General features: G+C 39.4%; 1 protein-coding gene across 5 annotated transcripts; it reads right to left on the bottom strand.

The window, feature by feature from the left end:
* Positions 1 to 22,464: 22,464 nt before the first annotated feature.
* LOC132636059 (uncharacterized) lies at positions 22,465 to 55,289 on the bottom strand. Of its 5 annotated transcripts, XR_009580973.1 has the most exons (4): positions 44,358 to 49,989; positions 39,351 to 43,883; positions 38,130 to 39,260; positions 37,546 to 38,050 (listed from the first exon to the last, which is right to left on the bottom strand). XR_009580973.1 is itself a non-coding variant. In XM_060352736.1 (2 exons), the coding sequence occupies exon 1, from the start codon at positions 54,991 to 54,993 to the stop codon at positions 54,121 to 54,123; it is 873 nt and encodes a 290-aa protein (XP_060208719.1). In that variant the 5' UTR covers positions 54,994 to 55,289; the 3' UTR covers positions 22,465 to 22,814; positions 54,100 to 54,120. The 5 variants fall into 5 exon arrangements, 3 of the variants coding, with proteins under 3 accessions (XP_060208719.1, XP_060208725.1, XP_060208707.1); XR_009580963.1 differs by lacking the exons at positions 37,546 to 38,050; positions 38,130 to 39,260; positions 44,358 to 49,989 and adding exons at positions 49,996 to 50,142; positions 54,100 to 55,289 and having other exon boundaries at positions 43,636 to 43,883; XM_060352736.1 differs by lacking the exons at positions 37,546 to 38,050; positions 38,130 to 39,260; positions 39,351 to 43,883; positions 44,358 to 49,989 and adding exons at positions 22,465 to 22,814; positions 54,100 to 55,289.
* Between the last annotated feature and the right edge of the window lie 16,800 nt (positions 55,290 to 72,089).

Genomic DNA, 72,089 nt, shown 5'->3' on the forward strand with positions numbered 1-72,089 from the left:
GATGCCCTCTATTTATGATTTTGCCTTATGGGCCTTGCATACAACATAAATCCTTTTTAGAATAAAGAAACCCTAAAAGGATAAGGTTGGATCGTACGGTCTGACACCCGTACGGCCGTCAGTACAACGTGACAGAACGGTCTTGATGCGTGGCAACTCTGCAACTGGTTAACCGGACCAACGGCCACGACCAATTTGGACATGAAGAAACCGGACTAACGGTCACGATCAATTCGGTCATGGAGAAACCAGACTAACATTGATGTAGAGTTTGGTCCGGAAATACCGGACCAAACAGATTTGCTCCACTTTTCTCGGATCAACGGCACCTGGTGCAATCCCACCGATCTGAAGGAAAGACTTCGTACTCATGCTTGTTTCTTCCTATCTCGGGTCCCCGGTCTCACCGGTCTTGCATACACCCGATTTTTACCGTATACATGGATATGGATAGAGCTACTATGCAAAAGTAAGGTAAGCAATAAAATATGATGATTAGATAATAACTAAATGCAAAATGAGAAGAAAAAAACAGGCAATGACGCTATCACACTAACTCAACGGTTACATAAATTGGGACTTTCATGCAATGATAAATTTAATAATACAATATAATAAAATTTAAATAACACTAAAAAAATATAATATTTAAACTAACAATACGAAACAATAAAATACAATAGATACCGAAGCTCCTAATGATAAGTACCTCTGTAACCGACATTTGTTGCTTTGAACGCCCAAAGGCCAAAATTGTTTAATTTGATACACACGCACCCATCTTACGTGTCACAGACGCAGCACAATTAACATTTATCACATGCCTTTATCCATTTATCACGACCAAAAATGTTTGACTCATGTTTTCTTGTCAGGGTCTGTTTGGAAAGCCATCTTGCATCTGAATTTGGTATAATTATTAGGATAGTAATTATACAGCTCAGTAATTACACTAGTATAATCATAATCAAGACAACTTTATTTGTGATGAGGTATTACAAATATAATTTTTGGTTGTACAAGTTGTATACGGTAAAAACCGGATATATGTCAAACCGGTAGGACCAGAGACCGAAGGAAGAGAGGGAAGAACATTATTTGGTCCGATTTTGTTATATCCCGTGTCTTCACACCTTTGGAGAAATTTGGAAATATTCTTGACTTGTAAGAAATAAGATCATAACTAAATTTTATTTGACATAGGAGGTGTGTATGAAAGAATATTAATGAGGAAGTGTTGACTAAGGCTAAGGGCAAATTTGGAATTTTGGAAATTAGTTTCGGGAAATACAAAAGGTGAGCCATACGTCATTGGGCCCAAAATGAATGAAGGAAATTTGGGCCCAACACAAAAGGGGTGGCCGGCCAACATACTTGGCCCAAACCCAAGTCACATGGTAAGCATGTGACAATTTTAATTAAGGGACTATTATATACATTAGAAAGTTCAAGAAAAATTAGAAGAGAAAGAACAAAGCAAAGAGAGAGCAAGAGAAAAGGGGTTTCGGGTTTGGCCCTTGGAAAATCACCATCAAAAATCTCCCTCTAAAAATTAATTTCTTGTTGAATTCCTACTAATTCAAGGTCCCTTTTCAACTTGGTGTAGTTGGTTTGGAAGAAAGAGGCCTTGATTCATCAATTTGATCATTTGTCCAAGTAAAGAAGACTATAGAAAAAGGTAAGGATTTATCCCTTATTATTGTGTTATGGAGTCTTGTTTGTGTTGTAGTATGTAGAAATGTGTTGATTGTATGGAGAAATGGAAGTATGCAAAGTGGGTGTGTGTTATTAGTGTATGGCCGTGTGTATGTATATGTTATATAGCCATGATGTGTTGAATTTGTGTTATATTCTAGTTGTGATTGTGGTGAAATGCATATTAGAAATGAAATTGATAGAAGTGGTTAGTGGGGTGTTTGGCCGTGTGGTTTGGAGTGTGTGGAATGGAAATGGATTAAGTTTGTTTAATGTGTTATTATGATACTTGCAATGTATATGGAGACAAAATGATATAAGTTTGTATCGAAATGGAATATTGAAGCTTATGTCGTTTTAGTACGATTTTACGACATTATGAAAATGAAGTTATTAGGTTGCTAATTATGACAAGTATTGATGAACTTGGAAGAAGGAAACATGTTATGAATACGTATGCCAAAGATTAGGAGTTTTGGATAAATTATGACTTTGGTGGAAAGTTTGTATATTATGTATATCGTGTGTATAATTTGAGGAAGACGATATGAAATGCTTCTAAACTATGTTGTGGTGATCTAGATTGACAATGAATGTGAAATCGTCGAGATTAGTTTGAAAGTTAAGGTTAAAGTAAAGGTTATGGCATTATGTCGGCAAGTAGAACTAGTTGTGCCATATTGTGTTTCTAGTGGTTGTTGTTGATGTTGATGTTGTTGTTCGGGTTGTTGTTGATGATTGTGAGCCGAGTTGAATTCTCGGGGGTGCTATATGTATAGGGGAAGTGCTGCCGAAATTTCGGTACACAAATATGAGTTGAATTGAATTCGTAGCATCTATAGCTTACAATTGGTAAATGTGACCATTTGCAGATTTTCGACGAAACGGAGAGTGAGCTTGGATAGGCTTAAAAAGCTCAAAAGGTATGTAAAGCTACCCCGGTCCTTCTTTTGGCATGTCTAAGTGTTTTAGGATCGGATTCGGGCCTCAAAAGACCTTCTTGGCCATCGGAATCCGCAAGAGAAAATCTCAGTTTTTCCTTCAGTAGAATTGAACCATTTTGATATGCTTTTCCTGAAATTATGCAAACTTTCTCCAAACTCCTTGAAAAGCTATAGAATGTCCGTAGAACCTTTATAGGTGACCCCATAAGCTTAAAGGGCATAATTTTAGCCCACCGCCTTGCTTGTTCCGAGGTGGGCCCGCTATTCCCGGTTTTGCCCCTAATGTACTAAAGTCTCCTTTTCGAACGATTTTTGAAAGAAACGTTTCGACTACCCTTTTAATTACCTAACGAATATGGTTTTAAATATTCTATTAAGTCTGATAAATTATTTTGACACTCGGAACGACTTCAGGAAGGTTATACTTCTGTAATCTATTATGATGTCCGAAATGCTTTTATTGTGATCCCGTCCGACTTCATTGGATTTGTTTGCCCTTGATATGCCTCATTGAGTCCTTGAAAACATTTATGACATTTTAATTGCATTAGTCTCTCACTACTCCATTCGTGGATGCCCCAATGTTCCCACACTGAGCCCGGGCCAGGATATGTTGTCAAGCGCGATCCTTTGCATTGTTCGCCGTGCCTCGATGTGAGGGGCAGGTATACGCGTACATGGGTTTGTGGAGTATGCTGTGCCATGTACGTTTGTTCTGATATGATTTACTATGGCCATCTGATATGACATATTATGTTACGGGGTTATGCCCCTATTCTGATTCTTCTGTGTTGTGGCACCAGCGTCGGGAAGGTGGCCACGTTCTGTCTACCGAGTCCCTTGGCAAGGGCCGGATTTGATATGACATATGTTTATGTACACACTCTGCATGTTTTGAAATTATGTATCTGATACTTTGGATTTTTCTGTTTATTCTGTACGTTCTGTACCAGTTATGATTTTGTTTCTGCAACTCAGGCTTTACATATTCAGTACATATTTCGTACTGACCCCCTTTCCTCGGGGGCTGCGTTTTCATGCCGCGCAGGTACCGACGACAGGTTTGCTGATCCGTCCGCTTAGGATCTCATTCTGCTATTTTTGGAGCGCTCTTTTATTCAGACCCATCTTTTGGTATAGTCTGTCACTTCTATATATGTATATTCTCGTTCATGGGTACGGCGGGGCCCTGTCCCGTCATATGATTCTGTCGGTCTGCTTAGAGGTCTGTGGACATGTTTGTGGGTTGGGATCTTTCTGTACAGCTGTGTGTATATGTTGTGTTTGGGCGATCCCATTCGCCGCGGCGGCCGGTCCGCATATATTTAAATGTTACTCTGTTGGCCCTGTGTGGCCTTTGTTGGTATTTTCTGCGTGCAGGGTATATGGGATAGTCCGTAAAACAAAGGAAACTCTGCCGAATTTTTTTTCTGGAAATTAGCAAAATTTGAAATAAAGCCTCGTCGGCTTCTGCTGTATATTAGAATGGGTTTGAGTGCCCAGATCGGGCTCTAGTCACGGCCTACGGGGTTGGGTCGTGACAGGTTTCTCCATAGCCGAGTTGATCGTGACCGTTAATCCGTTTGATCGTGGCCGTTAGTCTGTTTGATCGTGGCCGTTGGTCCGGGAGGTCCGTTACGAGATTGCCATGCGTCGATAACGTCCTGTCATGTTTAACTGCCAATTGTACGGGTGTCAGACCGTACGACCAACCTAATCCATTTCAGAGGTTTTCTTTATTTTTTAGGGCCTCTTGTTGTATGAAGCCCATGGGGCAATACTATAAATAGGGGTCATTGCCCCACTTTTGAGGGGTTGGCTTCCTCATATCAAGAACATTTTGTACTAGAAAATATATACAAATCTCTCTCTCAATATCGGATTCTGGTCCGGATTCATTGTGTTCATCTCTTAAATTTGTTCAATCAAGTATTACTCATTAATAGACACATAAATCTATAGCGAATCTCTGATTAGTATTACCTTCTTCATATCATATCCATACATATATTTTTCCACCAAAATAGATTGAGGCTTAACCACATATCCTATACCCACTCACAAATTTAATTGATTATCCAAATTTGTGGTAAACAGTTTGGCGCCCACCATGGGGCTAGGATAATAGTGGTCCTTGATCTTGATCTCTATCTTACCCATCAAAATCAAAAACATCTTCTGTTCGTCTCTGAAAAAATGGACCAAATAGCTAACAATGGGCAATCTGGTCACGTCAACAACAACGAGATCATGGCAGAAAATGAAGGCAGCGGGCCATGAGGATTACCAAACCCCGCTGACCCTAACCCCGTTAATTCGAGGGAGGGCCTCAACCGACAAAACACCGTGGACCAGGAGAATGCCGCCCAGCCGGCCACCGACCCTTTAAATACTCACAATTCAATTACTTTGTCTTGGACACAGAGCCGGAAAGAACCGGATACCCTGAATGGTAATATTGAGTTACGTTTAATTTTTGAAATGTTGCAGGAACAGAGAGCGGCAATTTCCGAACAGGGAATCGCAATAGCCCAGTTGCAAAACGGAAGAAATAAAACAACCCCAGAGAAGGCGAAGGGTGTTGCTGAACCCAGAAGAGATGAGGCACAGATGGTTGAAAGCAATGGGTCCGGAGCTGGTTCATCCACCGAGGTTCTGAGAATGCTCGAAACGTTGGCGAAGCGGGTAGACTCGACCGAAAAAAGGGTGGAAACATACAACTCTCGGGTGGATCAAATCCCGGGGGCTCCGCCTATTTTGAAAGGGCCGAAGTCAAAGAGGTACATCCAAAGGCCTTTTCCTCCAAGTGAGACTCCGAAATTGATCCCGAAGAGGTTCAAAAAAGTAGGATATCCAAAAATATGACGGCACAACGGACCCTCACGAACACGTGACCTCATACGTCTGCGCTATAAAAGGCAATGATATGGAAGAAGATGAAATCGAATCCGTGTTGCTGAAAAAGTTCGGGTAAACTCTATCAAAAGGAGCATTGACTTGGTATGACCATCTGCCCGAGCATTCAATCACTTCTTTCGAAACGCTCGCTGATGCATTGGTAAAAGCACACGCCGGAGCCAAAAAGGTGCAGGCTCGGAAGGCGGATATTTTTTGTATAGCCCAAAGAGACGATGAGTTGCTGCGTGAATTTGTCAACCGGTTCCAAAGGGAACGAATGGAGCTCCCCCCGGTTCCGGAGGAATGGGCTGCACAAACTTTCACAAAGGGGCTCAATGTTCGGAGCTCGACGGCTTCGTTCAAATTAAAAGAAATCTTGCTGGAATACGAGGCTGTGACATGGGCAGATGTCCATAACCAATACGAGTCGAAGATTCGGGTGGAGGATGACCAACTCGAGCATCCCCCAGGGCCAGTAAACATGAACAAAAGTTTTGAGAGACCAAGGAAAAATTACGAACCAGAGGCGAGGTCATCGAGGAAAAGGTATCGGCCATATTCTCATTCGGAGAAACCCAGCTTCAGGTCGAAAAAATCCAGGGTTGGCCCGAGCCATTTCTCCAATCGGGGTGATAAACGGGTAGAGCGCCCGTCGAACAGTCGAGGTCTCTCATTCAGGAGTGATGCCGGAAGCTCTGCCGGCAACAAAGATTCGCCGAGGATATCGGAGTACAACTTCAACGTCAACACCTCGGACCTCGTATCGGCCATTGGCAGTATTCCGGATGTAAGATGGCCGAGACCTCTAAGGTCGGATCCGGGCCAACGGGACCCGAATATGATGTGTGAATATCATGGAACCCATAGACACAGAACTGAGGATTATCGCCAGTTAAGAGAGGAGGTAGCCCGGTTACTGAAGAATGGACATCTCCGAGAATTGCTGAGTGAAGGAGCCAAGGGTCACTACAAGGAAAGGGAGACTGTTACACCTCGGAAAAATCCACCATTGTTGTCCAAGTGAATGGACCCGCGAGGAGTACAAGTATCCGATGTTTTCATGAGTAAGAAATAACATTTGACGACCCTAAGTAAGATTCTGAAGGCAATTGTAATAAGACATAGGTTATGCTCCATAATGAATAATTATAGGTTCTAAAAATGTGGAAAGTTGCAGATCTGCATTTTGGCCAGTTGCACGTAAAATGAAATACGGACCATAAAGTGGTATACGGCCCGTAAACTGCCATGTCGTAATTATCTTCCAAAACATCAACTTTCTGCCAAGTGATCAAATGGTTAAATACGACCTAAAATACGGACCGTAAAGTGGTTTACGGCCCATAATCTGTGTCCGTAAATCACCACATCTCAGCCTGAGTTTCTGGTTCTGTTATGATTAAATGCGACCACGAAGGATGGTCCGTAAACTGGAATACGGACCGTAAACCAAGTTTACGACCACTTTACCGTTCACTCCACACCAGATTTTAAGTTATTAAATAAGGGATCCAAGTTTATTATTTCATTTCCACATTTCATCCCTTCTCACTAAAACATCTCTCTACATTTATTCCACAAGATTTCAAGGATTATTAGTCATCAACAACACAAATCAAGTGAATCAAGTGTAAGGAAACCCATTAAGATTATTCAAGTCAAGAAAATCTTATTGAAGGAAAACTAGGGTTTTTGCTCAAGTGGAGTATTATCAACCAAGGCTCGTTCCTACAACATCTAAGGTAAAATTTATGGTATTTATATGTTGTTCAAGGTAGTTGAGAGTTAAAATGCTTGGACATTAGATGAGTATAGAAAAATGGATCATGAATGATGAATAGTGAAATTTTGAGAGATAGTTTGAATTCAACCATGATTCTTGTTGTGTTGTGATATGAATGTGTTATAAATGATGTTAAGATCATGAAAATGGGCATTGTATATGAATGGACGAAGTCGGGTGATATGACCATGAATATGGGTGAATTGGGAGCGAATTGAGAAACCAAGATAATGTGGTTAGCGTAAATGATTAATGGCCATTGTTATGGTATTGTGAATGTATTGTTGACGTTTGGGAGTTGATATACGTTATGGAGGAATGTCGTATAAATAAAGGAGATGCTATCCAATTTTCTCTAGCTTTAGTCATATATGCTAGCTATTGATTCTAATGATAGTATGACTTTAATGAAGGTAGAAACGCTAGCATTGGAGGAGAAAGCGCAAGTGTAAAATAGTTGAACGGAAAGGTATGTAAGGCTAACCCTTCTTTCATAAGGCATGGCTCTTTGGCCAATCATCTAAATCTTCTACGACCTTATGATATTCTCCAAATGCTTCTATCTTCAAAGCTACTAAGCTTATGATTCTCGATATGCTACGATTGTACTAAGTTCCTCGTATGACGAGTAGGCCTATTAAGGTAAATGTGACGGTTGATGATAGTAGTAATAATGATGTTGATGACGATTGTGATAACGATGTAAATTAATAAAGACGCTTATGAGCTATTATGTATATGTGTCTATGTATGACTAATATGGAACCCCGAGCTTACGAGGTCGTGTAAGATATGTAAATAAGTATGTATATGATTACGTAACGCGCGCACACCTCTGCAGATGGTACGAACAACCCTGACGCCTTGGTAGGGCCAGGTAGATGTAACCCTGAAGCCTTGGTAGGGCCAGGTATGAGTAACCTTGAGCCTTGGTTGGCCAAGTATGTATGAAACACCTATCCTACGTGGTCGGGTATGCTATGTAAATGCTATGTATATGATATGATTATGTATATGATATGAATACGAATATGATATGACTATGTATATGAATGTGAATAAGAGGCATGTATACGAATACGAGCACAAATATGGTACGGGTACTATTATGAATACGAATAATGATGTATGTACACAAACACGTATTAGAAATGGAAAGTTCCTACGAAAGGAAAACAAGTGCATATGACGATGATATTGCCATCTCCCATTCGATGTTATTTCTTATGTTGCTATCTATGCTTCTATATTGATATTGATCATGCTTTACATACTCAGTACATTCTTCGTACTGATGTCCTTTTGTTTGTAGACGCTGCGTCATGCCCGCAGGTGCACAGGGAGACAGGCTTGATCCATAGCTGCTTACTCAGAGATTACATAGAAGAGCTCCATTTCATTCGGAGCCATAGCTTTTGGGTACTTATTCTTTTGTGTATATAATTATGGGCATAGCGGGGTCCTGTCCTGCCCATGTGCTATGTTATACTCTTCTTAAAGGCTCGTAGTCACGTGTATATGGTTAGATATGTCTGGCCTTGTCGGCCTATATTTTGTATGTCATTTTGATAGCCTAGTTGGCTCATGTACGTTGACGTGGCATAGGTGCCAATTATGATATAAAGGCATTGTCGTCCAATGGGACTAGCATGATGAATGAGTAGAATTATGTGTTTAATTATGTGGCTCACCTAGATGTAAGCTTAAGTGTAAGTTAAGGGGTGCCCGGGAGGGCTAGCACCGGGCGCTCGTCGCGACCCCCTAGACGGGTCGTGACAGAGACCCATAAAAGGGCCGAGCCAGTAAAACCCCAGCATATAATCAACATGATAATTGGGGGCACCGATACCCCACAAGGGCCGGTGATGAAATGAACCAAGGTCTCTGCTGTGCGTGAAAAGAGCGGTCGGGATTACATACCCGAGGGTTCCATCTCTTTTAACAACGAGGATACAGAAGGCATCATTCAACCGCACAATGATGCATTGGTAATCTCTATCCTTATCTTTAAAACTCAAATTAAACGTATTTTGATTGACCCAGGTAGCTCGGCCAACATCATCCGATGGAGAGGGGTCGAACAGCTAAGGCTACTCGATCAGATTGTACCGGTAGCCCGGGTACTCAGCAGGTTCAACATGGCGAGCGAAACCACAAAGGGGGAGATCTCATTGCCGGTAAACATCGATGGTACTATCCAGCAAACGGTGTTCTATGTGATCGAAGGAGATATGAAGTATACTGCATTACTGGGTAGACCCTGGATACATAGCATGAGGGTCGTGCCGTCGACATTGGATCAGCAGCTAAAATTCCCGACTCCGGAGGGTATAAAAACCATCCGAGGCGAACAACCCGCTGCAAGGGAGATGTTCGCGGTCGAGGAAGCGACACCTCAGCATAAAAGATCGGATCAAAAGGAAGAAGATTCAACCAGGGAAAAGGACACCAAATAGCAATCAAAGCGGTCGGGGTTAGATCCGGGGTATGAAGAGGATGATTTTGGTGTACCCAGATCATTCATCATGCCAGATGACTCGGATGCAACCAAGTCAACGGTAGAGGAGTTGGAGCAGATCATCTTGTTCGAATATTTACCAGACAGAAAGGTATACTTGGGCACGGGGTTAACCTCGGAGCTCAGGAACAAGTTAATTGAATTTCTTCGAGCTAATGCCGATTGCTTTGCATGGTCCCACATAGATATGACAGGTATACCACCGGAAGTAACAACTCACAAACACAATTTGGATGGGAGGTTTCCCCCGGTAAAGCAGAAGAGAAGGCCCATGGCAGAAGCAAAACACGCCTTCGTAAAAGACGAGGTAACAAAGCTTTTGAACATAAGCTCTATCCGGGAGGTAAAGTACCCGGACTGGCTAGCTAATGTGGTAGTGGTTTCGAAGAAAGGTAATAAATTTCGAATGTGTGTTGATTACAAGGATCTAAAAAAAGCATGCTCCAAGGATTCATTTCCGTTTCCTCACATCGATAGAATGATCGATGCGACGGCCGGGCATGAGATGTTAAGTTTTCTCGATGCCTACTCCGGGTATAACCAAATTCGAATGCACCCAGAAGTGTTATATCCCGTGTTTTCGCATAATCGGAAATCGTGAAAATAATTAGGACTTGCATGTTAGAAGGAAATAATTAATTTTAGTTAAAATGTCTATGTTGGTTATGAAAATATTGGTGTGGAAATGTGAAGGAAGTCCAAGGGCAAAAATTGGAATTTCGGAAATTAGTTTCGGGATTTACAAAACGAGATTTTAACGAATTGGGCCAAGAAAAATTTGATGAAAATTGGAGCCCAAGTTCTAGGGGTGGCCGGCCAAAGGCTTGGCCCAAGCCCCATTTTAAGTGGTCATGTGATTATCACATGACCCTTAATCTAGTATATATCCACATCCCCTTTAGAATTTTCAAGAAAAGCCAATCAAAACAAAAAACAAATTGAAGAACACCTCAAGGGAGGCTCTCGGCCGAACCCTCTTCAAGCAAAAAAAAAAATTCCCAAGCCTTTGTTTCTAATCTAAAAATCGTGCCCTTCTTGTAGTTGTAACAAGTACAAGACTCTCTCCGACCTGATACAATTTATTTGGCGAAAGGATCACGTTTGTGACAAGTCAAATTTTCAAGAAAAGGTAAGGATTTTGTCACTTTTTAGCTATGGAACTTGTATGAATGTGATAGTGATTAGAATTGCATGAAGATTATGGGATTTTGGTGTGTATATGCATGGCGTGAGTGTGTGTGGAGTAGTGTTGGCCGTGAGCCATGTTAGTTTGGTAGGGAAAATGAATTGAATTCTATTTAGTTCGTTAGTTGCGTCGTTATGGCATTTATGGCGTAAATGAATGTTTAATGAGTTGAATTCGCATTGAAAATGGTTGCGGGTTCTTATGGTAAAGTATATGATTTTTATATATTCTTGTATAATTATGAAAGTAAGACCAAGTTAGTATGTTCGTCGTAGTTGTTGACGTTTCGGATGAAATATAGAAAGTGACGAATCCCTTGGACTTAAGTATATTGCCCGGAACATTATTGGAATGTGTTTGAATAACTTTGAACGAGTAAATGAGTATGTTAATGTGGATGTTAATTTGATGTTGTGAGGTTTGGATGAAAGTTGTTAATTTGTGTAGAAAGGAAGAATGTTGACATTGGAGTGATTTTGCTATAATTTATGATGTTGTATTATTGTGGGTTGTTGTTGTTGATGTATATTGAGTCGAGCTAAGTCTCGGGGGTGTTATATATATAGGGGAAATGCTGCCGAAATTTCGGTAGACAAAAATGAAGTTAAGTGAATTCTTAAGCCTTGAAATCTCTAATTGGTAACTTTGACCATTAGCAGATTCTGAGCGAAACGGGACTTAAGTTTTGGGCGAGCGTAAGTCGTATATAAGGTATGTAAGGCTACCCACTCCTTCTTTTGGCATGTCTTAGTTATGCTAGGTTGATATCGGAACCCCGGGAGCAATCCTGCTCCTCGAAATCCGAATTATTAAATGTCTACTATTCATTCAATTGATGTCACGACCCAACCCCGTAGGTCATGACTAGTGCCCGATCTGGGCACCCGAACCCATCTATCAAATGCATTCAAGTAAATAGCAGAAGCCGACAAGGCTATATTCCAAATTTAGATAATTTCCAGAAAAATTTCGGCAGAGTTTCCTTTGTTTTACAGACTATCCAAAATAACCCTGTACACAACAAACACCAACAAAGGCCACACAGGGCTAACAAAGCAACGTATAAACATATGCGGACCGGCCGCCTCGGCTTATGCGATCGCCCAAACAACATATACACATATACATACAGAAAGACCCTAACCCACAAACATGTCCACAGACCTCTAAACTGACCGACAGAATCATATGACGGGACAGGGCCCCGCCGTACCCAAATAGTCAGATATACATAAATATATACATAGCAAAAGATATATATACCAAAAGTGGACTCGGAATCAAAGGGAGTACTCCGAAATAGCAGAAGTGGAGCCTACAGTGGTGGGTCACCTGTGTCTGTACCTGCGGGCATGAAACGCAGCCCCCGAGGAAAGGGGGTCAGTACGAAAGATGTACTGAGTATGTAAAGCATAGAGTACAAGAATATGGGCCACAACTGAAAGCAAACAGATACAAAGGGAAGTACTGAATGATATATCAAAATTTGTATCAAAACATATATACATAATGCAAATAAAATCATGCAAAGCTCAGGAATGTGGTCACCACTCCGACGCTGGTGCCACACACAGCATAACACCAGAAGGTTCAAATCTTCGTACATCCCCGAGCACACAAATCAGCATAACATATCACCAGCCATATCACAGCATAACTCCAAACGGAACCCGGCCCTATAGCGAGGTCTCGGGAATCGTAACACAGCATACGGCCGAATTTATCATAGTACGCACGAATCATAACCGGCCCGGGAACCGGGGAACGAAGTCATAATAAGGGCACGAGCGGAGTCATGTGCAAACAATGCAATTTGTATATCAAAATAGTCTTTCGAAACTTGATTACATCATAAGTCATCTCATTAGTCAAAGTAGTCGAATAATTTGTTAGTACGGAAGTTCATTTCACAAAGGTGTTCTCAAAGTGGTACGTATGGCTCAAAATATAGTTTAGTACATTATAGTAATCAAAACATTCTTTCATAGAAGACAATTTCATAACCGAAGATCCCTTATCAAAACTTTTCCAAAAAGAGAGCCTAATAGAACAAATAAGGCATCTCGGGGTTAGCGGGCCCACCTCGGGTCAAGTCGAGGTGGCGGACGAGAATCACGGACATTTGGGGTCTATGGGATCATACATAAAGGTTTCGAAGGGATCCGACGACGTTTGCATAGGTTTCAGACATTTGGTTCCTTTCTAGCCAAAATAAGGTCTTTAAGCTTCAATTCAATTGAATGAATAGTAGACATTTTATAATTCGGATTTCGAGGAGCGGGATTGCTCCCGGGGTTCCGATATCAACCTAGCATACCTAAGACATGCCAAAAGAAGGAGTGGGTAGCCTTACATACCTTATATACGACTTACGCTCGCCCAAAACTTAAGTCCCGTTTCGCTCAGAATCTGCAAATGGTCAAAGTTACCAATTGGAGATTTCAAGGCTTAAGAATTCACTTAACTTCATTTTTGTCTACCGAAATTTCGGCAGCATTTCCCCTATATATATAACACCCCCGAGACTTAGCTCGACTCAATATACATCAACAACAACAACCCACAATATCACAACATCATAAATTATAGCAAAATCACTCCAATGTCAACATTCTTCCTTTCTACACAAATTAACAACTTTCATCCAAACCTCACAACATCAAATTAACATCCACATTAACATACTCATTTACTCGTTCAAAGTTATTCAAACACATTCCAATAATGTTCCGGGCAATATACTTAAGTCCAAGGGATTCGTCACTTTCTATATTTCATCCGAAACGTCAACAACTACGACGAACATACTAACTTGCATTGTTTCATCCCACATTCATTAGCAACAACCATAATTCACATTTAAAGTCTTACTTTCATAATTATACAAGAATATATAAAAATCATATACTTTCCCATAAGAACCCGCAACCATTTTCAATGCGAATTCAACTCATTAAACATTCATTTACGCCATAAATGCCATAACGACGCAACTAACGAACTAAATAGAATTCAATTCATTTTCCCTACCAAACTAACTTGGCTCACGGCCAACACTACTCCACACACACTCACGCCATGCATATACACACCAAAATCCCATAATCTTCATGCAATTCTAATCACTATCACATTCATACAAGTTCCATAGCTAAAAAGTGACAAAATCCTTACCTTTTCTTGAAAATTTGACTTGTCACAAACGTGATCCTTTCGCCAAATAAATTGTATCACGTCGGAGAGAGTCTTGTACTTGTTACAACTACAAGAAGGGCACGATTTTTAGATTAGAAACAAAGGCTTGGGAATTTTTTTTTTTTGCTTGAAGAGGGTTCGGCCGAGAGCCTCCCTTGAGGTGTTCTTCAATTTGTTTTTTGTTTTGATTGGCTTTTCTTGAAAATTCTAAAGGGGATGTGGATATATACTAGATTAAGGGTCATGTGATAATCACATGACCACTTAAAATGGGGCTTGGGCCAAGCCTTTGGCCGGCCACCCCTAGAACTTGGGCTCCAATTTTCATCAAATTTTTCTTGGCCCAATTCGTTAAAATCTCGTTTTGTAAATCCCGAAACTAATTTCCGAAATTCCAATTTTTGCCCTTGGACTTCCTCGAGGTCTTTGCACCAATACTTCCATAAACAACATAAACACATTAACTAAAATCAAATTATTTCCTTGTACATACAAGTCTTAATTGTTTCACGATTTCCAATTATACGAAAACACGGGATATAACATTCTCCCCCCCTTAAGAACATTCGTCCCCGAATGTTAAATTAGTCTTATAACATAACGGGGAAGTCTCTTTTATAATTAGCACACATAATTCATTCGTCAATCAATTCAACAAACGTGAAAGTTTAGATTACCTGTGGGCGTAGGAAACAAGTGGGGATATTTCCTCCTCATCTCCTCCTCTGACTCCCAGGTCATCTCTTCCCGGTTGTTGTTGCGCCATAGGACTTTAACAGAAGGCACTTCCTTAGTGCGCAGTCTCCGTACCTGTCGGTCCAAAATAGTTATAGGCTGCTATCTATAAGACAATTGCTCCGTTACCTGAATATCATCCACTGGGAATATCCTGGAAGGATCACCAATACATTTTCGCAGCATAGACACATGAAATACCGGGTGTACTGCCTCCAAATCGGATGGTAAGTCCAGCTCATAGGCGACCTCGCCTATCTTTCGAATAATTTGATATGGCCCGATATACCGCGGGCTTAACTTACCCTTTTTACCGAATCTCATAACACCCTTCATAGGCGACACTTTCAGGAATACCCAGTCGCCAATCTGGAACTCTAACGGTCGTCGTCGTCTGTCTGCATATGCTTTCTGTCGACTCTGTGCAGCCAATAATCGCTCCCGAATAAGTTTTACTTTATCCACTGCTTCCTGGATCACATCTGGTCCAATTAATTTAGTTTCGCCTACATCGAACCATCCAATAGGAGATCTGCATTTCCTGCCATAAAGGGCTTCGTACGGTGCCATCTGAATGCTGGAGTGATAACTGTTATTATAGGCAAATTCAATAAGCGGTAAATGATCATCCCAGCTGCCTCGGAAATCAATAACGCAGGCCCGCAACATATCTTCCACCGTCTGAATAGTGCGCTCGGCCTGCCCGTCGGACTGAGGGTGAAAAGCTGTACTGAGGCTCACCTGAGTCCCTAATCCCTCCTGAAATGACCTCCAGAAATTTGCCGTAAACTGGGCACCTCGGTCAGTAATAATAGATACAGGGACTCCGTGAAGTCTGACTATCTCTCTGATGTACAATCTAGCGTAGTCCTCAGCCGAATAAGTAGTCCAGACTGGAAGAAAATGGGCTGATTTCGTCAATCTGTCAACAATAACCCAAATAGAATCATACCTGCGTGGAGTGCGCGGTAACCCAACGACGAAATCCATATTAATCATCTCCCATTTCCAGGCTGGAATTTCCATCTCCTGTAATAACCCACCGGGCTTCTAGTGTTCAATTTTAACCTGCTGGCAATTCGGGCACTGACTAACGAACTCTACAATATCTTTCTTCATACCGTCCCACCAATACAAACTTCTGAGATCATGATACATTTTAGTGGAACCAGGATGAACAGAATACCGCGCATTATGCGCCTCGCCCATGATTTGTCGCCGTAAGCCTGCAACATCCGGAACACAGAATCTGTCTTCATATAATAATACCCCTTCAGGTGAAATTTCAAACAGAGTCTTGTCTTTATTAAGGGCCACATCTCTGTGCTGAACCAGGATAGGATCTTCAAACAGACGCTGCTTTACCTCTGCTATAATAGATGATTCAGCAACTGCACGAACAGAAATCCCAGAATCTCCAGAATCTGCCAAACGAACTCCAAGGCTGGCCAACTGATGAATTTCACGAACCAAGTATTTCTTACCAGACGGTACATCAGCTAAACTGCCCATAGACTTGCGGCTAAGTGCATCCGCTACCACATTGGCTTTCCCCGGATGGTACAAAATATCAACGTCATAATCTTTCAATAATTCAAGCCATCTCCTCTGCCGCAAATTCAGTTCTTTCTGCTTAAAAATATACTGGAGACTCTTATGGTCCGTATAAATATCAACGTGGACAAATAATGCCGCCAAATCTTCAAATCATGAATCACCGCGGCTAACTCAAGATCATGAGTGGGATAATTCTTCTCGTGTGGTCTGAGCTGCCGGGAAGCATAGGCTATGACTCGACCGTGCTGCATCAACACGCAACCTATCCCAATACCAGAGGCATCACAGAAGACAACATACCCGTCTGATCCTTCTGGAAGAGCTAACACTAGGGCTGTAATTAATTTTTCTTTCAACAGCTGGAAACTGCGCTCGCAGGCATCTGTCCACTGAAATTTCGCTGCTTTCTGAGTAAGCTTCGTCAGTGGTGCTGCAATAGAAGAAAAAATTTCCACGAACCTGCGATAATATCCGGCTAACCCCAGAAAACTGCGCACCTCTGTCGGTGTAGTAGGCCTGGGCCAATTCTGTACAGCTTCAACTTTCTGCGTATCGACCCGAATACCATCTGCTCCGACAATATGCCCCAAGAAAGCCACAGAAGTTAACCAGAATTCACATTTGGAAAATTTAGCATATAATTTCTGTTGACGGAGAGTGCCAAGTACTGTCCTCAAATGATCCGAATGCTCCTCTGCTGATCGGGAATAAATCAAAATATCATCGATAAACACAATCACGAACATGTCCAGGAAAGGCCGAAATACCCGATTCATCAGGCCCATAAATACTGCTGGAGCATTAGTCAACCCGAAAGACATGACTCTGAATTCATAATGCCCGTACCGAGTCCTGAAAGCTGTCTTTGGGATATCAGATTCTCGCACTCGCACCTGATGATAACCTGAGCGCAGATCCACCTTTGAAAAATATTTAGCACCCTGCAACTGATCAAACAAATCATCAATCCGGGGGAGGGGATATTTATTCTTTATAGTCACCTTATTTAATTACCGGTAATCGATACACATGCGCAGTGACCCGTCTTTCTTTCTTACAAATAATACCGGCGCTCCCCAGGGTGATGTGCTGGGTCTGATAAAACCCTTATCCAAAAAATATTTCAGTTGCTCTTTCAATTCCTTCAATTCAGCCGGTGCCATTCTGTACGGAGGAATAGATATAGGCTGCGTATCCGGCAACAAGTCTATAGTGAAATCTATCTCCCGCTCGGGCGGAAGACCCGGAAGCTCATCAGGAAATACGTCTGGGAATTCATTAACGACCGGAACAGACTGAATGGTAGGTGTCTCAGCTGTAGTGTCGTGCACACGAACCAAGTGATAGATATAGCCTTTCTGAATCATCTTCTTAGCCTTGAGGTACGAAATAAACTTACCCCTCGGCGATGCTGTAGACCCGAACCACTCTATAACTGGTTCTCCTGGAAACTGAAAACGGACTACCTTTTTCTGGCAGTCAACATTAGCATAACAGGAAGCTAACCAGTCCATACCCACAATGACATCGAATTCCAGCATATCTAATTCTATCAAATCAGCTTTAGTGCAGCGATCACATATAGTCACAGAACAATCCCTATATACCTGCCTCGCTATAATACAATCCCCAACCGGTGTAGCGACCTCAAATGGCTCTATAGGCTCAAACACTATCCCAATTTTACTAGCAACGAGTGGGGAAATATATGATAAAGTAGAACCACGATCAATCAGTGCATATACAGATCTGGAGAAAACCAATAATGTACCTGTGATGACATTCGGCGAGGCCTCCTGATCCTGGCGGCTGGCTAATGCGTATATGCGGTTCGAGGGGCCGCTAGAACCTGAAGCACTGCCACGGCCTCGACCGCGTCCCGCCGGTGCCGGCATACCTCGCCCCGCAGGGCGTGCAACTGATGGAGCAGATGATCAACCAGCGGCTGACCCCGTCGGCTGAGCCACACTACCAGAACCGCTCGCCAACGGACAATCTCGCATAAGATGGCCCTGACCACCGCATGAAAAACAGGCTCCAGTAAGTCGATAACACTCTCCCGGGTGCGATTTCCCGCAATGGGAACAACGGGGCCTGGGTGGTCTGGACTGGCTGGGACCTCTAGCTATCTGTGACCCTGATGCTCTGGAGCTCTGACCGGCCCCAGACTGTCCTGCACTGTCAAATCTCCTACCGGCTGGCTGTGTACCCCGGCCGGACGGAGGAGGATGTCTGCCTGACTGCTGCTGCTGAGGCTGTCCGCCTCGAGAATCTCCAGAATAACCTACGGATCTGGCCCTCTTGGGCGGCCTCCTGTCCCGATCTCTGCTAGAATAATCAGCTCTATGTCGGTCCTCCATACCCAGGGCATAAGCCTGTAGTCAGGCAATATCCATGTCTGCCTGCAATGCCACCGCCATACAGCCATCAATCAAATAGCGGTCTAACCCCATCACGTATCTGTGCATCCGATCGGCCATATCTGCTACTATGGCAGGTGCATACCGGGCCAAAGAATCAAACTCCATATTATACTCACGGACGCTCCGACCCCTCTGCTGCAGATGCAAAAATCGGTCAACCCGCGCCCGCCGTAACTCTGGGGGCAAAAAGTGGTGAGTGAAAGCAGTCACGAACTCGTCCCAAGTAGCTGGGGTAGCACCCTCACCCCTGGATAGCTCCCAGGACTCATACCAGTGAGCAGCAACATCCCGTAGTCTATGCGAAGCCAACTCAACAGACTCAGTCTCTGAAGCCCTGACCAAGTCTAGTGAGCGCCGCATCCCCCGAATAAAGTCATTGGGGTCCTCGTCGGGCTTAGAAAATACTCTGGAGGGCCACACAATAGGAACTCTCGAACTCTCAGGCTATCACGCATGTCGTCATCATCATCATCTCTCCGCCCGCGTCTGCGAGCCTATCCCGCTACCAGAGTGGTCAACAACTGCACAGCCTCTCTCAGTGTCCTGTCCTCCGCCCCTGGGTGAGGAGCTGGAGGCTCGGGTGCGGGTACTCGGGCCCATGGAGCTGCTGATGGGCCTGCTCCAGGCTCCTCCGGTGGTGTAGCGGATCCCTCTGAATGGAGCACAACCTCGGGCAAATCATAAACACGAGCCCGGGTAACTCGCTGTGCCTGACTAGTCCCTGCTATCCCTGCCTTGCCCTTCTGGGCCGCCGTTGCATTCTTCGGAGGCATCACTGCAAACACAATAACGAATCAGATCAAAATCATCCTAATAGCACAGCTCTAACGCACAATCTAAGATTCCAAAGAAAAGTGACACCCTAAATGCCCTGTAGCCTCCTGTTTATAGATGTGGTGCACAACACACCGATAAACAAGACTCTACGAGACACGGCCTGTGGACATTCCGAGGACAAACCGCTCTGATACCACTTTTGTCACGACCCAACCCCGTAGGTCATGACTAGTGCCCGATCTGGGCACCCGAACCCATCTATCAAATGCATTCAAGTAAATAGCAGAAGCCGACAAGGCTATATTCCAAATTTAGATAATTTCCAGAAAAATTTCGGCAGAGTTTCCTTTGTTTTACAAACTATCCAAAATAACCCTGTACACAACAAACACCAACAAAGGCCACACAGGGCTAACAAAGCAACGTATAAACATATGCGGACCGGGCGCCTCGGCGTATGGGATCGCCCAAACAATATATACACATATCCATACAGAAAGACCCTAACCTACAAACATGTCCACAGACCTCTAAACTGACCGACAGAATCATATGACGGGACAGGGCCCCGCCATACCCAAATAGTCAGATATACAGAAATATATACATAGCAAAAGATATATATACCAAAAGTGGACTCCGAATCAAAGGGAGTACTCTGAAATAGCAGAAGTGGAGCCTACAGTGGTGGATCACCTGTGTCTATACCTGCGGGCATGAAACGCAGCCCCCGAGGAAAGGAGGTTAGTACGAAAGATGTACTGAGTATGTAAAGCATAGAGTACAGGAATATGGGCCACAACTGAAAGCAAACAGATACAAAGGGAAGTACTGAATGATATATCAAAATTTGTATCAAAACATATATACATAATGCAAATAAAATCATGCAAAGCTCAGGAACGTGGTCACCACTCCGACGCTGGTGCCACAAACAGCATAACACCAGAAGGTTCTAATCTCTGTACATCCCCGAGCACACAAATCAGCATAACATATCACCAGCCATATCACAGCATAACTCCAAACGAAACTCGGCCCTATAGCGAGGTCTCGGGAATCGTAACACAGCATACGGCCGAATTTATCATAGTACGCACGAATCATAACCGGCCCGGGAACCGGTGAACGAAGTCATAATAAGGGCACGAGCGGAGTCGTGAGCAAACAATGCAATTTATATATCAAAATAGTCTTTCGAAACTTGATTACATCATAAGTCATCTCATTAGTCAAAGTAGTCGAATAATTTGTTAGTACGGAAGTTCATTTCACAAAGGTGTTCTCAAAGTGGTACGTATGGCTCAAAATATAGTTTAGTACATTATAGTAATCAAAACATTCTTTCATAGAAGACAATTTCATAACCGAAGATCCCTTATCAAAACTTTTCCAAAAAAAGAGCCTAATAGAACAAATAAGGCATCTCGGGGTTAGCGGGCCCACCTCGGTCAAGTCGAGGTGGCGGACGAGAATCACGGACATTTGGGGTCTATGGGATCATACATAAAGGTTTCGAAGGGATCCGACGACGTTTGCATAGGTTTCAGACATTTGGTTCCTTTCTAGCCAAAATAAGGTCTTTAAGCTTCAATTCAATTGAATGAATAGTAGACATTTTATAATTCGGATTTCGAGGAGCGGGATTGCTCCCGGGGTTCCGATATCAACCTAGCATACCTAAGACATGCCAAAAGAAGGAGTGGGTAGCCTTACATACCTTATATACGACTTACGCTCGCCCAAAACTTAAGTCCCGTTTCGCTCAGAATCTGCAAATGGTCAAAGTTACCAATTGGAGATTTCAAGGCTTAAGAATTCACTTAACTTCATTTTTGTCTACCGAAATTTCGGCAACATTTCCCCTATATATATAACACCCCCGAGACTTAGCTCGACTCAATATACATCAACAACAACAACCCACAATATCACAACATCATAAATTATAGCAAAATCACTCCAATGTCAACATTCTTCCTTTCTACACAAATTAACAACTTTCATCCAAACCTCACAACATCAAATTAACATCCACATTAACATACTCATTTACTCGTTCAAAGTTATTCAAACACATTCCAATAATGTTCCGGGCAATATACTTAAGTCCAAGGGATTCGTCACTTTCTATATTTCATCCGAAACGTCAACAACTACGACGAACATACTAACTCGCATTGTTTCATCCCACATTCATTAGCAACAACCATAATTCACATTTAAAGTCTTACTTTCATAATTATACAAGAATATATAAAAATCATATACTTTCCCATAAGAACCCGCAACCATTTTCAATGCGAATTCAACTCATTAAACATTCATTTATGCCATAAATGCCATAACGACGCAACTAACGAACTAAATAGAATTCAATTCATTTTCTCTACCAAACTAACATGGCTCACGGCCAACACTACTCCACACACACTCACGCCATGCATATACACACCAAAATCCCATAATCTTCATGCAATTCTAATCACTATCACATTCATACAAGTTCCATAGCTAAAAAGTGACAAAATCCTTACCTTTTCTTGAAAATTCGACTTGTCACAAACGTGATCCTTTCGCCAATTAAATTGTATCACGTCGGAGAGCGTCTTGTACTTGTTACAACTACAAGAAGGGCACGATTTTGTCACGACCCAACCCCGTGGGCCGCGACTGGTATCCTAACTGGATACCCATACGTATCTACTTAACAGAATTTCGTACCGTACAGATTTTTTTTTTAAACAGCTGTGTACAGAATCAGGCCAACACAGATGCGGCGCGCGCGAACATATACATACCTGAACATACAGAAATTTACATATAAGCCGATAAGGCTAACATAGCAGACAGAGTCGTGAAATCGTACGCACCTACCTGAACAGATGTAACCCGTAAGCCACATACATATCTACAGGCCTCTACAGACATACAGAGTCATATGACGGGACAGGGCCCCGCCGTACCCAAAATTTCCATACATACAAAATATACGGAAAACAGAAGATATATACCAAAAGTGTACGCTCCGGATCAAAGGAGCTCTTCAGAACAGCAGAATCAGAACCCTACGCTGGCGGCGTATCACCTGGTGCGTCTGTACCTGCGGGCATGTAGCGCAGCCCCCGAAGAACTGGGGGTCAGTACGAAGGATGTACCGAGTATGCAAAGCAGAAACATAACAACATAATCATAATCTGAACTGGAAGCATATGTATATAGCGGACAGAACCATAAATCGAACGGACGGACGGAATCATAATCCCGACAGACGGACAGAATCATGGTTCAGACAGACAGATAGAATCGTAAAACATACGGGCATACAGAATCAGAATCCACACGGACATACAGAATCAGAATCCATACGGACATACAGAATCAGAATCCATACGGACATACAGAATCAGAATCCATACGGACATACAGAATCAGAATCCATACGGACATACAGACTAAATCGTAATCCAGACGGACGGACAGAAGTATGCCGGACAGAATTATGCATGCAGAGTCATACAGAGTCATACAGAATCATACAGAGGCATGTTCTTGTATAAATGGTGATGGCACATGCATACATACATACAGATCCCGGCCCTGTCTGGGGGCGCGGTAAACAGAACCCGACCCTCTTAGTACGGGACGCGGTGGACAGACAGAATCAGATCAGATCATATGCCATCCTGGCCGCCATCCCCATACACAGATCATAATATCATAATCATACAGATATAACATATCCTGGCCCGCACGCCGAGGGACGCGGTGAACAATGCAGAGAAACATGCACGATAATAGAACCTGGCCCGGGACGCAGTGAAGGAATGCATTGAGACAGCCACGAACAGATTAATGAGAAACCACATACATACAGACTCACATACAGACTCAATCAGACTGAAGGGTGCCAAACGGCGAGCCAAATCAGAGTATCCAGATAGTATGCATAGTACGCGCCTATATCCTACTTGGGAAGGCACGACAAATTATTATCAGAATCAGATTCTCAGATGTTCAGAAGTCATTTTGTATGAATTGCATAAAAATAGTCATATCATAACCAAAATAATAGTCCAGATGTTTTCTGAGAAAATCGAACAAAACGGAAGTATTTAAAGTTATACAGAAGATATCGGGCCTTGTGGGCCCGCCTCGGACCAACTCGAGGCAACATATGTAAATTACTGATAATAGACCTTATGAGGTCATCCATAATCGTTTGGAAGTGTTCCGACTCCGTTTAGGGAAGTTTCGTACAAAAATTCACTTTAAAGGCAATTTGTAAGAAAATGGTTTCAATTGTACTGAAGGAATTGGAGCGGTTTTCCGTCTCGAATTCCAAGGAACGGAGTCGTACTTAAGGCTCGCGGCCGAGCCTATCACATCCAGAACATGCCTAAGAATAAAGGGGAAGGCTTTACATACCTCAATTGCGCCTTATGCTCGCTTAGCTTCACTTCCAATTTCGTCCAAAATCTACAAATGGTCATGTTTACCAATTGTCAAATTCAAGCCTTTAAGAATCCAAATTTTATTACTTGCCTACCGAAATTTCGGCAGCATTTCCCCTATACATATAGCCTCCCCGAGATTCAACTCGGCTCAACACAACCAACAACAACCCAACAACAACATCAACAATTTTCATAATTCACAATATACGCAATTAGTCTACTTTACGACATAATGCAATAATCCTCATTTTGACTTCACACTTCCAAATCAATACCAACATATGTCGTAAAACAGCCCGCACATTATTTTCCAAATTTTCCCAACCAACCAATTCGCGATATAACTATTTAATAATTTTATTTCCGCAAAGAGGTCAAAATTAACACTAACAACATCAGTAACAACACCCTCCACATTCTACAAGTTAAATACATTTGTTTTCATCCAAAATTTTCTTCAAACCCCATTCTACAATTCAGCCATACCAACAAACGAATTTATCACGTTATTTCTTCGTTCTAATCCGTTAAAACTCTAAATAAACTTGTTAACAATAAAAAAAAGCCTTATTCATACCTTAAGTGCACAGCCACCACGTCCACCCTCTTATTTTTAGTTGACTTTTAGCTCAAATCGAAGGCAACGTGACGTAGAACACTTTTCTCTTCATGGGCTTCGGGATTCGGGGCTCCGATTTTGATCAAAAACTGATTTTTTTTCTCTAGGCTCTCCTCTCTCTTTTTCTCTAGAGTTTTCCAGGTTTCTTGATCTGAAAATGAGGGAGAGAAACTGATTTTTTTTCTATTAAAAGCGTGGGTAATGGGCCTGACCCGAATTGGAATCGGGTTGGGCCCATTTCACTGCCCAGCTTGACCTTTCGACCTTAAAACGTTCATATCTCCTTGTACCGACGTCGCCTGGGAGCCCACGACCTACCATTGGAAAGCTATTTCAATTAGCTACAACTTTTATTTCTGGGCGTTTTCCCAAATTCCAAACTTATAATGCCGTTGTTTTTCCCCTCCAAGTCAGGTCATCCGAAAACGTTTTCTTAAAAATATTCGTTTGGAGGGCTTCCACTTTGATTTGGCCCCAGGGCCCTTCACGGGTTGTGTTTAACTTTACATATACGATTCATATAACTATTCACATGTCCCAAAAAAAATCTTGATGTGTGAGCCCCACCTCAGCTTACAAATAATTCGACGTTCGAAAATGCAGGATATAACATTCTCCCCCCCTTTAGAACATTCGTCCTCGAATGTTCGATTGACCTTAGGGGGTCTCGTGACACTTCGGGGAGGTTCCTTTCTTTCCTTCAAAATTCCTTTCAACGTTACGATTGCCATCAACATCTTTCACCTCTTGCCACACTTCTCGGTTCCTTACAACGTTATCATAATTTCACGTTACATCAAACAGGTTCATAACTAGAGCCAGACGCACAAAAGCATATCGAACAGATTCATAGTCGAAGCCAGATGTACGGAAGTATGTCAGACAAATCTGAGATCGGAGTCAGACGTACAAAGAGGTATCAGCCAGATTCGAAATCAGAATCAGACGTACAGAAATGTATCAGACAGAGTCGTAATCAGAATCAGACATACGGAAATGTATCAGACAGACGCGTGATCAAAATCAGACGTACAGAGATGTATCAGACAGATTCATATCCAGAATCAGACACACAGAGGCGTGTCAGACAGATTCGTAATCAGAGTCAATCGTGCAGGGGTGTGTCAAACAGAAACGTATTCAGAATCAGACGTACAAAGATTTATCAGACGGGAACATAATCGAATTCAGGAGTACAGAGGCGTAATAGGCAGAGCCTTATCAGAATCGGAAGTGCAGAAGTGTAACAGATAGAATCTGAATTAGAATCAGATCACTCCTATTAAGGCTCCAGTGATTTATGGAAATTTCTCTTATTTGTAAACTTGTTCGCCAAGTTGTCATACAAATCGTCTTACGTGTCGCTTATCGATTCTTCTGAAGCATTCTGCTTATTCATATTTCTTATCCTTCATCTTTCCTACTATTCATACTCATTTTCCTTTCCAGATATCGTCACACCAGACTAAGTTATAATGTAATCGGGGTTTTTCTATTCTTTGACAGCATTCGTGTCCTCACCCCCGCTTCGTTTCATGTATTCGATTTAGTAAAACCTTCCGTCTATCACAACATCAGCCGCCGGGACTCGGCTCTCGACCCATACATGCATCAGACGAAAATCGTACACATACACATACACACATACAGATATATTTACTAATATGTTGCTGGCGAACGTCTCTGACTGTTATTCGAATTCGCTCAATTTCCCGAGCGGCATTGCACCTTTTCTTTTCGCCCACTTAGTCCGCCTCGTTTTACGCGACCCCTGCAAGGGCACTAGTTACTCCACACATTCTCTTTCCCTTTAGGTTACCCCAAATTTCCATTTATATCTATCATACTTATACTAGTGAAAAATTTTGCATTACTTCCCAGGGGGGGTCACCCATCCCAGAATTGCCCTGGCCTTAGCACGCTTAAACTCGGAACTTTCATGCATTTTAGCGCGTTACAGCTAATATAATTTCGTCGATTGCCCCGCACGACCTTTGTCACGTAACTTAGGGCAGATCGGGGTCTTAGCAAATTTTTGGAAAATTCTCGTAGCGGGTCCCACCCCCGGCTAAGTCGTACCATTACCCTGTTGCCTTTCTGAATCTTCAATATTAACTTTCATACACATATACATATGATTACAGACAGCCCACAGATTTAAGTCTTCATCCAACAAATTCCGTCTCCAAATAGTCGGCAAAATCTGATAAAATATTACCGTAAGATGCTCTCGAACCACCAACAGAAGAAAACTAAATTCCGACGAGTATCGCGGACCTTTTTGTACTCAATCTACATATTTACCTCCTTATTCCTGAAAACATTTGGGCAGAGTTTCCCCTGTATTTCTTACTATCTGAAACCTGTACACCAGAAATACCAACCATGCCTCACAGGGCCAACACATGCACGCATATATAAACATCATATCATGTCATATCACAGCCACACGGGGCTGCTAACTTCAAATAAGAATTACAACGACGTCGACACTTACCACACGTGCCCAACTCAAACGGCATCGGAGGCACTTTCCTGTTTACTTTCAGCTGAGATTTCTAGATTCACACTGACGGTGGGGACATCTCAGTCGCCCTTGCCTTTAATCACTAGGTCTCTAATCCTTTTTAAATTTCTGTCGTCGTCATTGAACAACATTTTACGGATATCATACACACATCGAAAATTCTAGGAAACTTATGTACTCATAACTGATCAATCTCGGGTCTAACCTGGGGAGCTGCCGTGGGAACTGTGTCCCTCATCATCGTCATCTGTCTGGCCCCCATTCGCCTGGGCCCCGCTATTACCTGCATCTGAATCGGAGGAGTATAGGTAGCCCGGCAATTCCTGGTTCACTGATGGCCAGGACAAAGGACTAGAGTAGGGCGTAACACTCTCTGGAGAAGCCTGTCTAACATAATGCTCCACTACAGGAGCTACTGGCATGTCCTCGGGGACCTCCTCCTCCGGCGTCCCAGGCAGATATATAGGGATTGTTCTGTGACTATATGTGATCGTTGCACTAAAGCTGACTTGATAGAATTGGATATGCTGGAATTCGATGTCATTATGGGTATGGACTGGTTAGCTTCCTGTTATGCTAATGTTGACTGCCAGAAAAAGGTAGTCCGTTTTCAGTTTCCAAGGGAACCAGTTATAGAGTGGTTCGGGTCTACAGCATCGCCGAGGGGTAAGTTTATTTCGTACCTCAAGGCTAAGAAGATGATTCAGAAAGGCTATATCTATCACTTGGTTCGTATGCACGACACTACCGCTGAGACACCTACTATTCAGTCTGTTCCGGTCGTTAATGAATTCCCAGACGTATTTCCTGATGAGCTTCCGGGTCTTCCGCCCGAGCGGGAGATAGATTTTACTATAGAGTTATTGCCGGATACGCAGCCTATATCTATTCCTCCGTACATAATGGCACCGGCTGAATTGAAGGAGTTGAAAGAGCAGCTGAAAGATTTGTTGGATAAAGGTTTTATCAGACCCAGTACATCACCCTGGGGAGCGCCGGTATTATTTGTAAGAAAGAAATATGGGTCACTGCGAATGTGTATTGATTATCGGCAATTAAATAAGGTGACTATAAAGAATAAATATCCCCTCCCCCGAATTGATGATTTGTTTGATCAGTTGCAGGGTGCTAAATATTTTTCAAAGGTGGATCTGCGCTCAGGTTATCATCAGGTGCGAGTGCGAGAATCTGATATCCCAAAGACTGCTTTCAGGACCCGGTACGGGCATTATGAATTCAGAGTTATGTCTTTCGGGTTGACTAATGCTCCAGCAGTATTTATGGATCTGATGAATCGGGTATTTCGGCCTTTCCTGGACATGTTCGTGATTGTTTTTATCGATGATATTTTGATTTATTCACGATCAGCAGAAGAGCATTCAGATCATTTGAGGACAGTACTTGGCACTCTCCGTCAACAAAAATCATATGCTAAATTTTCCAAATGTGAATTTTGGTTAACTTCGGTGGCTTTCTTGGGGCATATTGTCGGAGCAAACGGCATTCGGGTCGATACGCAGAAGATTGAGGCCGTACAGAATTGGCCCAGGCCTACTACACCGACAGAGGTACGCAGTTTTCTGGGGTTAGCCGGGTATTATCGAAGGTTCGTGGAAAATTTTTCTTCCATAGCAGCACCACTGACGAAGCTTACTCAGAAAGCAGCGAAATTTCAGTGGACTGATGTTTGCGAGCGCAGCTTCCAGACGTTGAAAGAAAAATTAATTACAGCTCCAGTTTTAGCTCTTCCAGAAGGATCAGATGGGTATGTTGTCTACTGTGATGCCTCTGGTATTGGGATAGGTTGTGTGTTGATGCAGCACGGTCGAGTCATAGCCTATGCTTCTCGACAGCTCTGACCGCACGAGAAGAATTATCCCACTCATGATCTTGAGTTGGCCGCGGTGATTCATGCTTTGAAGATTTGGCGGCATTATTTATATGGGGTCCATGTTGATATTTATACGGACCATAAGAGCCTCCAGTATATTTTTAAACAGAAAGAACTGAATTTGCGGCAGAGAAGATGGCTTGAATTATTGAAAGATTATGACGTTGATATTCTGTACCATCCTGGGAAAGCCAATGTGGTAGCGGATGCACTTAGCCGCAAGTCCATGGGTAGCTTGGCTGATGTACCACCTGGTAAGAAAGACTTGGTTCGTGAAATTCATCAGTTGGCCAGCCTTGGAGTTCATTTGGCAGATTTTGGAGATTCTGGGATTTCTATTCGGGCAGTTGTTGAATCATCTATTATAGAAGAGGTAAAGCAGCGTCAGTTTGAAGATCCTATTTTGGTTCAGTACAGAGATGTGGCCCTTAATAAAGACAAGACTCCGTTTGAAATTTCACCTGAAGGGGTATTATTATATGAAGGCAGATTCTGTGTTCCGGATGTTGCAGGCCTACGGCGACAAATCATGGGCGAGGCGCATAATGCACGGTATTCTGTTCATCCTGGTTCCACAAAAATGTATCATGATCTCAGAAGTTTGTACTGGTGGGACGGTATGAAGAAAGATATTGCAGAGTTCGTTAGTCAGTGCCCGAATTGTCAGCAGGTTAAAATTGAACACCAGAAGCCCGGTGGGTTATTACAGGAGATGGAAATTCCAGCCTGGAAATGGGAGATGATTAATATGGATTTCGTTGTTGGGTTACCGCGCACTCCACGCAGGTACGATTCCATTTGGGTTATTGTTGACAGATTGACGAAATCAACCCATTTTCTTCCAGTTCGGACTACTTATTCGACCGAGGATTATGCGAGATTATATATCAGGGAGATAGTCAGACTTCACGGAGTCCCTGTATCTATTATTACTGACTGAGGTGCCCAGTTTACGGCAAATTTCTGGAGGTCATTTCAGGAAGGATTAGGGACTCAGGTGAGCCTCAGTACAGCTTTTCATCCTCAGTCCGACGGGCAGGCCGAGCGCATTATTCAGACGCTGGAAGATATGTTGCGGGCCTGCGTTATTGATTTCAGAGGCAGCTGGGATGATCATTTGCCGCTTATTGAATTTGCCTATAATAACAGTTATCACTCCAGCATTCAGATGGCACCGTACGAGGCCCTTTATGGTAGAAAATGCAGATCTCCTATTGGTTGGTTCGACGTGGGCGAGACTAAGTTAATTGGACCAGATGTGATCCAGGAAGCGGTGGATAAAGTAAAACTTATTCGGGAGCAATTATTAGCTGCTCAGAGTCGGCAGAAAGCTTATGCAGATAGACGACGTCGGCCGTTAGAGTTCCAGATTGGCGACTGGGTATTCCTGAAGGTGTCGCCTATGAAGGGTGTTATGAGATTCGGTAAAAAGGGTAAGTTGAGCCCGCGGTATATCGGGCCATATCGGATCGTTCGAAAGATAGGCGAGGTCGCCTATGAGCTTGACTTACCATCCGATTTGGAGGCAGTACACCCGGTATTTCATGTGTCCATGCTGCGAAAATGTATTGGTGATCCTTCCAGAATATTCCCAGTGGATGAAATTCAGGTAACGGAAGCTCTGTCTTATGAAGAGCAGCCTATAACTATTCTAGACCGACAGGTACGGAGACTACGCACTAAGGAAGTGCCTTCTGTTAAAGTCCTGTGGCGCAACAACAATCGGGAGGAAATGACCTGGGAGGCGGAAGATGAGATGAAGAAGAAATACCCCCACTTGTTCCCGACGTCCACAGGTAATCTAAACTTTTCAGTTTGTTGTGTTGATTGACAAAATGAATTACGTATGCCAATATACACAGGGACTCCCCCGTTATATTATAAGACTAATTTAACATTCGGGGATGAATGTTCTTAAGGGGGGGAGAATGTTATATCCCGTGTTTTCGCATAATCGGAAATCGTGAAAATAATTAAGACTTGCATGTTAGAAGGAAATAATTGACTTTAGTTAAAATGTCTATGTTGGTTATGAAAATATTGGTGTGGAAATGTGAAGGAAGTCCAAGGGCAAAAATTGGAATTTCGGAAATTAGTTTCGGGAATTACAAAACGAGATTTTAACGAATTGGGCCAAGAAAAATTTGATGAAAATTGGAGCCCAAGTTCTAGGGGTGGCCGGCCAAAGGCTTGGCCCAGGCCCCATTTTAAGTGGTCATGTGATTATCACATGACCCTTAATCTAGTATATATCCATATCCCCTTTAGAATTTTCAAGAAAACCAATCAAAACAAAAAAAAATTGAAGAACACCTCAAGGGAGGCTCTCGGCCGAACCCCCTTCAAAGCAAAAAAAAAAATTCCCAAGCCTTTGTTTCTAATCTAAAAATCGTGTCCTTCTTGTAGTTGTAACAAGTACAAGACGCTCTCCGACGTGATACAATTTATTTGGCGAAAGGATCACATTTGCGACAAGTCGTATTTTCAAGAAAAGGTAAGGATTTTATCACTTTTGAGTTATGGAACTTGTATGAATGTGATAGTGATTAGAATTGCATGAAGATTATGGGATTTTGGTGTGTATATGCATGGCGTGTGTGTGTGTGAAGGTTGTAGTTGGCCGTGAGCCATGTATTGTGGAAGGCAAGATGAGTTTGATTTTGTTTAGTTTGTTAGTTGCGTCGTTGCGACATTTATGACGTAAATGAATGTTTAACGAGTTGAATTGGCATTGGAAATGGTTGCGGGTTTTTATGGGAAGGTATATGATTTTGTATATTCTTGTATAATTGTGAAAGTAAGATTTTTAAAATGTGAATTATGGTTGTTGTTAACGAATTTGGAATGAAACAACGCGAGTTAGTATGTTCGTCGTAATTGTTGACGTTTTGGATGCGATATGGAAAGTGACGAATCGTTTGAACTTATGTATGTTGCTTGGAACATTATTGGAATATGTTTGAATAACCTTGAATGAGGAAATGCATACGATAATGTGGACATTAGTTTGGTATTGCGAAGTTTGAATGAAAGTTGTCGATTTATATAGAAAGGAAGAATATTGACGCTATAGTGACTTTTGTTGTGGCTTATGATGTTTGTGATGTTGTGGGTTGCTGTGTTGATATATATTGAGTCGAGCTAAGTCTCGGGGGTGTTATATATATAGGGGAAATGCTGCCGAAATTTCGGTAGACAAAAATGAAGTTAAGTGAATTCTTAAGCCTTGAAATCTCTAATTGGTAACTTTGACCATTTGCAGATTCTGAGCGAAACGGGACTTAAGTTTTGGGCGAGCGTAAGTCGTATATAAGGTATGTAAGGCTACCCACTCCTTCTTTTGGCATGTCTTAGGTATGCTAGGTTGATATCGGAACCCCGGGAGCAATCCTGCTCCTCGAAATCCGAATTATTAAATGTCTACTATTCATTCAATTGAATTGAAGCTTAAAGACCTTATTTTGGCTAGAAAGGAACCAAATGTCTGAAACTTATGCAAACGTCGTTGGATCACTTCGAAACTTTTATGTATGATCCCATAGACCCCAAATGTCCGTGATTCTCGTCCGCCACCTCGACTTGACCCGAGGTGGGCCCGCTAACCCCGAGATGCCTTGTTTGTTCTATTAGGCTCTCTCTTTGTAAAAGTTTGACAAGGGACCTTGACTGTGAAATCGTCTATTATAAAATAATGTTTTGATTAACACAATATGCTAAACTATGTTTTGGGTTATAAATACCATTTCGGGAGCACTTTTGTAAAATGAACTCCGTACTAACTAATTGTTCGACTATTTTTACTAAAGACTTGACTTATGATTTTATCAAGTTCTAAAGAATATTTTGACATACAAATTGCATTGTTTGCTCACGACTCCGCTCGTGCCCTTATTATGATTCGTTCACCGGTTCCCGGGCCGGTTATGATTCGTGCGCACTATGATAAATTCGGCCGTATGCTGTGTTACGATTCCCGAGACCTCGCCATAGGGTCGGGTTCCGTTTGGTGTTGTGCTGTGATATGGCTGGTGATATGTTATGATGATATGTGTGCTCGGGGATGTACGGAGATTTGAACCTTCTGGTGTTATGCTGTGTGTGGCACCAGTGTCGGAGTGGTGACCACGTTCCTGAGCTTTGCATGATTTTGTTTGCATTATGTATATATGATTTTGATATAGATTCTAATATACGGTTCAGTATTCCCCTTTTTGTATCCTGTTTATTTTCAGTTGTGAGGCTCATATTTCTGTACTCTATGCTTTACATACTCAGTACATCTTTCGTACTGACCCCCTTTCTTCGGGGGCTGCGTTTCATGCCCGCAGGTACAGACACAGGCAACCCACCACTGTAGGCTCCACTTCTGCTATTTCGGAGTACTCCCTTTGATTCGGAGTCCACTTTTGGTATATATATCTTTTGCTATGTATATATTTCTGTATATCTGACTATTTAGGTACGGCGGGGCCCTGGGTCGTGACAGGAAGATCAAGAGAAAACATCCTTTATTACCCAATATGGGACTTATTGTTATAATGTCATGCCTTTTGGACTAAAAAATGTCGGTGCAACTTACCAACGCCTAGTTAATGGAATGTTCGAAGAACAAATAGGGAAAACAATAGAAGTTTATATTGACGACATGGTGGTCAAGTCCCTGGAAACAGAGGACCATTTAAAGCATTTGCAGGAAACTTTCGATGTGCTCCGCAAGTATAACATGAAGCTCAACCCGGAAAAATGTGCCTTCGGTGTTCGGTCTGGCAAATTTTTGGGTTTCATGGGGTCAAACCAAGGGATTGAAATCAACCCGGACAAGATCAAGGCCATCGAGGACATCGAGGTAGTGAATAACGTCAAAGGAGTGCAGAGGCTCACCGGAAGGATAGCGGCGTTGAGTCGCTTCATATCGAGGTCCTCGGATAAGAGTCATCGTTTCTTCTCCTTACTGAGAAAGAAGAATGATTTCGTTTGGACACCGGAGTGTCAAAGAGCTTTACAAGAATTAAAGCGATACTTGTCCAGCCCACCGCTGTTGCACACACCAAAACCGGACGAGCAGCTTTTTCTCTACCTTGCTGTCTCCGAGGTAGCGGTAAGTGGCATTTTGGTTCGAGAAGAATCAGGTACGCAATTCCCTATTTATTATGTAAGTAGAACTTTAGAGGATGCGGAGACCCGTTATCCCCACCTGGAAAAATTGGCATTGGCATTGGTAAGTGCTTCTAGAAAACTCAAGCCCTACTTTCAATGCCATCCGATATGTGTAGTGACTACGTACCCCCTAAAAAACATCATGCATAAATCGGAATTATCGGGTAGACTAACTAAATGGACCGTAGAAATTAGCGGATATGATATCGAATACAAACCTCGAACGGCCATCAAGTCCTAGATCTTGGCCGATTTTGTGGCGGATTTCACCCCGGCTATGGTCCCCGAGGTTGAGAAAGAACTTCTGCTAACCTCGGGGAAAGCCTCGGGTATTTGGTCACTACATACGGACGGAACCTCGAACCTCAAAGGTTCCGGGCTAGGAATCGTCCATAGAACCCCGGCCGGGGATGCCGTTCGATAATCCATTAGAACTGTTAAATTGACTAACAATGAAGCCGAGTATGAGGCTATGATTGCAGGTTTGGAGTTAGCCCGGAGTATGGGGGCCGAAATAATCGAGGTGAAGTGCGATTCGCTCTTGGTCGTAAATCAGGTGAACGACGTCTTCGAGGTCAAGGACGAACGAATGCAGAGGTATCTGAAAAAAATCCAAGTGATACTACACCGATTTAAAGAGTGGACCATACAACATGTACCGAGGTAGCAGAACAGTGAAGCCGATGCATTGGCCAATTTGGGATCTTCGATCGAAGGGGAAGAAATCAATCCCGGGACTACGGTACACTTGATGAATACGGCGATAGAAATTGGACATGCCGAAATAAACACAATGGGTTTAACTTGGGATTGGCGCAACAGGTACATCGATTACTTGCGTAAGGAAAAGCTCCCGAACGACCCAAAAGAATCACAGTCATTAAGGACGAAAGCTGCGCGTTTCTGCTTGGTAGACGACCAATTGTATCAACGGTCTTTCTTCGGACCCCTGGCGAAGTGTTGGGTCCCGGAGAAACGGAGTATGTGATGAGAGAGGTGCACGAAGGAACCTGCGGCAACCACTCCGGTGTTGAAGTTCTGGTCCGAAAGATTATCAGGGCCGGTTATTATTGGAACCGGATGGAGGAAGATTCAAAGAATTTTGTCCGGAAATGTGACGGGTGTTAGAGACATGCACCGATGATTCATCAGCCCGGGGAGTTGCTGCATTCGGTGGTGTCACCGTGGCCTTTCATTAAGTGGGGAATGGACATTCTTGGTCCATTGCCATGGGCACCAGGTAAAGCCCGATTTATTTTGTTTATGACTGACTATTTCTCCAAATGAGTTGAAGCACAGGCCTTCGAAAAAATCAGAGAAAAGGAGGTCATTGACTTCATATGGGACCACATCATATGTCGTTTCGGCATCCCTGCCGAGATAACTTGTGATAACGGCCCCCAGTTCGTGGGTGGCAGAGTCAACGATTTCCTCGAAGGGTTGAAGATCAAGAAAATTGTGTCAACTCCATATCACTCATGTGCGAACGGACAGGCGGAATCCACGAACAAAACAGCAATCCAAAATCTGAGGAAAAGACTCGAAGCATCAAAGCATCACTGGAGGGAAATATTACCAGAGGTATTGTGGGCTTACAGAACCATATCGAAATCTAGCACAGGGGAAACTCCTTTCTCGTTGGTCTACGGGGCCGAAGCCCTTATTCCCGTAGAAGTTGGTGAACCGACTCTCCGGTTCAGCTATACTACCGAGGAGTCAAACGAGGAGGCCATGGCCATAAAACTCGACCTCACCGCGAAAACGCGTTGGTCCGTATTGCAGCTCAGAAACAGAGAATGGAAAGGTACTACAATCGGAGAGCCAATTTTTGGCATTTCCAAGTTAGGGACTTGGTGCTTCGGAAAGTTACCTTGAACACCAAGAATCCCAACGAAGGAAAACTGGGATAACCGAGATAACGGGCAAAGGATCGTACCAGTTGGAATCCATGGACGGGCAACAGTTGCGTAATAACTTAAATGTGGCTCATCTGAAAAGATACTACTGCTAAGGTATGGACTCCCCATGTTTTTCTTTTAACCTTTCTCTTTTGCAAGAGGTCAAGTACCGGATACAATCTAGGTCTGAAAACACGTGTTGCACTCTTTTCCTTAGTACGGTTTTGTCCCAAAATGGGTTTTCCGACAAGGTTTTTAATGAGGCAACAAGTACAACGTGTTACTCGACGAAGACAAGGACAAACGCCCGGAAACTCGGGGTCACACCCTACGAATGGGGACTTAATAGCGCTTACCCGATCGTGCAGCTCGGATAAGCACTAGGGGACTATTATACCCACTTCGAAGCTTACCCCGGTTAGCGAAAATCGGAGGAGCTCAGCAAAACAAGACCGGACCTTCTGCAGTAGGTTTCGATGTAAGGACCAAACGATCAGAATGAATCGTGTCCACTCAATATTTGCTACGGCACAACCAAGACCGAACCTTCGACAGTAGGTTTCGATGTAAGGACCAAACGATCAGAATGAATCGTGTCCATCAATATTTGCTACGGCAAAACCAAGACCGGACCTTCTGCAGTAGGTTTCGATGTAAGGGCCAAATGATCAGAATGAATCGTGTCCATTTAGTATTTGCTACGGCAAAAGCAGAAGGAAACAAAACTCCCACAATGTATGTACAAATACTTGTAATACAAAAATCATCAAAAGTTCGGATAACGATATCTCGGATGTCTTCTTGTTAAAACACTACCCCGATGATTATCGCTATATTTCGGCATTACTTCATTCATATACCATATTCCGGGCACTACGATCGAAATTCGACAAAGGCAACAAGGTCATAATGAACCGAGCCAAAACTGTTAATCCCTCAAACGGGGACTGTTACATCAAAATTTAGCTAAGGCTGAGATTCAAGTGTCTGAAAAATACCGGCCCTGAAAAATAGCCGAAAAATACCGGCCCTAAAAATGCCCATCGTGATTCGGAGACGTCCGAATTCACAAAGCATAAGGTAAGTCCCACCGGCAAAAACTCCAGAAAATTCCCGGACAAAATGTACCGGATGAAGAGAAAAGCCGATATTCAGGCACAGTCAAAAATAGTGACTCCTTAAAACGGACCGACAATTCGGGCAGAAGTCATAACAAACATTCAAACAAAGTAAAGAATCAAGAAAAATGCATGTTCTATTTATACAAAAGATTTTTACATCGGAGACTCCTGCAAAAGACAAAAAATAAAAGGCTAAGTATAGGCCCTAATCTATCTGGTATGGCTGGATCCGGAGTGCTCGGACACTGTCCGCTCGGAGTCATCGGAGTCAGCCCCGAGGGCACCCTTAGCCTCTTCCTCGACTCTTTTAACCTCGAGTATCAGGGCCGGAAGATCCGCAAAGCCATGCTCGGCTTGCTCAAGAGTGATCCTCCGAGACTTCCACTTTTCATACTCAGCGGTAATAGTAGTATGAGCCTCGGCGACCTCCACGCTTTTTAGAGATTCTTCCAAATCGGCCTCGGCCTGGGCTAGCTTTGCCACCAGAACATCCCGAGCCTCTTCGAGGACATTTTGCATTTGAGTGGCCGACTCGAGCTCGGCCTTGAGAGTATCATTAGCATCGACCGTCTCCGCGAGCTCGGTTTTTAGATCATCACATATCTGGGCCATAAGATCGTCCACCTCTTGCTGAGCACGGACAAAGGCTTTGTTGACAAGCACCACACTCTGCAAATGAAGTCAAAATCCTGAATAAACGAGATTAAAATTCTCAATGAAATTATGCGAAGATGGTTGATATACTTACTCGATTGCCCGCGTGCATACCCTCGTTAATGAGGCACTGCCAAGGGACTCCGTTCATCTTTCGTTTGTCCGAGTCTGAGACAAGGGGCCTCAGGTAGCTTGCCACGCCCACCGGGCGAGAAAGAAAACTGCAATCCTCAGGAACGGTGATCACAGCCGATCTTGTCCTCCTCGGTTCCACACTAGGGGCCAGAAAGGTGCGGACCAAGCTATCCCTAACACCGGACTCGGTGGTCCGACTAGCCTCCCTCGTGGCTCAAGGGATCGGGAGATGTCCGAAACCAGCAGCTTCGCCGGTAGCTGGAGGGGTGTCCAAAAACATGTCTTCGAACTCATCCGATCTTGAAGCCGGGGCTGGAGAACTTGGAAGGACTTCAGCAGCTTCGGCAAAGGCAGGGATCTCCGACGTTGCAGCAGCCTCATGGTCGGGCATCGGATGAACATTAATGGGGACTTCGGTCTCCGGGACCGGCTCAGTCCTTTGACCAGCTTCAACAGCGGGTGCCTCCCAAGGTCTTCTTGTCCTTTGCAGAGGGGTCTCTTCGGAAGAAACATCGCCTGAAATATCAATGAATTCAATCGACCTTAGAGGAGTCAGGTAATGAATTTCTTCTTCACCTGTGTATAATGCCGGAGCTGAAGGTCCTTCCCCAGCTGAAGGAGGTGGTGAAACGGTAATGCCCCCCTCCGGAATGGAAGCCATGGAAGGGGCAACACTGATCCTCCGAACGAGGAGCTCGGGCTCTGCTTCATCCCTTAAAGTCCTAACGACACTCCTCGCCCTTTTCTTCGGTTTCTGCCCTTTGTCTGAGGGCCTTTTTCTCTTGGCGGCGGCAGCAAGGATACGAGATGCACCCGCTGAATCGAACTCAGGTACCGACGTTGCGGGTTCGGCTGCTGACTCCGGCCTTGGATCCACCGAGCCTTTAGGTAAACCTGAGAATCGAAGATGTTACAGAAGGGTAGAAGATGCAATGAATAACGGATAGGAGCAAAGTATTACCGTGGTTCTGGGCGACCCATCGGCCACGTGACAGGTGACCCCATGTCCGATCGTCGTGGGCATGTTGGCTAAAGAGAGCAGTAACCCATTCGTTGAGATTCCGAACGACCAGAGGAATCCAACCCACAGCTAATATAAGTAAGAGGACAATTAGTGAGAAAGTGAGACTGAAGTTTGACAAAACATACAAAAGCGATTATTAAAAGAGTTCAGACTTACGCTTATTGTTCCACCTTTCCGGGAAAGGCATGTAGTTGTCCGGAATGATGTCCGAGGTCCGCACCCGGACATATCGCTCCAACCATCCCCGGTCTCTATCTTCGTCCATTTTTGAAAAAATTGGATTCCGGCTATGCTTTGCGAGTTTTATTACACCACCCCGGAACAACCTCGGGGAATATAGTCGTATTAAGTGGGCCAGCGTGAATTCCTTTTCTGCATTATTGGACAACAGCCGGAGGCAGGCCACGGCCCTCCAAACAATTGAGCCAATCTGTGCCAAGGTCACGTTGTAAGTCCAGCACATGTCTAAGATGACCGGATCGACCGGGGGGTTGAGCTTGAAGGTGAAAGGGTAAGTATAAACGTATAAGAAGCCTTCCCGATTGTTGGTGATTGATTCGTCCGGCCCGGGGGAAAAAACTTGGACTGAACGGCTGTTCCATCCACAATCAGCCCGGACTAAGTCAAGCTTATCCTCGGTAATGGATGGGGGATATCGTCTCACATCGAACCCTCTATCGGATACCGGAGAAGGTTTTTCAACCTCGAAGTCTTTGTTGAAATTAGGTTTGGCCGGTACAATGTCCGAAGTGGTAGGTTCGAAGGAGACCTTCCCCTTGGCTGGAGAAGTTGGCTCGGTTCCTTAAGAAGAAACCGAGGGGACGTCATGGGAAGTAGTTTCGGTGTTGGCAGACATTTGAAAATATGGAAAAGAGAGATTGGGTGATTTCGAAAAGGAAGTTAAAAAGTGAAGGGGACAATCAATGAATTCAAAAATGGTAAAGAACGAAAGAAAGAAGCAGCAACACACAAGAACAACAGGTGGTGAAGTTGGCAGAATCGTTCCTTTTTTACGTACTATAAGGAACAAATCAACGAGAGATGTGAATTGGAAGAAAGTAAGCGAGGAGATGAAATGAAGAACTGAAGCTGTGAGAAAATGAAGTGAAGGATTGAAGATGAGATTAAAGGGATCGTAAAATGAAAAAATGAAGTGTTGGGAGACGTTATATAGACATGGGGTCGAGGCGGTTACAGTTCCCAGCCAACCAAGGAGTGCCACGGGTCCCATAATTAATGAGGAATGACTTGAAGCGACGTGTGTTACGGCGGTTGTCAGAGTTGACCATCCGGGATGAGAACACGTGGCCGATGACAGAGGGACGTGACAACTGTTCCTGCCAAAATGAAAAGATAACAACGGATAGATTGAGCCACCGGTTTCTTGATGCATCCACTTCCCGTTACTCCGATAAAACTACGGTCCGGAAAGTGTGGGGACTATCTGTATACGGTAAAAACCGGATATATGTCAAACCGGTAGGACCAGAGACCGAAGGAAGAGAGGGAAGAACATTATTTGGTCCGGTTTCTCCATAGCCAAGTTAATCGAGGCCGTTAATCCGTTTGATTGTGGCCGTTAGTCCGTTTGATCGTGGCCGTTGGTCCGGGAGGTCCGTTACGCGATTGCCACGCGTCGATAACGTCCTGCCATGTTTAACTGCCAATCGTACGGGTGTCAGACCGTACGACCAACCTAATCCATTTCAGAGTTTTTCTTTATTTTTTAGGGCCTCTTGTTGTATGAAGCCCATGGGACAATACCATAAATAAGGGTCATTGCTCCACTTTTGAGGGGTTGTCTTCCTCATATCAAGAACATTTTGTACTAGAAAATATATACAAATCTCTCTCTCAATATCGGATTCAGGTCCGGATTCATTGTGTTCATCTCTTAAATTTGTTCAATCAAGTATTACTCATTAATAGACACATAAATCTATAGCGAATCTCTGATCAGTATTACTTTCTTCATATCATATCCATACATATCTTTTTCCACCAAAATAGATTGAGGCTTAACCACATATCCTATACTCACTCACAAATTTAATTGATTATCCAAATTCGGGATAAACACAAGTAAATTATACAATCAAGTTTTTTAAAAATAAAATCAATGAGTGATAAGACATTTTATCTTCTTTTTGTTTTTTGAAAAATATGAAGTTTTATCTATTGTTAGGTATTTAAGATATATACCTATTTCGTCTCAATTTATGTGAGGTTGACCTTTTTGGAGAATAACTCTTTCTTTGACTCAATTTCGAGTATATATTTTTGAAGTATTTTATAATAAAATTTACATATTTAAAAACAACATAAAAATTACTATAAATCTACATAACTAATACTTCACAATATTGAAAAGAGTTAGAGAAAATCATAGTCAAAAAAAGAACTACCTGACTTCCCAAATTTTTCTATTTTCTTTCTTTTTTATACTTCTCGATTTCTTGTTCCTTTTTTAATTTCATTTATTTCTTTTTCTTTTATTCTTTTTTACCTCCATAATCTAATTTCATTCACCGTTTTTGCTATTTTTATTTATTTTTCTTTTTAAATTTCTAGTGATTTTCATTTACTTTTTTCTTCTTTTCTAATTTCATTCTTTTCAAACTATCTTTTTCTTTATTTCATTTTTTTTTTCATAATCTAATTCTTCACACATTTTGTCTCCTTTATTTAGTTTTTTTTTTTTTTGTCCTTTTGTTTATATCAATAAAAAGGATAACTGATTTATTATCTTATCTGTTTATTTTTTTTATATCTCAAAAAATAATTTATTAGCTAGCATATAGTCTATCAAATAAGTAGCAGTTGAAGTATACTGTTGTAGTAGACTATGATACCCAGTTGGTATACCATGTACTGACAGGGTATCATACAGGAGTGGTGGTTCATTCTTTAAAAAACACACTCAGTCCTCCATGATACCAACCTCGTATATATCATATACTGACAGGGTCTCATAGATGGTAGATTCAACCCTTAGAAAAACACTATTTTGTCATCTATGATACTCACATGGTTTATATCATATACTAATAGGGTATCATAAAGAATTGGTTCATTGGTTTAAAGAAAACACTCCTCGGCAATCTAGGGTAACCACATGGTATATATCATATACTAACAGGATATCACAGAAGATAACTTCATTTCTTCAAGAAAAACACAACTCAATCATCTCTGATACTCATATGGTATATCATATATTTATAGGGTATTACAGAAGACTGGTTCATTCCTTAAAAAAATTACGAGTCCTCTATGATATCCATATGATACATAGCATATACCGACAAGGCATCATAAATGATTTGTACATTCTTCCTCAGCCCTCTATGATACTCACATGATATATATCATATACTGACATACTATCATAGAGGACTGGTTCATTTCTTCAAGAAAAACACAACTTATTTCTTTAAAAAAAAAAATCTCAGACCTCTTCACCTCTATAATACCCACATGGTATATGTCATACTAATAGGATATCATTCATTCTTTTAAAAAACTTCTCAGTCCTTTATGATACTCACTTGATATATATCATATATTAACAGGATATCATAAAAGATTGGTTCATTCTTTCAAAATACTCTCTAGTCCTCTATTTACCAGCATAGTATATATTATATACTAGTAGATTTTAAGCAAAATTTTGATATTTTAATTTTATATCATTTTAGCAAGTCGTACTTGTGAAACAAATAGAAAAAATAGTCATATGTTAATATAAATTTTATTTCTATTTCTAAAAAAATATAAAAGATTTTTCTATTAATTTATGCTTTAATAAACAAGTTAGCGACCTTAGTATTTTTCTTAATCACTTTTTGTTGTATCTAATTATTTAATTTTTTCTATATTTTTATTAGTATAAAAAAATAGCTAATAATTTTATCTTTATATTTATTTTTATCTTTAAAAGAAAAAGAAAAATTAAAAAACAAAAAAAGGCACAAAAGACAAAATAACAAAAGTGATTAAAAAATTAGGTAAATTGTATTATTCAAAAGAAGGAAGGAGGAATCAAATAGACAATGTATGTGGGTAATTAGAAGAGGGGTATCTCGGGTAATTTATTTCGGCCGAATAGGTATTGGTGTAATTAGTGTTAGTAGGGGCAACAACGGGTAATTAGTTTAGATTTTATGGGTAGTTTGTGTTGTTTCCCCTAGAATTTTTGGCATACTGGTCAGCAAAAACGACACAACAGTAACAAACAAAACTGTTGCAACCAAGTTCACCTTTTAACACACTGCGATGGTGACGATCTCATGTTTTTTGGCAAAAGGAATATGAAAAAGATGGCGATTCAAAAGTTTTAAAATGGTTGAACCGTCACTTTAAACCCCAACAATGTTTTCCAGCTAAGTAATCACCATTCACCAATAAAGCTGAATAGCATTAACAACTTACCTAGAAAGATTAGAAGACACAAGACCCCACTAGCGTGGGTAAGGAATGCATATCTCTGCTTCAACCAAAATTTGAGAAATGTTATTAATGCTTGTCGAGGTACCACAATAACTACAATTTTGACAAGCAACACACAATATTGCTAGTTTGATTATTGGCAGAAGCATGTTTATGCATCATGATTTACAATTCTCCAGATGATTTATGGCGAAATTATTCTCTTAGATGTTCCTAACTAGTAGTGTAACTATACAGTACCTGCAAAATGAAATTTAAAAAGTCAAAGAAGATGATCAACAGAACGCATAATAAACAAAATTAGTGCACCAGTGATATAGAAATATCGGGCATGCATTTCAGCTCAAACAAAATGTCACTTAAAAGATCAAAACAAATACAAGCACACAGAACCCAACAAAGTCTTGCATATTTGATTTTCCAAAGTCCCACTAGCATCCCTTCCTAAAGATGATCTTACAGAAGGTAACACAGGCAAAAGTCTAAAAGGTTTAACCCTTCAAAGGATCATATGATATGCATGTAATCAATGCATAATAATACTAATAAAGAGTTTTCACTTTGATTTCATTTCGTCTTTTCCTTCATACCTTCTTTAGGCAGAATAAACAGTAATATTCTATTTCTTCACTTTAATCCACCAGTCTTATAATGGATATGTAACACGAGTATGGATATATTTGGGGAAGGAAAAGCCAAAAGTGCGCAACTTACCTACATATTAGCAGAAAGGCAGAATGTAGGACAAAACAAATAAGTTTCCAGCATTACTTGTCAGAGTCCTTACAAGACCACCGTGTTACAGCAGCTGGGCACCAACACAGAACGTCTCCCCAGTATGCTCGATTTAATTGTGTCATGAGCAATTTTAAAATTTTGACCTAACTGATCCATGCAATCCATGAATAAAGACGCCACAGAAAGAGACTGAGAAGGGCAAAGACACTGCGAGTGCATCAGGGAACAACTCAAGCAAACTGTGGTAATATGGAATAATCCAAAATTTGAAAGGACGTAACAAAACTGACAACCATCACATCACTCCCCAACCAGTCCCTAACAAAGGCAGAATGCTCCTTCTGAGACTCTAGGAGTAAAAGGCAGAGGGGTCAGCTATTCAGTCACGAACAATTTGACTTCCCATATATCCATTAACCAACTGATCAGAAAAGGTGCTCATGATGGTATGCAAGGGGGGAACTGAATCAAGGAACAATGCTGCTTTTTCCTGTAGGAGGAAGGAGAACGGCAAAGAAGACGCTAACAAGGATAATGAACTTTGCTTACCTATGACTAAGAGAAGCCACTGTGAAGAAGCACACCTAGAACTCTTCTTATTCACCCTGCCAAACGACAAAGTTACATGCACTAACTCCCAAATCACATAGCTCCTCAAAGAAAGAACTTTATTCAAGTTCCTTATTCTTTTTTTCGATTAGGTATCCTTATTAAGCAACAGATTAACTTGGTTAAAGTGGGAAGCTTGCATGCCTACGGATCTGGTTCAGCAAACTTTTAGATACTTAACTTTTAGACAGTTATAGAGAGAAATTAAATGTCCTTTTCTGGGATAAAATCTCATGCCATAACCATCACAAACTATCCTCAACAGGAAAATCTTACAGAATGTTATTGACTTGCACAACCTGGCTAGGCTTTTTTTTCTTAAGCTAAATAAACATGGGACACTTCAACCCATCAATTGATTTTGACATCACAGCTGAAATTCCTGCTAAGAATGCATATGCAACTAAGAAATTCCAGTAACGGGCAATTATGTCCTAAAACACTATTACAATAGCCCTCAAGGTGGAGTAGCCTCCTCCACAGGTTATTTTAGCCAAACTATAAGATTCCAGACGATGAATCTTGTAATGAAATATGCCTTCCAATAAACCAATAAACAAAAAAATAGGCGGTTTTTAATAAACCAATAACCAAAAAACTAGGCGGTTCGATCAAAATGAGAATCAACAAATTCGACTCCGCATTGTTCAAAATGTCTCAGGTCTTCTTTTTCATCCTCGATTACTCGATTATTTCCACAAGCACAAATTCAGTTTTCAAATTTTTGAAATTGGATTTACCCTTGTAGAAGTTTATTTTTTATGACAAGGGAATCCGCAGCCGCTACCTTTTGGGTGCGCAACAGGGTAAACCCCTCTCTTGTGCAATAGCCCATAAACCACACAAAAGAGATAATCCGCACTAGGCAAGCCCTTCCTTTTATAACGTTTAGAGTTATAAAATATTTCTTTTTGATATTTTTCAGAAAAAAAGTTCGAGTTCTTTCCGCAAATCAGCCCTTCCCGTAGGTTCTTTGAACAAAGAAGTATAATATAGAAGAAATTAATGATGAAATTAATCTTTGATCTGGAATCAAAGAAAGATAACAAATGGGCCTTATGGTGTGACTTCATGAAGTGCTTCTTTTGGAGTAAAAATTCCGTATCTTTTATAAGGAATCGGAGGAATACGCGACGAAAGTTTCAAAACTATGTGAAATGGAGAAATACATGATCATATTATACTTTTTTTTTATAAGGAAAATATTAATCATTTTAATTATTCTATTTCTTTGTATTTAATTTATTTTCTTGACTACAAATACTTACTATTCATATTATACTAAAAGTGGGAAGCCCCTACAGTCAAAGTTGAATTACCAAAATCTCCATTAATATTGAACGACCATTTTTTTTTTTTTTTTGAGAAGTTAAAAGGAACGACCATTTTACCTTATCCTAAAAGTTGAATTACCGCCTGCTAAATGATTCTTTCCAAAGTTAGAACTACCTATAATGTCAAAAGTGATGTACAATTCAGTCTCTAGGACTTAAATGTGGGAAAGCATTTTTGTTAGTTGCCAATTCGACCATTAACTTGCCAAACATTAAGTTTGATATAACGTTCGGATCATCCGTATGGCCAGAAAGAAATTTACCAGCCTCAAATTCTTGTAAATCTCATTAAATGATTTAAATAATTTTTAAAAGCTACTCAATATCAGCCAAATAACTAAAAAGCTTCTCATGTTTAATCAGTTGGTTAAACTTTTCATATTCTTTTTCAAATTCTATAAAGTGCCCCGTAAAAGTGATTCTACACTTCAAGTCACTTTAGCCTTCATTTTTTAGTTTTTATGTCAAATTGTTACTCTATTATTTTTCTATTTCCCTTAAAAACTCCACTGCCTTGGTGAATTGCTCAGCCGCTCAACAATTTTTGCCACAAAGGCCTAAACCTTCCTAATAGTTGGTTACAAAGAATTATCCTTTGAACTCTCAATTTTTAGTTTAATTTTGTTGTTATTTCCTTGTATGCACTTTTTAAGAGCTTTGTTATTGGTCATTGTACTTGAGCAGACATAATGAACCTTTGAACATGCCCAAGAAAAACTTTTGAGAGATGCTTCTCTTCTCCTTCAGAAGTTACGTTATTAATTTTCTCCTCACAGCCTCTTCCAAAAATGCATGGTAAGACTGCGTACAATAGACCCCTGTGGCCCGGCCCTTCCCCGGACCCCACGCATAGTGGGAGCTTAGTGCACCTGGCTGCCCTTTTTTATAGTTTTGATGTAATCGACCTCCACCATCTTTTTTCTTGAGCTTCCCTTTTTTACACAGTTCCCCCAACATTTGAACTTTCAATCAACCCTTTGGCTATGATTCTTTGGATATGGCTTTTTCAGATGTTTTTTTGTTCAATTATTTTATATGTCACCCTACTACTTATTGGAATAGCTCTTAATATTCCGCTAATCTTTATTTCTACATTGCAAGTCTTTTCACTTTTTATCTTAACTACTTTTAGCTTTCCACCAGTACTAACATTAATGTGCTACCTTTCACATATATTATGTATCACATGTAAATATATATTAAGTATGATATGAATATATCACATGTTTGCGCCTAATAACAACATTATTCAGTATACATATCTATTTAACTAAATTTTGATTTTTCAGGTGCGGACAATATCTAATTATTTATTGTTAATCAAGTTAATGGAATATGCTTATTGTTCATAAATTTCAGATTACAGTTTCCTTTTAATATTGTTTGTTGCTCATTACACTCCATGTGTAGTTATGATTTATAGCGTCTGTATTATTCGACATGGGCAGCACGTGCACCGCACGTGTCTAGAACTAGTATGATAACAACTAAGACGCCTCAATTCCAAACAAGTTGGGGATGGAGAAATACTTAAATAACACAAAAAATTTGCCAGCAACAATACCATTGACGACTTTGACAAGCTTTCGTGGAGGGAGAATCTGATAGTTTGACACACCACAAGGAAAACAAATTTAAGAAAATTCAATTGCCAGACCTCTTAGTTATCTGATCAACTTATGTATCTTCTTTGACTGTGTCTGCCTAGCAAGCTTTTTCTGGCAAAGTTAGATGGAAAGAAGAGTGTTGATAAAAAAATGTCTCAAAGTTGAGTTGGTAGGTTTCTGACACAAACAAAGAAAATAAAATATCATTATAGTGAAAACTGAAGTACAGGTGCTTATTTGATATTGTTCATAACTTACGATCCACGAAATCAAGAGTTGTCAAATGCTGAATTATCAATAAAATTAAATGTGTCCTCCCCTAGGAATGTCAATGTAATGAAACACACTTGACATGGAAATATTTCTTATAAGTGTGTCAAACACAGGGAGGAAACTTCTTCCAATTGTAAGTTTTTGGTATGAAGCCTTATGGTCTTTGAATTAACATATTTTGACACGTGGGAAATCTGAGGCTAGGTTTTTTCCAAGGAAAGGATGATGATGCTTTTCGTATGAAAATCCAGAAAAAGAAATTTCAAGGGATCCTCAATGTTGAAGACTGAAGTCATTTTCTAGTGTCTTTAAATTTCTCCTTCTAACATCAGAAATCGAAGTAAACTATTACTTTGTGAGCTTTGTAACGCAAAGCTGATCCCAATTGGATACAAGAGGAGGGTTCCGGAAACTTCAAAAAAGACAGAGGGTTCTGGCACGTTGACAGTCAGCATAAAGATAGTCTAAATATGATGAATCCTCTAAATACCGGGTAGAAATGTAAAGGATTCATATAGTGACAAACTAATCTTAAATCAAAACATAGTTGAATGATTGACTGATTGCTGTATTTAATGACTACTCTAGAGTATTTGACGTTATCACACTTATTTAGAAGGTTTCCTAGGATGAAATGCTTAGCAGGGTATCCAAACAATTATTGAGAAAGTTCCAATAAATCTAATCAATCTTTTGACTTAACATCTTGTTATGTTTAATAAATGCATAATTAATTTATAAATAGTCCTTAATTATATCTGGTCACCTGTTCATGCCTTTTATCCCAAGAAGTAAAACACAACTTTTCAAGAGCCTTATCCTTTTTTCTTTCTCTTTCTTTTGGGTAAACAGAGCCCGTGATTTTAAAAGTGAAAAGCGCGGAGAAGGATAAGGTCCTTAGAACTTGAAGTAAAAAGCGAGAAGTGAAGCACACAATTGCAAGAAAATTTAAAATACACAACACATAATAATTTAGTACTATACTAATCAAATTGCAATTCAAATAAGTAATTTCAACATCCAATATAAAAATATACAATAATGACGATATTAATCCAACACAGTGCTGAGACCCAAGAAATAACCATTTTTTGCTTAGATCACTTTATAAATGCCGATATTGATCCAACTCAGTGTTGAGACCAAAAGAACTAACCATTTTTGGTTTAGATCACTTTATGAATCGTCGCTTGAAGCACACACTTGATTGAAGTGCATAGCTTCACCTATGAAGCGATTAACCTCGCTTTGCGTCGCTTCATCGCTTCAAGCGATGTAACAATGACTTCTAATAGGTGGACCAATGTAAATGGCTTAGAAAGATCCTTGAGCTTTGTGGACTTCTTTGAAAGCAATTTTTGTTAAGAAAATGTAACCCCCCTGGTGCATTCATACTCATGAAGAAAACGTAACTCATTATGAAATGTTCACCTTTTAAACCCTAAGTTATATTCTTTTTTCACGTAAAGGAGCAAAAATTGAATTTGGATTGGATCCAGGATAGGATGCAAAAGAATTCTACCTGCTAAGGTTCAGCATTGGCTATAGCTTTAGGGAGGTGGGTACATTAAAGAAAGTACTTCTCAGACAACAAAGAAAAGAATCTATTCTGAGTTCAAAATAAGTATACGATAGAACTCTTAGGAGTAAATTGAATTGGTCATTGAAGAGTAACTGAAAATTTTGTCCAAACAATGACTGGAAATTCAAAGTTTACGGGAGAGACTTAATATCCAGACACTAACACCCATTAAGGCAGACCAGAGAATAAGACATTTCCGGAACACTTACAGGAAATTCAAATTTTAGGAGGGCTAAATACCCGAAATCTGATACCATGAAAAAGAAGAATCCACAAAGAAGTTGTGCAGAATGAAAGGAAGTTGAATTAATAGCCCAAATTATGGTCGGAAGAGATATTGCTGCCAGAATGGAAACCTGAGAGAGACATGAAAAGTAAAATTATGACAAGATGGAAATGTTTGACTTGACAAGCAGTGAAGCATGGAAGCTATTTAGGTGTTTTCCCAGATCATAGACACTGATACAAACCAGAAAAATAAAGAGAAAACTCTTATTTAAATTAATTGATAACAACATATAAGAAGGCTCCTTATAAGGGCTTAGATATATAAATATAGGAAATTTTAAACTATATAGAGTAAGGAAAGTTTAGACTGACGAAACATCCCTAGTTACCAAGATTCCTATTTACAACACAAACAAGAATATATCATAATACTAACCTAGATATATTCTAGCATTAAAACATTAGTTATCTTGACTTTCAACGCTTATTATTGCACTTACCCTTGCATTAGTATTTGAAAACACAAGCTTTTATCAGAATAAGAGCTCTACATACTTTGGAGAACAGGAAATGTGAAAATGAGTTTCATAAAGAGTAGGAATCCTAGCTTTCCAGCAAGTACATACACGCTAGTAGACTTGGCATTAATATGTAGTTAGCTACATCATATAGGAGTCCTATGCATTGTATAATACAATACAGCAGCTACTCATCTATAAAAGACGAGACTGTAACACCCGTGTAACTGTGGGTTCATAGAATACAATATTCAGTGTTCTTCTTTAGCTTAAGTTTGCTGAACTTCTTCATGGTATCAGAGCTTTGGTCTTACTCCAAAATTAATTTGTATCCTAAACCCTATACCACGCACAATGGCTAGTTCATCATCCTCAAGCCTCTCCCTCTCACCGGCCTCCCTTCATCAACTCATAGTCATACCTATAAGATTAAAACCTTCAAACTAACTAATTTGGTACTCAATTGATGCAGACTTTGAAAGTTTGCGAGATTATTGTAAGGTATCCGCCCTACTCCGTCATAGTAGACGAAAAAGGAGGAGAGATACCGAACCCTAAGTTCCTTGAATGAGAAGAAATGGGATGTCTTGGTTAGAAGTTGGCTCACTGGAACCATGATTGAGTCAATGTTCCTTGTCATTGGATGCACTTCAGCAAAACAAATTCGGCAAAGTCTTGAAGACAAATTACCTCAAGCTAGCAAAGACGAAGTTTTTCAACTGAAACAACAGATGCAGAGGAGTATCCCGTTGAGATCAAAAACTGTGGATAAATATGTGAAAGAATTCAAGGAAATTTGTGATAGTCTTCCCGCCATACACAAACCATAGATGAAGATAAAACAAATAGAGGACTTTGAGGATAGTCATGTTGAGTAAGCCTCCATGTCCAACCTTTACTTAATATGTTAGTGCACTGAGAGGATTTGACATGAGAGAAGAAGATAGTGAAAAGGAGAGTGTCGATCAAGCCATGGATTTTCAAGCACCAGAAAATACAAAGAAATTTGGCAGAGGCTGGGAAAATCACATAGAGGACGAGGACAAGGTCGAGGAAGAGGTCGATTCGGAGCTAAGTACAATAACTACACGACGGGGAGACAATCTAGTTTTACTACAAGTAATCAGAAAAGTGCTCCACCACAAACAAATCCATGCCAAGTCTGTGGAAGAAACAATCACATAAATGTCTTTGCTTCTATAGGTGGGACTACTCCTACCAATCCCAACAAGAAACATCACAAGGGTTTTGGGCCTTGACTATCAATGAGCCATCCAACAACAATCTCTATATAAATCTGGAGCAACTCCCCATATGGTCCAGACAACAGGTAATTTAAGAAGCCCTACTTCATTCAAAGGTAGAGAGTTGGTTTTTTTTCTAGTTGTACCTAAACTAAAGAAAAATCTTCTGTCTGTAAGTAAACTTGCAAGTGATAATGAATGTCTTTTGGAATTTTCTGACTTTGGGTTTGTTGTTAAGGACAAGAAAACAAGGACCACATTGACAAAGGGGAGTAGGAAAGCAGAACTATATGCTTTGGATACCATGTATGCAGATGGAGAAGTGAATCAAGCACGTCTGGAAACAAAGATTAAGACACCCTAATTTAGGACTATGCAGTTTTTACATTCCAACAGATTAGTTAGAATTGGTAGTTGGAATAAGAAAAATTATGTTTGCACTCCATGTCAAATGGGAAAAAGTTGTAAGCAACCTTTTGAGAGTTCAAATAAAGTTGTTGAGATTGAAATTCTTGTCAAAATTCATAGTGTTTTATGGGGTCCTTCACCTGTCACTTCTCCTCAAGGTATCAAATATTACGTGATTTTCGTGGATGATCATGCAAAATACACTTCGTTAAACCCATTGAAAAGAAAATCAGATTTTTTCGCCAGCTTTGTTAACTTTCAAAGATTGGTTGAAAATCAATTTGATAGGAAAATCAAAACTTTTCAGAGTGATGGAGGTGGAGAGTTTACTAGCCAGAAATGTATTGATTATCTTACTCAATGTGGAATTCAAAGACAAGTGTCATGTCCACACACACTTCCAGCAAAATGGAGTCGCCAAAGAAAAACAAGACACTTAGGTGAGACTGGTTTAATCCTATTGTTCAATGCTAGTGGCCCTTTGCACTTATGGGTTGAAGCGTTTATGACAGCAGTAGACGATATAAAATAGACTCCCTATGCCAGTTTTGAAGATGGAATACAACAACAACAACAACAACAACAACAACAACCAGTGAAATCCCACATCGTGGGGTCTGGGGAGGGTAGAGTGTACGCAGACCTTACTCCTACCAAGGTAGGACGGCTGTTTCCGAAAGAAAATTTTTGGTTGTAGATGTTTTCCACATCTAAAGGGATACAACTACGATAAGTTTCAACCAAAGACTTTTCCTGGTGTGTTCACCAGATATAGCTCTTTACATAAGGGCTATAGATGCTACAATACAATACAACAGCTGCTCTCGTCTATAAAGACGAGGCTGTAACAGTCGTGTAACTGTGGGTTCATATAATACAATATCCACTGTTCTTCTTTAGCTTAAGTTTGCTAAGCTTCTTCAAAACGGATACTTCCACAACTTGCCAAATAACAGCTTATGAACCTACAACCATAGCATTCTAAATCCCTAGTGCACCTGTATTTACATCCCGGAAAGCATGTTATCCAAACAAAATTTGAATGCATGCAGTCCTAATTATAATCCATTTCTATCCCCCTAATTGGATAAGGGTACTGAAACACTTTTGTCAGAACAAACAATGATGCTGAACCACTTCCTCCAGTTTCATGGTTATACATGCCAAGCTACTCACCTTTGGTAGATTACCTTCAAATGATACGCTATCGCCCATATACCAACTTTTTTGCAGCTTCCATTATTTATAGGTCCTCATTACCAAAGGATAGAAATGTCGCATTCTGGACTACTATAAGTACAATCAAACCTAGATGCAGAGTTGATGCACACTTGAAACATAGTAAGGATATGTCTCAATTACATATGTGCTCCAAATGGGACCAAAAGATGCACATATACGGAAGTAAATGCTAGTACTTCATCTGTCCACATAGGCTAGAAGTGACTTATAGTAGGTCAATCGCAAGATATAGTAATCATAACCAATAAGATCACAAAGAGAATAAACATATCAAGTTTATTATAAGAAGAACATCAAATAGAACAAACAGTATGGCACTACTACAACAACAACATACCCAGTGTAATCTCACAAGTGGGGTCTGGGGAGAGTAGAGTGTACGCAGACCTTACCCCTACCTCGTGGAGGTAGAGAACCTGTTTCCGGAACACCCTCGGCTCGAGTGCAGTAAATCAAAGTAACGCCAGCAAAATAGTAACTAATAAGGAAATATGACAATAAAGAAACACGACAACTAATAAGAAAAGCAGTACAGAGCATCTAGAAAAAAAAAAAAGTACCAACACCTAAAATAGTGAGATAACCGAAACATTATAAACAACAGATGGTAAACAGTACTAAGCCAAAAGACATTAGAGCAATAATTCTGCATAAAACAAACAATCTAGCATACCTCAACGCTGCTTAACCAATTTCAAGACCTGACAACAGTATCCCCTTCACCACCACCTACTTCATCATCACTAACACTTTCCACTGCCCAATTAGGCCAACTCGATACAGTCTCCACGCTATTTTCCCTCCCAACAACGCCCCCAACTCCTCCTTGACCGCCCGCCTCACCAATCTGAGTAGGCGAAAGCAAAAACTCAGTAGTATCCCCATCCACATTCTCCCTATCCAGCTGATGCCTCCTGGAAACACGTCTAAGTGTTCGCCTAAACCCAAACATATCCTCTTGCTCACTCAACAACTCTTGCAACTCGATAAAATCCCTCCGTCTATGGCAATTCACCTCATCTTCCTCAGTAGGCAACTTAAACCTACAAACTGGACATGAATTGTTGATATCTAACCATGGTAAAATACAATCCTCATGATACATATGTTTACAAGGCAACATTTTTACTTCCATGTCAAGTAAAAAATTGTCTTTACATACAGGGCAAGGAATAACCGGATCATTCTTAAGCATGGAAGAGGTAATTTTAACTAATTCAAGTGAGCTGATTGCTGATATGGAAGCGGGGTTGTCTGTGGTGGGGGTGGGACCCACCGGGGCGTGGTTAGTGGTGGTGAGATGGTGGATTAGACGGTGGAGATATGGGCTGTTGAGGAGGAAGTTGTCATCGGACGGAGTGAAAGTGGTTGGGTTAGGGTTAGGGTGATTTGGGAATATGGGGGGAGGGGTAATAGAGTCCATATGTTCGAGGAAATCGGAATGGCAGTGAGGGCAGTGTGGGTTAGTAGGGGGTGGGTTGTGGAGGTGGAGGGGGAGGAAGACACTCATGTCACATTCGTGACACCAGAAAGTGTGGTGGCGTTGTGGCGGAGCTGCCATGGACATTTGGTGTGAGTGGGCAAAGAGGGATGGATGATCAGGGAGGACTTCTTTTTTTTTTTTGGAGGAAAGCACGCGTTTTTTTTTTTTTTTTTTTTTTTTTTTTAGAGGAAGAAGAAGACGACAGTGGGTGGGCCCCCACTGGTTGTTGGCCTTTCTTGTTGTGTTGCTGCGTGAAGAAGTTATTGGAACGACAAAGATCGTACAGATTTGTGATTACGCAAATTGTACATGTACATAAATAGCTATCGCTTCAGCCGAGTGGTTAAGGCCTGTGCCTGCTAACTCTGTTCGAATCTTTCAGGCGACGGTCTCTTCTTTTATAGGTCCTTTTTCTTGAAATGTAGACGCTTGAAGCCCCAAATGTTGTTTATCTTTTTAACCATTTTTACAATTTAATTATTTTTCTAATATTTTGATCCTGATAATTAATTAAAAATATGGTTATTATATTTGTCCGTCGGATTTCTAAGGACTTTAAAATTTATTAAAAGTCTCAGTCGATTTTTCAATATAGCATAGAAAGTACTCTTTTTGATCGATTTTAAGATCAAAGTCCATATTGGAATGCTATGTAATGAAGGATTTAAAAACCTTTTTTAATTTAAAGGCCACTAGGCTAGAGAAAGGTTTTATGACATAGACGTCAGCCCAACTCAGTCGGTCGGTTGGCCCACCTAATAGATGATGAGATTCTCGATCGATTTGTTGAATTTCATTCTTTCTCACTATTCAGAACAGTGAAGCTTTCGGTCAAGTTCTTCTCGCCTCACCCGTTTGGGCTCTCACTCGAATCGGAACCTTTATGTGTTGGTAGGCTTTCGACTCAATCTAATAGCCTACATATCGGGCGCCAATAAAAGAGAGTTTCGCTAAATCAGAAAAGAGGAGGCCAGATGAAGCGATCGGTTGTGTGGCCCTTTGTTGTCGGAGTTGATGGCATCGTCGTCGATGCTGCCGCATCTGATTCTTTAACTTAATACATTGTGGTACTGCAAGGATCTAAGGTTTGTTGCTTGTCGTTCTCCTTGTTTTCGATGCTATACATTTCGACAGATTTAAAAATTGATTTAAATCAAAGGAAGAATCTTCAGTTAGAAAGTGTTATTTGAATACCTTTCTTTTTAATTAAAACAATCAACATGGTGCTGATTGTGGTTTATTGAATCAAAACAAGTCCTGTGCAAAAGATAAAGAAGAAGAAAAAGCTAATCTAGAGCATCAAAGGCCAAAAGTGTCTCTCAAAATGGCTAGAAACTAAAAAAAGAAACTTGGAAATGACTAAGCTGCTATTGAAAGTCTAGTCTTGGGTTGATGCCATTACAGGTCACCTCAAAAGCTCTCACCAAGTGTTATGGAATCAAAAACCATCAGAAGAGTCCTTCAAACTTGGACTAAGTTGCAGTTGTACTTTTCAGCTTCAGGAACAGTCTCTATATGTTGTGTGTGTTGACACCTAAATTTGGCTTGTCGTGCTCAAAATTAACATTGCAGGGAGCGTTGATCGTTAAAAAAGCGCGAAATACACTTTTTACACATTTTTGTTTTACATTTTTGACGGTATCCTTATTTTAGGAATTTTATCAATTTATTGTCATTTTCAATAATCACTATTTTTGCACATGTACAGTGTGATACTATGCTTTTTGTGCAATTAATAATTGTTTCTTAATTTTATAGCAAGTACATTTCAATATCTTACACATTACTTACGTTTTTATTTATATACCTAAAATATTATTTATCATATACTAGTTAACTATATTTTAGTACAGTCCGTCAGTGCAGAGAAAACCGAAGCAATTAATCTTAAATGTAGCGAAATAATTCGATGAAGTGAAGGTCTTGTCACCTTTCAAAAAGATAAAATTTGAAGTGATGAGTTGGGTTCTTCATCCATTGATTAATACATTTTTACACATTGGTTAAAAAGGGTAAAGGGGACAAGGGGATGTATTCTTTTATTTATTTTTTGGATAAAGAATGGGGTCATTTTATATTGGTTGAATACATATGTGGCACCTTGAACTTGTCAATATTTTTCATTTAGGCACCTCAACTAAGAGTATGACCTATTAAACACTTGATCTATATTCAAATTGTGTCTATTAGACACAAATTGTTGATGTGTCATGGAGAGTGTATTACACCTCTTCTGAGAGAGTAATTTAATCCTTTTTTTTTTTTTTTTTGCTTTCTCTCCTTCACCTCTTTGTCTGCTGATCACCACTCCACCATCAACACCCTTTTCTCTTCTTCTTGGCATATTATCACCATTTTAGAGTGATGAAAACCTCAATAGTAAAGCGGAAAGCACATACAAAAAAGATCATTAACAACCTTAACTAGCATAGAACAAAAAGAAATTAATACTATCTTCCAACTACAACACTTATCAAACTTGCTAGATTCTCAACCAAAGAACCCTTTTTGCACTGTGACGTTATCTTCATTAATTAATCCAAGACCCGAACTCAATTATCCCATGAACACAGAAATCCATAGCCACCATCAAAGAAAATATAGAGTTCGGGAGAAGGACCCTTGGGGTGTCACGACCCAACCGGAGGGCCATGACGGGCACCTGGAGCTAACAGCACCACATGAGATACATGCATCTCATCATCATACCTGAGTGGGCCATAATGCTAACTATTAAATGCCATAAATCGTAAGGGATGCAAGCCCAAAAGATATATACATATATACGTCATCAAACTGGTCTCAAGTACTTAAGCCGACAAGGCTACCAAAATAATGATATAACACAACAGGGACCGAGAAGGTCACTATTACACCTTGTAGTTTTGTGCATTGAGATTCGTAGTACATTGATGTCTTAGTTTTGGACATCGGGATTTGTTTCAAGGATACATGAGGCTGGACATGCTTAACTTGTGTTTATAAGTGCTTAAATTCATGTTTGGTGAGTTACGGAAGGATTGGAGAATAAGTGAATCGAAGTGGAAAGGTTCGTCAAAAGTTGTTTTTGGAAAATATGGTATATGGGTCGTATAAATGAGATATGGTCCGTATTTTGAGATATGGACCATATTTAAGGATTTTTTTTCTTCAGAGAAGGCAGTTTGGAGGTAGTATTATACGACCAACTATACGAATCGTATAATTTTATACGGACCGGATGTTGGTCGTATAATGTTATACTGCCAAGGATACGGGCCACACATATATATGATGTTACACCTCACAAATTTTCGCGTTGGTTGTGAGGTAAACTAGCATAAGCCAAAGAGGCCATGAAACCTTTATAAGGTTAAGGAAGACTTTTAACAAGTGTTAAGAAAGTATCTAAAGGTTCCGGGATCAAGTGAATCGAAAAAAACTAGTTTGTCGAAACTTTGGGAAAACTTGACAGAATTTTGGACAGGATTTTTGGTCCAACTTGAGGGAGGTATATCTCTTATCATATGAGAAGTTACATAATGCTTAACTTATGTAAACTCAAGTTCAGAGAGTCTTCTTTCTAATGCAATTGAGAGATTGTAAATCTGAGATACGAGGCCAAAGTTACGGCCCGTATAATATTATACGACCGGAGATACGAACCGTATAATGTTATACGACCAAGTTATACGAATCATATAATACACTGCCTTTGAATTTTCAGGTGGCAGGTCGACGGAGCACGTCGATGAGCCGTCGACCCATCCGTCAACCCGTATCGCTGGAACTTTCTTGTTCTACCTATATATATTTAGCCCTCACATTTTATCCTCATTATTTTCATTCCCCAAAACAGATAAAACTCTAAAATATTTCCTCTCAACATTTTCCATCATATTAGTGAAGATTTAGTAAGATCCGAGCCCGAAAACCCGAGCTCGTGAAGGGAAAGTCCATTGAAGTTGTTGAGCTTAGAAATTGGAGTTGAAGTTTGATTCTTGGAATCCTAACCCCTCAAGGTATGTATATGATTCCTACCATTGTGTTTAAGTTAACTATCAAGAGTTTTAGTGGTTTTAAGTAAAGGGAATATAGTTATGAAAGTGGTAAGTTGAATAAGGGTAAAGTTAGGATTAAGTGCTGTTTTGAGGGATGATTTGGAATAGATTTGATTATATTTTGATATGTAAGTATGAATATGTTTGTTGTTGGTATTGTTGTTGATGTTGGATTTAATTGGGAGTTTAAGGATTGTAAAGTTTACAAGGGAGATGCTGTTCGCGATTCCTTAAGCTCCTTTCGTATCTGAATTGGATAGTGAGTGTTGTAAAGGGTCTAATTGTGGCCTATGTTATCTTGATTATAGACTTATGAGTTTGTGAAGTAGACGTTGGACGACTAGATACGCTTCAAGGTATGTTAAGGTTGTCCCTTCTATTCTTTTGGTATGATCCTTATCTTATGAACGAACAGAGTAAGCGAGCGAGTTCCTAAGACTCTACTCCTAGGTGGGATAGGATTCATTGTATCCTTAATCTCCTATGTTTTATATCTATGGCTTCCAGAGATCTTATGTTGCTCAGAGTAGTTCAGAGTATTTTTTTTTTCCGAGTCTTTCATGCATTTATATATATGTACAGCTATTTTCTTACACTGCGCCGCTCTATAGTCGGCCGGACAGGCATGTAGATGTGCACACCACTGCAGTGGGTAGATTATGAGATTACCCTGGACGCGGGATGACATGATATATGGATCTGGCTGTACGTTCCACAGCATTAGCAGTTATATATATATATATATATATATATATATATATATTAGGGGTAGTAAATTTTGATACCAATATTAGGGGTAGTAAATTTTTCAATAAGTTCTTTCAATAAGAAAAATTCAAAGGACAAGGCAAGAAATTAATGTTGTTTTCAAATAAATTCTTTAACAATCCTACTCGGTACTTCCTCACTCCTATATTTCTTCTTATCATGTAGTTATAATTAATTTTTTGTCTATCTCCCAAAATTTTCGTGTTTTTTCTTTTTAAATGAACAGTAATTTTTCATTTTTTATTTTATATATATATATATATATATATATATATATATATATATATATATATATATATATATATTATCTTAATCTGGACTTTGTCCAGTCACGAATCTTGTTATACTGTTCATCTCTTTCTCTTAGCCTTTGTTCTTAATAATAGTCTTCTTTAACCATACCCCGGTAACCACGGCCAACATCGTCCTTTATCATTTGGACATTAAAACAGCCTCTTTAAAACCTAGGAATTTACAGGTTAATCCATCGAGGTTATTAAGAAGTTAAGAGAATAACTATATACTAAGAATAACAAATTCATGATGATAAGGAAGTAATTACTTAAACATAATAATCACAAAATAATTTACATAATAGGCAGATTAGTACAGAAAACATAGTAAATAAACTTACATGGTTTGAAGAAGGAGAGAGGTTTCCCTTTCGGGGAACCCTAAAAAACTACTTTACACCAGGGGGTAGTTATTAAAAACTTAATACTAATTTACAATAGGAGTTTATATTACCCAGGTTTTTGACTGGGCATGGGATTGGAGCATTTGATGAAAGAGAAGGGGAATATGGAAGTTTTCTAGAGAGAGGTGGTTGGTGCTCTTCTTGGTGGTGTCTTTGCTTCTCCACAAATGCTGCTATTTATAGGCGTCTGGCGGACTTTAACTCCGGATTTCAAAATGTTGAAGAATCTTTTGAGTTCAGACGGGTGCTCTTTGGGCCCCATCGTCACGTGAACTTTTTCAAAAGAAAACTTTATTTACTTGTTTGTTAGCTGATCTGTCCATTTACTGTGGCTGCTTTATTAAAGCTACTTTTAATAAAGCTCTCTTTTTCTGCAAATGTCTTCTAGGCGTTGCTTTTGTTCAACGAATCTTTCAGTCTTTTGTCTTATCATAACTATTTCCTCCACTACTTCTGTCTGATTATTTTGCTTTTCACACACACACACACACACACACACACACACACACACACACACACATATATATATATATATATATATATATATATATATATATATATATATATATTATGTGTCTAAATTATGTAGTGCAATAGAATCAAAACTCATTCCCGAATCGTCGTCGTTTGGGTCTTGTGAATCTTGAAATGCATTATTCTGAAAATTTACCATATCTCCTTCTGAACTATGGACTGGTGACATTCTTGGACTTGGAGATAATTCTGGACTAGGGTTCTTGATTATATGCTTTGACCATACTTTCTATGTTGTCATTTTTTTTTTCTTTTTTGCAAGTATGCTTTTCTTGGTAGAAATAGTTTCTTGCGTCAGTGTCTTTGGTAGTCTTCGTCTTTTCTAGAGAGATGAACATCCCTCATCTTCACTTTTTGGCAAAGTGATAGCCATCAACGGATTTGATGAGTCTTTACCGGCTACCGTTTGAACCGGACTAGCTCTATCTTTATCCGATACAGTGGATCTATTTGCATTCATTGGGGAATGCACACTCGTCTCATCCATTTTTGTCTGAGATGGAGAACTCTGGGATTGTACTAATTCGAACTTAACTGCTTGTAGTCTTTGTTCTAACAGTTTTGCTTGTTCCAAGAGTTTCATTTTTTCTTGGATGAGTGTCTCTTTCTGCTGGTTAAGTCTTCTGACGGTCTCAGTCATAGTAGAGCAGTGATCGCAAAAAATCACCTTGTCTGTGTCTTTTTGTATATTGTACTGAGGGGTTCTATCTGGATTTTGTCTGGGAGCTGGAGAAATATAATAGTTTGGTCCCAACACTCCTCTAGCAAGTCTAATGCCTTAGTGAAATCATTATAGCCTTTAAAAAGAGGTCTTCTTATATCTTTGATAGAATCTAAAACTTCTATCCAGGTTTGAAAAATACTATTAGTTCTACCATGGATTACAACATAAAATTTAAATTTCTTATCTAGATTTTTGTCTGTAAAATACTGACACAGTGCATTTAGAGTGGCTACAAAATGACTAGCGTCTTTTTTGTTATGCGATATCCATAAATTGTCTACTATACATGTCTGTTGTTTGTCTATTACGTATTCTGGTAATACCTTAAAAGTTAAATTAGATGGCAGGAAAAACACTAAATTATTGGTTCCAAAATGTATTCTTTCTATGGCGTTTTTGTCTAATGCAGATGTAGGTCTAAAATGAAGATTACCTAGTACCTTTTGTCTGTAAGTGTCTTGGGTTGAGGCTATGCCTTTTCCCTTGTCTGTTGTCTGAGAACTTGATGGTCTCATGCTGTTTAAATAGAAAATCAGTTAGATGTGATTTTTAATCTACTTAATTGGTCTGCTAGATTATTATCTTTTCCTTTTATATGTTCGAATGTTAAATTATAAATTGAAATAGTATCCATAAAGTTTAACCATCTTCGTCTACTGCTACTTTTATCATTAATTTTTTGATAGAATTTGACTATAGCTTCACAGTCTGTTCTTACCAATATTTTTGGTTTATTTAGTCTAAAACTATTTAAGCCATATATTACAGCTAAAATTTCGGCGTCTATACTATTCATATTTCCTTTTTCTCGGTACTTACCACTTTGATAAGCACATATCTGTTCTTCACTTTTATTGCTATATTTATTTGGTTTTGCCTTTAATACGGCTCCCCATCCTTCGAAGCTTCCATCTGTTTCTATAATTAAATAGTCTGTTTCTAGAGGCATATTTAAGTCTGGAATATTTTTTATTTTTTCTTTAATTTTTTGTACTAATCTAATATCTTCTGTATTAAAGTGTTTTGACCATTTGATCCCATTTTTAATACAATGGCCCTGCTATTTTTCCTAAGTCTTTTATAAAACTTCTAGCATAATTTACTATTCCTAAGAATTTTTGTAATTCTTTAACATTATCTAGTTTATCTGGCATTTCTAAGGCCTTTTTAGCTATATGAGGTTGCAATTTTATTTTGTCATCTCCTAGTACTACTCCTAAAACGTTTATATGGTTTTTACATAATTCCATCTTTTTCTTGCTAATTATTATTCCATTTTCTACAAATAATCTAAATACTGTCTGGAGGTGTCCTAAATGTTCTTTCATGTCTTTACTAAATACTAATATATCATCCACATATACTAGGACAAATCTTTTATAGTCTCCAAATATACTATCCATTTTTCTTTGAAAAATTGGTGGAGTTGTCTTTAATCCAAATGGAATTACTAACCATTCGAAATGTCCTTCAGGACAGGTAAATGCAGTCCATTCTATACTTTCTTCATGCATTCGTACCTGCCAATATCCTGATTTACAATCAAATTTACTAAAGATCTTTTTACTTTGTATTCTATTTATTAGTTCTGTTTTGTCTGGTAACTTATATCCATCTGTTCTTGTGTTATCATTAAGTCTTTTGTAATTTATTACCATTCTAGCTTTTCCTCTTACTATCTCACTATGATTTCTTACCATAAATGCGGCAGATCTATGTTTAGAAGTAGATCTTCTTATTACTCCTAAATTTAATAATTCTTTTATTTGTACTTTAAAGTCTTCTATATCTTGGTTAGTTGCTTCTATTGAGGCTGTTTTAATTATATATTCTGGATTTATTATGTCTAATTTACATACAATTTTGTTATTTTTCCAATGTTTAAAGGTTTTTCACCTATAATTTCTATCTCATCTAGTATTCTTATTATATTATCTAAATCTTTTTTGGTTTTTTTTTACTCCTATCCTTTCTATTCCTGTTTTAAAATTATATAATTATGTTTCTATGTCTATTAAAATATAATTTTTTCCTATTAGATTATCGTTGTCTAGTATTTCTTCTTCTTCCAGAATTAAATTCTTTATTTCTCTTTTGCTTTTACAGCATGTATTGCTATCTTGACAATCTTTACAACAACTCTCTTCTTTCTTTTGCAGGTTTATTTGGTCTGGAGTAGAGATCTTCTTATGTCTGATTCTAGTTTCAGTTTTATGAGCTTGTATTGGTGTATGAGTAATATTTTTTAGAAAAATTACTCCATCTCTTGTAATCATGCAACTTCCATTGTTATGTAACATAAAGTCTAACCCGATGACGAAGTCTATATTTATATTCAAGTCTCTTACCCATATTTTATCCATTTTATAACTAGGTTTATAAAATTCTGAACAAGTGTTGATAAAACTAATGTATGCCTTATGAACATAATGTTTATATATATTATGAGTTCCATCCATTTGCATGGCTGCAACTGGTTTGTCTAGAACTTTTATTAAATTTGGTGGAACTATTCGTTTATTTATTATACATTTAGTACATCCCGGATCTACTAATACTAATGTCTCTATTTCATAGTCATCTATTTTAATTCTTGCAAGTATTTTTATTGTTCCTAATTTTTATCTTCATTACATACTAGGGCTCCATGGTCTTCTATACTCATTAGTTCCGCTGTTGAATCTTCTGGTATTGTTCTTAGCGGTTGTATATTAGATAAACCTATTTCTTCATCTTCGCTATTTGCTTCTTTTTGTTTTCCTTTTTCTAATTTATATAATCTGATTTCTAATTCGTTCATTCTAGTTTCTAATGTCATTATTCTTATATTAATAGTAGGGTCTTCTATTTTTTTATGTCTTTTTTCTTAGTGTATATTTGTCTTAAATTCTTTCTCTATACGCATGATACATCCTTCTATAAAACAATTTTTACATTTTGCTCTTTTATCTCTACTAGGAAACCATTTATAAGAGAAACATGCATTACTATCTAAACCTTTATTTCTTTCGAAGTCGTGACTAGAGTCTTCTGATATATTTGCTAAATTATCCATTTGAATTGGTTCTAGGTCTTGTTTTTCTAATCCTATCTCATTAATTAATTCTTCTGCTTTTGAGTCTGATGAGTCTGTTTTAATTTTTTCTTCAGTATCTACACTTACTATGGAGTAAAAACTTTCTGTGTCTGACATATATTCATCCACATTTATTAAGGTTTCTTGAAAGTCTTCAATTAGCTGTGAATTTCGTGTCTTATTATTTATTCTTTTTGGACATGTATTTGCTAAGTGTTCTACACTTCCACAAGTAAAACATTCCAGTTTATTTTTATAATTTCTATCTGTTCTGTATTTTCTTATATGTCTATTTCTGTCTAAATAGGGTTTTCTGGCTAATGATTTTCTAAGATAGTATTTCTTTCTATTGTATTGAGAGTAGTTTCTATTATATTGAGTTCGGTACTTCTTATACTTTTTCTTTTTATAATTGTCTTTATCGTAACTCTGAGTAGTGTATACCACGCTTTTACAAAAATTCATCTCATTTTGTTTTAATTGTTTTTGTATTTGTATATGCGTACATTTTTCTTGTAGTATATCCAGTTGTATTCTATGCCCTATTGACCATTTTAAATTAGGATTTTGTACTACTCCGTCTCTTTTATTCCATCTGTCTTCTATTTCTCTTCTTAGAGCTCCTGGTAGTTTATTAAATAATTTCCTTCCTAGTTCTTGGTCAAAAGCGTTTCCACTAATTGTACAATAATAAAAATAATCATTTATTTTTTTTTTAATATGAAACCAGCTACTTATACTTAACTGCTCTAATTTAATTAAAACATTTCTTTGTAGTATTACTAATCCACTATTTGGATCTTCTCCTGTAATTAAAATATGTATTTTATTAGTAAAATTGTATGGATTTGCTCCCATGGATACTAAGTATTGAAATTCCATCGGAAAATCTTCCTTATATGCTTCCTATAGAGCTTTAGCTGATTCTCCTAAAAATGTCTCTAAGTATTTATACATAGTTTCAGAATCTGTATCATTATTAGTTTTTATATAGTCTGCCACTACTATTCCTTTCCAAAGGTCTATTACTGAATTCCATCTTTGTGGATCATGAGCTGCTATATTTAATATTTTTCCTTTATTACATCCTTCTTGGAGAGTAATAGGTTCTTCTATAGGCATTCTTTTCCCTGATGGTTTTATATTGTCTATAGGTTCTCCTGCTGTTCTAAAAACTTTTCTTCTAGGTACATTTCCTGTGCTCGTGTCTACTGTGTATTGCTCTCCTGTTGTTCTTTGAAATGGACTAGAACTAGATGCACTAGATTCCATGAATTCTTTTTGGCTTATTATTGAGTTTAATTCTATTTCTTCATCACTATCTTGCATATCTTCTACTTTATATCCCCAATTATCGGTTCTAGCTTCACATAATTTAAAGTGACTTATAGTTTCTTCTGTTGTTAGATCTCCTAACTTACATCCTTTACATCTAAAATTTTTATTTTTATTTTCTCTATGAAGTATTTTTGCTTCTTCTATAGCTATGTCTACTTCAAAATCTTTTTGTATTAATTCTATGTTCATAAGGGTTGACTCAGTAGTTTCATTTTCATCTAGAGTACTTTCTTCTTCTATGTCTCTTTGTGATGTATAATTATAATTAGTAAATCTTATAGATGTCTCTCCTTTAGAATTAGTGTACATTAGGTGTGACTCTGGTTGTAAAATCTTCTTTCTACTAAAGTCTTCTAATTTCCATTCTACCCCTGCGTATTCTTCAGGATTTATTTTTATAGGTTAATTAAATTTATTCTTCTATTTCCCATTAATTCTACAACATCTTCTACTTTAATTTTAAGCTTAGTATTACTATTATTTGTCATTTTTCCTAAAAATCCTATGCACATTAATAAATTATTACCATTACACATTTCTTCGTATCCTTTAGTCTGTATTCCTATTTTTATATGTTTTCCAAATTCTGCTAAATTCATTATAAAGTCTGGACTAATATAAAAAAATTCCTCCATTATTTGTCATATCTACCTCTGTTATTCCGATTATTGACTTCTTCATGTCTGACCATCTATCATCGTAGATTACTATTAAGACTTTAGTTCCTAAATTTTTTCTAGTTAATCCCTTTAATCCTATTACTATTAATCCCATATGCATTAGCGTCCTTCCAGTATTTTTTATTTGTCATAAAGCTTCTGGATTTATTAGATTTATAGTAGTAACTTTAGTTCCTATGGCTGACAATTACTCTTCTCTATAATGTCTATATAATTGTGTTGTTCTTGAAAACTGTCCTATGTTGTATAAGTCTTTGGATTTAATAGTTTTAATTGATTTTGTTGGAAAATCTGTATGTCTCGGTCTACATCTATTACCTCACTTAACTGTTGGTTGTTTTCCTCTGGTGTTCTTCTACTTAAGATTCTTGATAAGAAATTATTACCTCTTCTATTGTCTGAAAAACTTACTCTTGGTCTTTCTTGCCTTTCTGATCCTCCTTCGTTTCTTGATCTAATTGGAAGAAGGTCCATTTTTGTGCTTTTCTAGTTATTTTGACTTTTTATTTTTGAGGTGTTATTTCTACCTTTTTTAATTGATCTATTAATTCTTCAACTTCTTTATTTTTAGAGGTCTCTTTATTTTCCTCTTTTTGTTGTTCACTTAACAACCAAACGCGCTCACTTATTAATTCTAACATTGCTACTATTATTTCGATTTTCTTTATTATTTCTAATATTAATGAAATTATAGTAATATTTTGTTGTAGTATTATTTGATCCGATTTAGCGTTAAGTATATAATCTTTATGGTCTGCTGGCAAAGGTATAGACTTTTCTATTAATTTTGTGGCTTCTTCTTGAGCTAAGGTTGGTCTACTCATGAAAGAGTGATTTCTTTTAGTTCTTCTACTGTCTTTTTTAATTCTTTACTATCACTAGTTAAAACTTCTATATGTTGTGTTATTTTAGAGACTATTTGGGTTGTCTTTAGTTCTATCTCTTTTGGTTTTTCTGTAATAACTTTAACTAACTTTCCTATTCCCGTCTTTGTAGGTAATTTTTCTAGATTAAATTTGTTAATAGTCTGGACTTTCTTTTCTAATTCTAATTCTTGTGTTTTTAAGTAATCCAGATTTTGTTCTACTTTTTCGAAAGTTTTCTTTTGCTTAGTCTGGGATGCTTCTACCACCTCTAATATTCTAGTAATGTCTTTATTATTTTCTTGTATTTTTTCACTAAAATTATGACTAAATCTACTAATGTGTTCAACTGTTTGTCTTCACTATGTAATATATGGTCTCCGTTACTGAAATTACACTTTATAATACTATGATCTTTTAATGCTCTATATTTGTTTTTTGGGTATATTCTTAAGTCTAAGTATTCTAGTTTTTTTAATGTATCTATTTTTCTAGCTTTATTTATTACCCTAACGGAATCTTTATTTTACAAACTTTCTTCTGGTACTCTATACTAGTTGTAAGTCTTTCTATATCTTCTATTATACCTTGTAATTCCCACGTTATAGCAGAGACTTTGTAAGAGTCTATTGTTTATTAGTGATGATAATGTTTCTGAATTTATTATTTCTAAATATGCACTTAAGGCTTTTTCTACTTGTCTATATTCTCGTCTTTTCTCTATATCTCTATATAAATACCAATGATTGATAGCTATCTGTCTAACAAAGGGTAGTGTTCTCATACAATTAATATGGTCTAAATCGCTTTTGGTTCTTTGAGATCTTTCTAGATTTTATATATCCTAGTAACTTATATTCTAATCCTGATATTATATCTATTAATTCTTGTAGTCTTAACTGGTTTTCTTTGGTACTACTTAATTTAATATATTCTGGGTATATGTTATTTAATTCTTGTTTGACTTTTAAATAATGATCTTGCATCTATTAACCTAAAGGCATAAACTTTACTTTTTGTTCTAGCTGTCTAATATAGTCTTCAGTTCTAAATATCTCGTCGTTGGTAAAATGAATTTCCCAAAGGAGATTATTTCGAAAACTTAATACTGCTGTATTATTATTCAATTCTTCTCTATAAGCTGTGTCTAAATAGTTAATGTGTTTGGTAAGGAACTTTCTTGAGCTTCTAAGGTTTACTAGTCTTTTTCGAGTAATATAGATCATGCTGTCACGACCTAGCTAGGGGCCGCGACGGGTACCCGGAGCAATTACCGAGCACCGCTTACTCTACTGCTGGTCTCGCTCATTTAATACTCTTTTATCAATTTTACATACCAATTGTAGGAAAATCATATTTAATCAAAATATAAATACTTTATATACATTTGCCCCTTGGCCATCAAAATAATACACATACATATGAAAACATCTTGTGAGACCATCTAACCCACACTGCGTATCTACGAGCCTCTACTAACATAATGAATACATGGACGGAACAAGACTCCGTCATGCCCAAAATATGCATATATGAATGTACATCAAAAGAATAGTCATAAGCACCTCCGAACAATGGAGTGCTATCTATCAGCTGACAGCTACTGAGGACCTGGGCCAAGCTCTCCTCCCTGTCTACCTGTGGGCATGAACACAGCGTCCGAAGAAAGGACGTCAGTACGAATATTGTACCGAGTATGAGAGGCGTACATAATGAAAGGAAGCATCAGTAATATGAGGATAACATCAATATGAGACAACTGAATCTGACTGATAATCATACATGAAGTAATGCATGCTGTCTTACTCATCATCATAACATGTATGCATCATATGCAAGCTGCCCGTCCATGTCGGAACGGTGTGATAATCAATAATATTACCCCGCGTCCAGGCCTCCCGCGTCCGGGGTACCATCTCATGCCGCCCACTAGTGGTGTCTGCCCACGCCCGTAGGTCGTGGTGTATCCGTATCGCCGCCCGCCGAAGCGGTGTCTGCCCGGCCAACTAGGCCTGGTGTGAAATGCTCATGACATACTCAATATAAATGCTTATAGTAATAGGCTTATCATAAAATACTTATCTTATCATAATACGTATATAAGACTCATGATCAACTTTACTCTATCGGGGTGACGTAAGGTCGTGATCCCCCGATTACATTATGAAACCATCATGGACATTCCGCCCCACCTTGAAAGGACTAGTACATAAGGTGAGTGTAGGCAAGGAATAACATCATCATCATTCTAGTGTCATCATATCGTATAACTCATCTCATATAGCCATTCATAAGTATAAGCTTTTAACTTCTTAGAATGCAAGAACTCATGAAAGGAATAAGGATTCAAGTTAAAGGATTCATGCCATTAGAAAGAAGGACTAGCCTCACATACCTTGGTCGTTTAGCTAAGATATCGCTCACTTGTTCTCCGTCGATATCACGTCGTTACCTTCATAAGAGAATTCGTATCAACATTAGTAACTGACTATAAGAACGTGTCGCTAATTCTAGGAGAAGTCGGACAACGTTTCCTTCGCTCATACTACTTTTCTCACGTTCTATATCAACTCCCAATATTCATAATATTATTTGCAATATCATGATCGACAATCGTCATTTACGTGCGTTTGGCAAAATCCACCATTTTTCTCCAATCTTCCCTTATTTCTACTTCTAGCTCATCCTTGCGTTTCCATGCATTTAATGTTTGTTTCATGATAAAAACATCATTTATAACGTATTAGTACTCACAACACTTCAATATTCATAGTTCGATTCCACTATCATTCATTCATGCCACTATTCACTCTATAATGACCCATTTCTATGTTCTTCTACATTTCAAGTGTCTAAGCTTTCCAATACTTCAAACAATATGGAATAATCATGAAACTTACCTTGGAGGATGGTTGAACAATCCTTAAGTTGAAATACTTCACTTAGCCAAAACCCTAGTCCCACCTTCTTGGGAATTTCTTTACTTAGATGACCCTTTATTGAGTTCTTACCCTTGATTCCATGAAATTAGTGTTGTTGGTCTTGATATTCCCTTTAATTCTCTTGAATTCTTGTGGAGGAATTATTTGGAGAGTTCTAGAATGTCTCTTGAGGTGTATGGATGAAAATGAAGTGAAATGAGGCTTAAGTCCCTTTTAAAAATCACAAAATCTATTTTTTAATGAATTCTTGTCGGGGTGAACAGTGGTTGTAAACCACCATATACGGACCGTATTGTGATTTACGGTCCGTCCACTGTGGTCGTTTTTAAGCATTCCAAAACAGAAAGTTTGGCTGGTGGACATGGCAATTTACGACCTGGTTTACGGTCCGTAAACCAGTTTACGGGCCGTAAACTGGGTCGTATTTAACCATATTCAACATTTACAGAAAGTTGAGATTTTTGACAAGCTGGAGGACGACTGCACTATACGGTCCGTAAATCACTTTACGGGCCGTATAGTGCCATACACGACCATTGTGCTGAAAAGTTTTCCGCGACTTATTTCCAAAAATTCTTAATTAGCCATTCCCGACTTAATAAAACATCATTCACTCAATTTTTCATCATTCCACTCATCATACAAGTACGGCGAAATTTCCGAGGTGTAACACATGCGATAGTGAAAACTTATATGTTTAGCAAAACGGTGTTGTCTCATTAACTCTTGTCTAACAGTAGGTACAGGTGCTTGCTTTCTTCTTCTAGCAAATAAAGGTAGTCTCATATAGTCTTAGATGAGCCTTAGGTTCAAAAAATCTTCTCGCTCTGATACTAGATTAACCTGTAAATTCCTAGGTTTTAAAGAAGCCGTTTTAATGTCCAAATGATAAAGGACGATGTTGGTCGTGGTTACCGGGGTGTGGTTAAAGAAGACTGTTATTAAGAACAAAGGTTAAGAGAAAGAGATGAACAGTATAACAAGATTTGTGACTGGACAAAGTCCAGATTAAGATAAAAAAAATATAAAAAAAGTAAATATATATATATATATATATATATATGATTTTAAAAGAGAGCATGCATATCATACGCCGCAGAGTGATATTGATTTTAGCTTTCCTGTTTCAGATATCTTTTATGATTCCTATGTACAGGTTGTTCTTATGCCTTACATACTCGGTACATCATTCGTACTGACTCCCCTATTGTCCGGGGGGCTGCGTTCATGCCCGCAGGTTCAGGTAGACAGAGGCAGTCCAGCTCAGTAGGACTTCCATCCAGCAGTAGTCAGTGCGCTCCACTTGATCCGGAGCTACGGTCTATTTTTGGTATGCCATTATATATATATATATATATATATATATATGGGTAAGACGGTGTCACAACCCAAACCGATAAGTCGTAACGAGTGTCTGATCATTAGTGATCAAACACCCCTATACATATATCTGAACCATACTGAACATCAAGGGCCCATAAGTGACTTAAACTGATCTCATAAATGGGGTGACATCAT

The sequence above is a fragment of the Lycium barbarum genome, chromosome 1 (genome assembly GCF_019175385.1).
Source record: "Lycium barbarum isolate Lr01 chromosome 1, ASM1917538v2, whole genome shotgun sequence".
Lineage (NCBI taxonomy): Eukaryota > Viridiplantae > Streptophyta > Magnoliopsida > Solanales > Solanaceae > Lycium > Lycium barbarum.

Coding starts and splice junctions, on each gene's coding strand:
- LOC132636059 (XM_060352736.1), bottom strand. CDS start 54,993: ATGTCCATGGCAGCTCCGCCACAACGCCACCACACTTTCTGGTGTCAC.